Source organism: Haematobia irritans, chromosome 2, assembly GCF_050003625.1.
Source record: "Haematobia irritans isolate KBUSLIRL chromosome 2, ASM5000362v1, whole genome shotgun sequence".
NCBI classification, from domain to species: domain Eukaryota; kingdom Metazoa; phylum Arthropoda; class Insecta; order Diptera; family Muscidae; genus Haematobia; species Haematobia irritans.
The window spans coordinates 223,177,775-223,249,863 of NC_134398.1; the positions used below are offsets into that span (position 1 = coordinate 223,177,775).

Genomic DNA, 72,089 nt, shown 5'->3' on the forward strand with positions numbered 1-72,089 from the left:
TTAGATATTTAACACCAAAGAAGCCCCCTCCCTCCAAAAAAAAGGGAAGTGAGTCGAAGGAAGGCGAACGAATTTTTATCACAATCAAGAGGTAAAGCTGTTCCAAAAAAAAAAACCCCATATCCATCAGATATTGATTGTGATGAAAGTATAACGCGCGTGTTTGGCTTTATGTCGTTATTTCTTCCCAAAAAAAAAAAAAAAAAACTCACAAGAACATATCTCTCAAATAAATCCCTTTGGTGACGATGAATGTGAAGAGAAATCTTTGCTTAAAGCGTACTTGTCTTTTAACACTTTGGCCACGAAAATTGTTATGTTAAATACAAGCATATGTACATCTGGATCAAAAACTCTTGCTCTAAATAAAGACTGAATGAGGAAGAATATCCTCAAAATTTTTATTTTATTCGTATTTTTTGTTTTGCTTCGGGTGTTGATGGACACAGTTACGCGTTTAAATATCCAAAAAGAACTTTAAAAGATTTTCCATTGTTGTACCTTTTTTCCTTTTCCCCCGATATGTTGGCATAAAAGAGGTCAGCCTTCGTGGTTAACGCAACACTTATCTTCTTCATAATGAAGATCTTCATCGTTATTTTCAATTGAGAATGACGAGTCAGCAAGTCATTACGACAGTGGCTACCTTTCATAAGGCACAACAGCGCTGCCACAATGAATTTTTATTTTGGACCAACATCTTTCCAAAATTGGAACAAAATTCGCACCAGCGGACCATTTTTCCAAATAAAATTAACAAAATTTAAAAGTTAAAATATTACTTCGATAGCAAAATTTTATTTCTATTAAAATTTTTATTTCTATAGATAATTTTGTCAATTTTTTTTTTATGTAGAAAATTTTGTTAAAATTTTATTTCTATAGAAAATTTTATCAAAATTTTATTTCTATATAAAATTTTGTCGAAATTTTATTTCTTTAGAAAATTTTATCAAAATTTTATTTCTATAGAAAATTTTGTCGAAATTTTATTTCTATAGAATATTTTGTCAACATTTTATTTCTATAGAATATTTTATCCAAATTTTATTTCCCATTCTTTTTGTTTTGTTATTGTTGGTTTTGTTCTTTAAGCATTGTTGTTGTTTTTATTGCAGCTTAAAACCATACATTGAGTAAACTACAAGTGTAGCTTAACCAACAGAGGAATAGAATGTTTGTCAAATTTATTTGGGCAAAGCCCTATAGACTGCAAGATGGTTGGATGGACGCACGTTTCGGAATTACCACATTCCTCATCAGCATCCTCTACTTGCAGCAAAACTATCAACCAATTATCAGAATAAATTCAGGCAGTTCATTAAATCCAACAATGAACCACACTTGAACCTCCCGAAAAAAGGTTTTGTATGATAGCCGCCTTATGCCGAAATAAATTCACGCTCAAAAACAAACCGATCCAACTACATTCAAATCGATGATTTGAGTTTGGCAAAGGAAAAGATATGCCTGCAAATTTGTTTAGGCAGTAGCCTACTATTAAACCTTTTTTCGGAAGGTCCAAGTGTTGTTTACTTTGGGTTGAGTGAATTACCCGAATTTATTCTGATAATTGGTTTATAGTTTTGCTGCAAGTAGAGGATGCTGATGAGGAATGTGGTAATTCCGAAACAGCTGTACATCCAACCATCTTGCAGTCTATATGGCTTTGCCCAAATAAATTTGACAAGCATACTTTTCCTCTGTTGACTAAGCTACACTTGTAGTTTTGTCAATGCATGGTTTTAAGCTGAGATCAGACACAAAAATAACGATTGAAGAGAAACCAACAATAACAAACAAAACGAACGAAAATTTTATTTCTATAGAAAATTTTGTAAACATTTTTTTCTATAGAAAATTCTGTTAAAATTTTATTTCTATAGAAAATTTTGACAGAATTTTATTTCTATAGAAAATTTTGCCAAAATTTTATTTCTATAGAAAATTTTGTCCAAATTTTATTTCTATAGACGATTTTGTCAAAATTTTATTTCTATAGAAAATTTTGTCCAATTTGTTTTTAAATAGAAAATTTTATACAAATTTTGTTTCTATCGAAAATTTTGTTAAAATTTTATTTCTATAGAAAATTTTGTAAAATTTTGTTTTTCTATAGAAAATTTTGTTAAAATTTTATTTCTATAGGAAGTTTTATCCAAATTTTTTTTCTATAGACGATTTTGTCAAAATTTTATTTGTATAGAAAATTTTGTCAAAATTTCACTTCTTTAGGAAATTTTGTCAAAATTCCATTTCTAGTGAAAATTTGGCCAAAGTTTTATTTCTATAGAAAATTTTGTAAATTTTTTTTTTTTATAGAAAATTTTATCCAAATTTTGTTTGTATAGAAAATTTTGTTAAAATTTTATTCCTATAGCAAATTTTGTCAAAATGTTATTTCTATAGAAAATTTTTGTCTAAATTTTATTTCTATAGAAAATTTTGTTCAAATTTTATTTCTATAGAAAATTTTGTTCAAATTTTATTGCTATAGAAAATTTTGTCGAAATTTTATTTCTACAAAAAATGTTGTCCAATTTTTTTTTTTTCTATAGAAAATTTTGTATAAATTTTATTTTGTATGGAAAATTTTATCCAAATTTTGTTTCTATAGAAAATTTTGTCGAAACTTTATTTCTATAGAAAATTTTGTTGAAATTTTATTTCTATAGAAAATTTTGTCGAAATTTTATTTCTATAGAAAATTTTGTAAAACTTTTATTTCTATAGAACATTTTGCCAAAAATTTATTTCTATGGAAAATTTTGTCAAAATTTTATTTCTATAGAAAATGTTATCCAAATTTTATTTCTATAGAAAATTTTGCAAAAATTTTAAAAATTTTGTCAAAATTTTATTTCTATAGAACATTTTGTCGAAACTTTATTTCTATAGATAATTTTGTCAAAATTTTATTTCTATAGAACATTTGGTCAACATTTTATTTCTACAAACGATTTTGTCAAAATTTTACTTCCATAGAAAATTTTGTCCAAATTTTATTTCTATAGAAAATTTTGTAAAAATTTTATTTCTATAGAAAATTTTATCCAAATTTTATTTCTTTAGGAAGTTTTGTCCAAATTTTATTATTATAGAAAATTTTGTCCAAATTTTATTTCTATAGAAAATTTTGTAAAAATTTTTTTCTATAGAAAATTTTATCCAAATTTTATTTCTATAGAAAATTTTGTCAAAATTTTATTTCTATAGAAAATTTTATCCAAATGTTATTTCTATAGAACATTTTTTAAAAATTTTATTTCTATAGAAAATTTTGTAAAAATTTTATTTCTATAGAACATTTTGTCAAAATTTTATTTCTATAGAACATATTGTCAAAATTTTATTTCTATAAACGATTTTGTCAAAATTTTATTTCTATAAACGATTTTGTCAAAATTTTAATTCATAGAAAATTTTGTCCAAATTTTATTTCTATAGAAAATTTTGTAAATTTTTTTTCTATAGAAAATTTTATCCAAATTTTATTTCTATAGAAAATTTTGTCAAAATTTTATTTCTATAGAAAATTTTATCCAAATGTTATTTCTATAGAACAATTTTTAAAAATTTTATTTCTATAGAAAATGTTATCCAAATTTTATTTCTATAGAAAATTTTGTTGAAATTTTATTTCTATAGAAAATTTTGTCGAAATGTTATTTCTATAGAAAATTTTGTCAAAATTTTATTTCTATAGAAAATTTTGTCCAAATTTTATTTCTATAGAAAATTTTGTAAAAATTTTATTTCTATAGAAAATTTTATTTCTTTAGGAAGTTTTGTCCAAATTTTATTATTATAGAAAATTTTGTCCAAATTTTATTTCTATAGAAAATTTTGTAAAAATTTTTTTCTATAGAAAATTTTATCCAAATTTTATTTCTATAGAAAATTTTGTCAAAATTGTATTTCTATAGAAAATTTTATCCAAATGTTATTTCTATAGAACATTTTTTAAAAATTTTATTTCTATAGAAAATTTTGTAAAAATTTTATTTCTATAGAACATTTTGTCAAAATTTTATTTCTATAGAACATTTTGTCAAAATTTTATTTCTATAAACGATTTTGTCAAAATTTTATTTCTATAAACGATTTTGTCAAAATTTTAATTCATAGAAAATTTTGTCCAATATTTATTTCTATAGAAAATTTTGTAAATTTTTTTTTTCTATAGAAAATTTTATCCAAATTTTATTTCTATAGAAAATTTTGTCAAAATTTTATTTCTATAGAAAATTTTATCCAAATGTTATTTCTATAGAACATTTTTTAAAAATTTTATTTCTATAGAGAATGTTATCCAAATTTTATTTCAAAAGAAATTTTTGTAAAAATTTTATTTCTATAGACGATTTTGTCAAAATTTTAGTTCCATAGACAATTTTGTCCAAATTTTATTTCTATAGAAAATTTTGTAAAACTTTTATTTCTATAGAAAATTTTATCCAAATTTTACTTCTATAGAAAATTTTATCAAAACGTAATTTCTTTAGGAAATTTTGCCAAAATTCCATTTCTATAGAAAATTTTGGCACAATTTTATTTCTATAGAAAATTTTTTAAAAAATTTATTTCTATAGAAATTTTTGTCAATATTTTATTACTACATAAAATTTTGTCAAAATTTTAAATTTTATTTCTATAGAAAATTTTTTAAAAAATTTATTTCTATAGAAATTTTTGTCAATATTTTATTACTACATAAAATTTTGTCAAAATTTTAAACATTTTGAGATATTACCGATTTGACGAAAATGGATCAAAATCAACGAAATTCCAGTTAGTCCGACCATCGGACCAAATTTAAAATTTAATAATTTTTGGGAAAATTTTGGTCCGATCAGGTCAAAATGGCAATTCAGAGGCACACTGAAATAAGAAGAAAATCTATGCCTTTTATTCGTACTTCTACGAAAGTCCAATGATCCAATGATGTGTCTGAACCAATTTTCCAAACGTTCTGATAGAGGTATCTCCAAGGTATGCATTCTGAACGCCTCGCCAACATCTCATTTTATTTTTACACTGAAAACAAAACAGGCCCGGTAACTGATTTTTGACGATCTTCACAAAATTCGAATTCACCATACCATCAATTAATGCTGGTCCTTGACGGAGATTCATCGCCAAAAATTGTACTAAATTCATCGACGTACAGTGGTTTACAGTTTACAGTAATTTAATCCACGTCGAAATCGCATGAAAATGGTCACGATGTAATTCTATCTTTTGGGCGAGATTAACCTTTTAAGTTGCTGTAAAGAACAAAAATATGGCTCGTATGTCAAATCACTTTGAGTACGTATAACCTCCAAAATTTCAAGCTTTACGATAGAGCTGTCAGTTTGCGACACCAATCCCGACATTTTAATTAAAAGAAAGTTCAGTATCTTTGCTTTGCAAATTTTGTTCATTACATTTAGGGCACGAATTTTGGAATTTTTCCTCCCTCCGTTAAGCTTGAGTGTCTACGAAAAAAGTCAATTTTTCTTTAACATAAAGAAAAACATTTTTCAAAGGCTTCATTTGCAGTATGCAATGAAGCCTTTGAAAAATGTTCGGAACGGGTGACCCAATGAGGAAAAATTGGAAAAGTGAATTTTAACCAAATCTTGTGGCCCATTGGTTTTTCTTCGTCCACAGCTGTAACTTACCAATTTAAAAGCTAAGACAAAATCAGACTGCCGAGATTATTTTTGTGGAACAACTTCCATTTTTTTTTTTTTGCTGAGTAGTTATGTGCATTTTACTGTCCAATTTCATTCCAATTCAAAAGAATAACGACAACTATTTTCAGGCATTTGCTGAAAGTGTGAATCTCTGGATTTCTATTAGTTCACATAAACCACTTTGCAATGTAAAAATTCATTTCAAAAATTTGTTTTTCAAAATATATTTGAATATTCATTTGGCAGTTTTAAAGCATTATACATGGACAACACATAAATGTATAGCCTTCGATGGCAGCAGAATATGTGGGCCATCACTATCGCATATTCGAAATAAATAAAATTTTTCCCCTATGTTTCCCCAATTTCTTTTTGTGGATCACTTCTTTCTGCCATTCATGTGGCTCATTCGCGTACCTTCCTCTACCTACTGACATTCATCCGTCCATCGATCCATTCAGACACCCGGTTAACGTTCATTGATCGATCAGTTAGGCTTATTGATGTTTCTTTTTCCTCACTTCGATTGTGATCATAACCTAAGGATATGTGTTTTACGCCAAACCAATGAACCGAAAAGCCACCGCACCGTATCCATAACGCCTTCGTTATGCTGATATGTGGGTAATACATGGAAATTTGTGAATTATGATAATAAAAGTGTAAAAAATATTTACCATACATAAATATCCTGTGAGGATGGCGTTTAGTAATTTTTGATGGCATGATGTGCGAAGCGAGGCACAATGCCTCCTGATTGAGCTAAGCCATTAGGGGGAATATCGTAAATAACAGTTATTTTGAGGTAAATTTGAATATAGTCGTATATTTTACGCAAGACAACGACTACTGGTTATTGTCAATGAAGATAATTTAAATTTATTTATATTATTTATCCATTATCCATGGAAAATAAGAACATTTGGTCATCCGGCATATATACCGCATAAAAATAAATTTTATTCCTAATGATAATGGGTCGCAAGATTATAACGTGATTTTTGTTTAAAATCTCCCCTTTCCTCAAACAGTTTCAAATCAACGATAGGTAAATATTTAAGTTCTACACCACTTTGTCGGTATTATATTAAGGAGGTAACTTATCATTAAGCTAAAGTTCTTCAGCGATGGATTATCTATACGCAATAACAATAGTGACATTTCTGATTGTTTCACTGTACTAACCTAACCTTGGTTCAAAGAAATCATCTAAACATTATCCGAGGTATTGAATCTTTGGATTAAATTTGGAGGAAAAGTAACATATATTTTTATCACAATGGACTGAATAGTCTAAGTGAGCCTGAATCTTAATCGGGCTGCCACTTTAACATATATTTGTCAAATTTATTCGGGCAAAGCCCGTATGAGGTTTGGGTGGATGGCCCTTTCGGATCCAGCAGCAAAAGCGTCGCCAAAAAAGTAATGAAAATGTTCTTTTTGGATCCGGAAGTGGTGCAAAATTGACGCAGAAGCGATGATTTTAACATGGGCTTGTCATAGGACGGAAGTTCCCCATTTCAACAGCCGCTGCAATGCATTTGCATCACATCTTTAGTTGTGATCCGAATTCAATGTTTTGGATGTAAATTAAAAAATTCTGTGATATTTTGTCATTCACTCTTCAGTTGTCAAAATGTCATCCAAGCAAGAAGAGCAGCGTATCAAAATTTTGCCCGCGCATCGCGAAAATCCGAGCTACTCGCACGCAAAGCTGGAAAAATCGCTAAAGGTTGGCAAATCAACCGTTACTAATGTAATTAAAGTGTTTGGGGAACGTTTGTCGACAGCCAGGAAGTCTGGATCTGAGGGAAATCGAAAACCGGAAGCCGCTGAGACGACAAAGAGAGTTGTCGGTAGTTTCAAACGAAGCCCTAACCTCTCTCTCCGAGATGCCGCAAATAAGCTGGGTGTATCGTCTACAACCGTGCATCGAGCCAAAAAACGAGCCGGACTATCGACTTACAAGAAGGTAGTGACTCCAAATCGCGATGATAAACAAAATACGACGGCCAAAGCGCGATCCCGGAGGCTGTACACGACGATGCTGACGAAGTTTGACTGCGTGGTAATGGACGACGAAACCTACGTCAAAGCCGACTACAAGCAGCTTCCACGACAGGAGTTTTATACGGCAAAAGGAAGGGGAAAGGTAGCAGATATTTTCAAGGACATAAAACTGTCAAAGTTCGCAAAGAAATATCTGGTTTGGCAAGCCATCTGTACCTGTGGCTTGAAAAGCAGCATTTTCATAGCTTCCGGGACTCTCAACCAAGAAATTTACGTGGATGAGTGTTTTAATAAACTTCTGCTGCCTTTCCTGAAAAAACACGGTTGTTCCGTACTGTTTTGGCCGTATTTGGCATCTTGCCATTACGGTAAAAAGGCCATGGAGTGGTACGCCGCCAAACGTGCAGGTGGTTCCCAAGGACAAGAACCCTCCCAACACGCCAGAGCTCCGCCCAATTGAGAAATACTGGGCTATTGTCAAGCGGAACATAAAGAAGACCAAAAAAACTGCTAAGGACGAGCAGCAGTTCAAGGCAAACTGGCTTTCTGCGGCGAAGAAGGTGGACAAGGTGGCTGTACGAAATCTGATGGCAGGTGTCAAGCGTGAGGCCCGGCAATTCGGATTTGGAAAAGCGAAAGCCTAACTGAATATTTTTCCTGAATTTTATACTAATTGAACTTGAAAAAGAAATTTAATTTGATTTTTTAAATAAACGATTTCACCGATTTACACGCGTTTTCCCTTGACCAAATTTTGACCGTATCACCCTTTATTCTGGGTCATGGTGAAATTCCGAGTCGATCTGAGCATGTCTGTCCGTCCGTCCGTCTGTTGAAATCACGCTAACTTCCGAACGAAATAAGCTATCGGCTTGAAACTTGGCACAAGTAGTTGCTATTGATGTAGGTCGGATGGTATTGCAAATGGGCCATATCGGTCCACTTTTTCGTATAGCCCCCATATAAACGGACCCCCAAATTTGACTTGCAAGGCCTCTAAGAGAAGCAAATTTCATCCGATCCGGCTGAAATTTGGTACATCGTGTTAGTATATGGTCTCTAACAACCTTGCATCAATTGGTCCACATCGGTCCATAATTATATATAGCCCCCATATAAACCGATCACCAGATTTGACCTCCGGAGCCTCTTGGAAGACCAAAATTCATCTGATTCAGTTGAAATTTGGTACGTGGTGTTAATTATGGCCTCAAACTCCCTTGCAAAAATTGGCCGAAATCGGTCCATAATTATATATAGGCCCCATATAAACCGATCCCCAGATTTGGCCTCCAGAGCCCCTTGGAAGAGCAAAATTCTTCCCATTCGGTTGAAATTTGGTACGTGATGTTTGTATATGGTATCCAACAACCATGCAGGAATTGGTTCCTATCAGCCCATAATTATATATAGCTCCCATATAAACCGATCCCCAGATTTGACCTCCAGTGCCTTTTGGAGAAGCAAAATTCATCCGATCTGCTTGAAATTTGGTACGTGGTGACCGTATATGATATTTAACAACCATGCCAAAAGTGGTCCATATCAGTCCATAATCATATATAGCCCCATATAAACCCATCCCGAGATTTGGTTTTGGAGCCTCTTGGAGGAGCAAATTTCATCCGAGTGAGTTGAAATTTGATACATTGTGCTAGTAACAACCATGCCTAACTAGGTCCATATCGGTCTGTAGTTATATATAGCCTTCGGATAAATCGATTTCCAATCACATAAAAATTGGTCCATATCAAGTTCATAATTGTATATAACCCCCATATAAGCGACCCCCATATTTCAATTCTGGCTCTCTACGTACCGTGCAAAAAGTCAATATCGATTCGTAATTATTTGTAGACTTACCTAAACATAATTTTTTTTGTCTAATATATATCACGTATGGACTAACTCACAATTTAGAAAACGATGTTAACAAGTTTTAAGATACCACAACCCAAGTATTTCGATTGTGGATGACAGTCTTTCGTAGAAGTTTCTACGCAACACATGGTGGAGGGTACATAAGATTCGGCCTGGCCGAACTTACGGCCGTATATAATTGTTTTTTTTTTTTAATATACCCCGTATGGACTAACTTACAATTGAGAAGACGCCTTGCCATCGGCAAGTGTTACCGCAACCCAAGTAATTCGATTGTGGATGACAGTCTTTGGTAGAAGTTTGTACACAATCCATGGTGGAGGGTACATAAGATTCGGCCTGGCCGAACTTACGGCCGTATATACTTGTTACAGTTATATATTTCAAACAATTTATCATTGAATCATTAGTAATCATAAACACTTGCAAGTTTTCGCAAGAACTTCTTTCCATAACAGACTCATTCATACATACAAATTAATTAATTATTAAAATTTTTCAGAAGGATGATGATGATGATGTTGGTTGGATATCATTGACTAGCTGTAGCATTGCGGTCAATACATTTCAATGTCTCAAAATCGTAGCAAAAAGGAAACCAGTTAATCTGGAATATGTCACCAGACATTGCGACATCTCGTACAAAATGAAAAAGGTGTGAAAATAAAATTAACAAAAATCTCTTAAGAATTCTTGGTTATGCAAAACTATATACATACCGACAATGTTGTGCCTTAGATGCGAACAATCATTAATGAGAAGGTAGGTAGACTTGAGAGCAAGTGGCGCAATCAAAACTGGACTACCTGTGGCGATTGGAAAAGAAATATTCACAAAAACGTTGAGGACGACAAGGACAAAGACGACAGAGTATTGATAAGTGCACCAACTGAAACGATTGAGTTGCCGATAATTTTTTGACAATTATGACAACTTAAAGTTAATTAGTACCTTTGTGTTGACAACACCTAATCAAAGAAGGCGAGACCGAATATTTGCCACATCATTGGCAAGTAACAAACTCAATTGATTCGAAGAACCCAACCCAACAACACCCATTTCCCATTGGCAGACGTCATCACAATGATGGGCAACTATTTATTGTGTTGTTGTTGTTGTTTGCAATGACAAATTCTAAAAATAAATGGAATGATAATAAGCCTCAAGTTGACTCGAGTTAAATGTTCCTTCCATTACAGACGAAATGATGAATATTAAATTGTATTATTTTTAAACGAAGGAGTATACATCAGCACTTGGCATAATGGGCGCAGCTTTAGCTTTGGGAATTTCTAAAAAAAAGTAGCCAATAAATATAATAAAATAAATATTTTATAAAAATTAAATATGAATTAAATAAAGTTATATCTGTTTTTTCTATAAAATTGTAAAATTTTTGTTTTTCAAATTAGACCAAAATCCCTTTATTTTCGTTACATCGAATAGTACTCCTTGTTAGCTCAGGGGGAGTTCACTTATTATAGAAACTTTCCATTGCATACTTTTATGTGATTCCAATGAGATTTTCTATTGAGAATTACGATGTATTTCACATTTTGCGAACAATGTTAGCGTTGTGACATTTTGGGGGACAAATTTACCACTTTTTGAATCGACAAAAGAAAAATGCTATGATGAACTAAATGCCATAATCGAGGAAGTGGCTGAATATGGCAGCAGAAATAAGGGGAGATTGTTACAAAATCGGCTGCAGAATAACTTAAGGATAAGGATAGTGTGTAAATATAACCACGTTTTTGTTGAGTTATTTCGATATAAAAGAATGTCCAAGTGGATTAAAAAATTGATTTGAGCGATGTCAACTCCGTACCACAAACTCAATTAATTCGAAGAATATTTTCTCAAATTTTATTTCTATAGAAAATTTTGTCGAAATTTTATTTCTATATATTTTATCTCTATCGAAAAGTTGGTAAAAATTTTATTTTTATAAAAAATTTTATCAAAATTTTATTTTTATAAAAATTTTGTCTAAATTTTATTTTTATAAAAATTTTATTTTTATAGAAATTTTTTGAAAATTATATTTCTATATAAAATTTGGGAACATTTTATTACTAAAGAAAATTTTGTCAAAATTATATTTATATAGAAGATTTTGTCAAAATATTATGTCTATAAAAAATTTTTTTCAAAATTTGATGTCTATAAAAAATGTTGGCAAAATTTTATTTCTATAAAAATTGTGTACATAGTTGCCATCGGAATTAGAATAGATTTTATTTTTAGCGGAATGAAAATTGAAAATTTTGTCAAAATTTTAGAATTTTTTCTATAAAAAATTTTGTCAAAATTTTATTTCTATAAAAAAATTTGTACAGATTTGTCATCGGAATTAGAATAGATTTTATTTTTAGCGGAATGAAAATAGAAAATTTTGTCAAAATTTTAGAAAATTTTCTATAAAAAATTTTGTCAAAATTTTATTTCTATAAAAAATTTTGTACAGATTTGTCGTCGGAATTAGAATAGATGTTATTTTTAGCGGAATAAAAATAGAAAATTTTGCCAAAATTTTAGAAAAATTTGTCCCAATTTTATCCCTATCGAAAAGTTTGTCAAAGTTTTATTTTAAAAAACAAATTTTGTCAACATTGTATTTTTACAAAAATTTTTTTTGTTTAATTTAATTTTTTTTTTAATTTTGTCAAATTTTTATTTCTATAGAAAATTTCGTGAAAATTAAATTGATATAGAAAATTTTGTCAAAATTTTATGTCTATAAAAAATTTTGTCAAAATTTTATTTCTATAAAAAATTTTGTACAGAGCAGCCATCGGAATTAGAATAGATTTTATTTTTAGGTGTAATGAAAATAGAAAATTTTATCCAAATTTTATCTCTTTTGAAAAGTTTGTCCAAATTTTATTTTAACAAAAAACAAATTCGTAAAAAATTTTTTTCTATAGAAAATTTTGTCAAAATTTTATATCTATAAAAAATTTTGCCAAATTTTATGTCTATAAAAAATTTTGTCAAAATTTTATTTCTATAAAAATTGTTTTCAAAATTTTATTTCGTTTTTGCTTTTTATTGTTGGTTTGTTGGTTTGTTGTTTTGATCTCAGCTTTAAAACCATTGCGTTGACTAAGCTACAAGAGCAGCTTAACCAACAGAGGGATAGAATGTTTGTCAAATTTATTTTGGCAAAGCCCTATAGACTACAAGATGGTTGGATGGACACACGTTTCAGAATTACCACATTCCTCATCAGCGTCCCCTACTTGCAGCAAAACTATCAATCAATTGTCAGAATAAATTCGAGTAGTTCACTAAACCCAAAGTGAACCACACTCGAACCTTCCGAAAAAAGTTTTATGATAGTTGGCCTCTCCCTAAATAAATCTTAAGATGCTCCTGTAGATTAGTCAACGCAATGGTTGAAAGCTGAGATCAAAACAACAAATAAAATTTTATTTCTATAAAAAATTTTGTACAGAGTTGTCATCGGAATTAGAATAGATTTTATTTTTAGCGGAATGAAAAAAGAAAATTTTGTCAAAATTTTAGAAAATTTTTCTATACAAAAATTTTGTCAAAATTTTATTTCTATAAAAAATTTTGTACAGAGCTGCCGATTTTGAATAGATTTTATTTTTAGCGGAATGAAAATAAAAAATTTTGTCCAAATTCTATCTGAAACGAAAAGTTTGTCAAAATTTAGCGAAATGAAAAAAGAAAATTTTGTCAAAATTTTAGAAAATTTTTCTATAAAAAAATTTTGTCAAAATTTTATTTCTATAAAAAATTTTGTACAGAGTTGACATCGGATTTATAATAGATTTTATTTTAAGCGGAATGAAAATAGTTTTGTCCAAATTCTATCTGAAACGAAAAGTTTGTCAAAATTTTATTTTTATAAAAAAATTTTGTCAAAATTTTATTTCTACAGAAAATTTTTTCAAAATTTTATTTCTATAGAAAAGTTTGTCAAAATTGTATTTTTATAAAAAATTTTGTACAGAGTTGCCATCGGAATTAGAATAGAATTTATTTTTAGCGGAATGAAAAAGGAAAATTTTGTCAACATTTTAGAAAATTATTCAATAAAAAATTTATTTGGAGATAAAAGAATGTCCACGTGGCTTAAAAAATCGATTTTAGCGATGGCAACTCTGTACCACAAACTCAATTGATTCGAAGAAAGTGTTCTCAAAATTTTAATTCTATAGAAAATTTTGTTAAAATTATATTTCTAAAGAAGATTTTGTCAAAATTGTATGTATATACAAAATTTTGTCAAAATTTAATGTCCATAACAATGTTGTCAAAATTTTATTCCTATAAAAATTTTGTCAAAATTTTATTCCTATAAAAATTTTGTCAAAATTTTATTTCTATAAAAAAATTTTGTACAGAGTTTCCATCGAAATTAGAATAGATTTGTGAAAATAAATTGTGAAATCAAAATTTTGTCAAAATTTTATTTTTATAAAAAATTTGGTCAAAATTTTATTTCTATAGAATAGTTTATGAAAATTATATTTCTATAGAAAATTTTGTCAAAATTTTATTTCTATATATTTTATCTCTATCGAAATGTATGTTGTATGTCTATAAAAAATTTTGTTAACATTTTATTTCTATAAAAAATTTTGTCAAAATTTTATTTCTATAAAAAATTTTGTCAAAATTTTATTTCTATAAAAAATTTTGTCAAAATTTTATATCTATAAAAAATTTTGTCAAAATTTTATTTCTATATATTTTATCTCTATCGACAAGTTTGTCAAATTGTCAAAATTTTATTTCTATAAAGAATTTTGTCAACATTTTATTTTTATAACAAATTTTCTCAAAATTTTATTTCTATAGAAAATTTTGTGACAATTATATTTCAATAGAAAATTTTGTCATAACTTTATTTCTATAAAAAATTTTGTCAAAATTGTATTTCTCTGAAAAAAATTTGGTCAAAATTTTTATTTCTAAAGAAGATTTTCTCAAAATTTTATTTATGTAGAAAATTTTCTCAAATTTTTATTTCTATAGAAAATTTTCTCAAAATTTTATTTCTATAGAAAATTTTCCCAAATTTTTTTTTTCTATATATTTGATCTCTATCGAAAAGTTTGTCAAAATTTTATTTTTATATATAGATTTTATCAAAATTTTATTTAAAAAAAATTAATAAAAATTTTATTTCTATAGAAAATTTTGTGAAATTTATATTTCTATAGAAAATTTTGTCAAAATTTTATTTCTGTAAAAAAAAAAATGTCAAAATTTTATTTCTATAAAAAAAATTGTCGAAATTTTTATTTCTATAAATTTTTTTTTTCAAAATTTTTATGGAAAAGTTGGTCAAAACTTTATTTTTATAGAAAATCAGATCAAAACATTCTATATAAAATTTAAGTACCTCTTTGTTGGCGAAGTATATTATGCAAAATCTACCAAACAATCAACAATTCTACCAATTTACCAAACAGTAAATTTCTACCAACTGTAGCAAACGCGCTCAGGAGCCGGCCTTAGCATTATTGCCAAAGTGTTACAACCATATGCACTCACTTATAGTACCCTCTTCCACAGTATGGTATAATGAAATTCAACTAAAACCTTGTATTTTTAAAATTTGTTTATTTCACAATATTATAAAATGGATTCCATTTTGTGTGATACTTATCCTTTTACCTCTTAACTCCCTCAAAATAAAATCAATAATACGATAATTTTTGGTACTATAATCGAGTACATGGTAAGTGTTTTCTGTTTATAAGTAATTCACATGATATTTATTGTTATAATAATATATATATATGTGTATAGTATATGTTATAGTTAATAATATTTTTGGTTGTTGTTGTTGTTGTTTGCATACAAATATGTTTGGTTTAATTACTAATTTGCTATCAGTCTACTTTTAAAATGTGAATATAATTTTTTGTCAAGGGTTTTATATTTTTAGTTTTTCTCAAATAACACACACATACATATGCAGAAACTTGTGAAAAGTGAGATGGTGATATAAAATTCTTTTGCGTTATATATATTTTTTGCAATTGGAAAAATTTAGAAAAAAAATAAAAAAAATTTGAAAACAAAATAATCATACAACCAATTTTGTTATATTTTCTTTAAGATTTAAAAATGTCTTTCTTATAATATTTGTAGGTAATTTTATAAAAATCATAGACATTTATTTATGGATGAGTTTGTATGAAAAATAATTTAAAAAAAAAACTCTTATAAAATTAAAAAAACTAAGTAATTTTAATTTAAATGAAATGTGTGATTATTTACTTTCACTAAATACTTAATAACATCACAAATTCTGTTTGTAAAATATATTTCCTAATATTAAGCAAATTTAAAATTAGGATGGCGAAGGGTATATGGTTACAATTCTATGTTTTTATTGTGTCTTCAAGAAAGAAAAATGAGAGATAGAAGGCAGCCTGAAATTGTTGAGTTTCCTTAGAATATTTTTATGGGGAGAATTATAAAATTATTAAAATTCTTTTATTCGTTTTTTGTTTTTAATAAACAGGAGTCTTTTGGATATTTTTGTTAATTATTGAAATTTTCTGTAGGTGGGTTATAAGAATACAAATTGTTTTTTTTTCATATTTTTTAAGAGATTTTCCATGTTGGATATTTTGGGATTTTGAGTTCTGTGTTGTTGGCAAACAGTCTGATTAAGTTTCTTTATTTTTTTTTTTGTTACTGCATGGCTTGGTGTTGAATTAAAATCTATTGCTCAAATTTGAAATGTAGCCGCTATTGATTAGAAGAAAATCTGCGAATGACATACCAGGGAGTATCCCCTCAGATTGTGGTGGTACGAGGGCCTCCCTTTCAGTTATGATTATTATAAAGAAATTGACATCAACGATATTTTCAGGTTGGCTAAGGAGTTTACGTGTTTAACGAGACCTGGACAAATGCTGTTTGAGTTGCGATGAAAATTCTAAAGATTCTTATAATAGTGAATTTTACACGATTACATGTTGCACTGCTACTTTTGTTGTTGTTGTAGTTTTTAAGCTTATTACAATTTTGTATGATATTCCTTAAGGGGTTTATTTGTTTTTTGCGTTTTTTTTTAATTGTAATTATTGTTCTTCAGTTTTGTTATGCTTCCAATTTTTCTTGGTTCTTCATCTCTCTCTCATTGGGGCCCTTATATTTTATGATTGGCATGACCATTTTGATGATTTGAATGTTGTTGTTGTTGCTGTTGCTGCTGTTGGACTTTATTGATGACCGCATTCATGTCGACGATAACAGCATCCGGCATGGTACAGGTACTATCCAATTCCGTTTGACCCTCTAAACTGACATGACCATTTGGTGTACTGATGGGAATTTCCTGTGTTTTATCGTAAAATAATTAAAGTTTGATTCCATTAAGGAATCCAATACAAAAAAAGGGTGGTGTTAGTAAAAAATCAATATTACTGGAAAAAAAATTAATTTTAAATTATCTTCTGATGGTCTTCACTGGTTTGCTCTTTTGTAGGGCTAAACTCTAGTAAAAACAAATCTCTCACATTTTTTTTCATTTGCAGCCTATATATAGGTATCTGGAAGCGCATTATATAGTTTTTAGTGAGTTACAGAAATTCAAGAAAATTTCTGTTATATTTTTTTTTATTGTTGACATGATATACTTAACCTTTTTGTTGAGAGGAATAAGGTATATGGGGAACAATTTTTTGTATTCTAAGGATAGTTATGTATTACCTGATATAAGATAGCAGCATCTAGAGCCATTAATTCCTTACGGGATAATTCTTCAACAATGGCCGCAGTATAGCAATCTCCCAGCATATTGTTGGTTGTGCGAATGCGATCCCTATTAAAAGAATATAAAAATCAATATTGAAATTAGTTTTATAAACAAATTTTGAGAGGGTTAAAAAATAAGTTTTTTCCACTGTTTCTCTCTGACTTCAAATCATTCTAAATTTTAGCATACCGCCTTGCATACAAAGGGTGATAAGAAAGAAGATCACCACTTTGGTATCACCATGAACTGAATAGCCTAAGAGAGCCTGAAATATCGGGCGTCAACTATACCCAACCTAACTAACCCAAATTCTACACTCATAGAAAAAATCATGCACGGCGTGCTCATTTCAAAACGATTCGTTCATGAAAGTAAATCAACATACATGTGGTGCCAAACTGTGAACAGGCGGTGCCAATCTGACAACTATAAAATGACACCATGCGTTGTCAAAACAACAAGCAGTGTTCATGATCTGAAATCGTTATGGTTACGACTTTATAAACAAAACTTAAACCAGTATATACGGCCGTAAGTTCGGCCAGGCCGAAACTTATGTACCCTCATTATGTACGATGGGTTGCGTAGAAACTTCTTCTAAACACTGCCATCCACAATCGAATTACTTAAGTTGCGGTAACGCTTGCCGATGGCAAGGTATCTTCAAACCTCCTAACACCGTCTTCTAAATTGTATGTAAGTCCATACGTAGTATATATTAAATAAAAAAAGTTCGATTAAACTAAACGTATATTCAGTTCGACACAATTCTCTATAGAAATAAAATTTTGACAACAATTTCTATAGAAGTACAATTTTACAAAATTTTCTATAGAAATAAAATTTTCACAAAATTTTCTATAGAAGTAAAATTTTGACAAAATTTTCTATAGAAATAAGTTTTGACAAAATATTCTATTGAAATGAAATTTTAACAAAACTTTCTATAGAAATAAGTTTTGACAAAATATTCTATAGAAATGAAATTTTAAAAATAAAATTTTAACAAAATTTTCTATAGAAATAAAATTTTCTATAGAAATAAATTTTTGAAAAAATTTTCTATAGAAATGAAATTTGAACAAAATTTTCTATACTAATAAAATTTTGACAAAATTTTCTATACAAATATAATTTTAACAAAATTTTCTATAGATATAAAATTTTCACAAAATTTTCTATAGAAATAAAGTTTTGAAAACATTTTCTATAGAAATAAAATTTTTACAAAATTTTCTATAGAAATAAAATTTTGACCAAATTTTCTATAGAAATAAAGTTTTGACAAAATTTTCTGACAAAATGAAATTTTAAAAATTAAATTTTAACAAAATTTTCTATAGAAATAAAATTTTAACAAAATTTTCTATAGAAATAAAATTTTGACAAAATTTCCTATAGAAATAAAATTTTAACAAAATTTTCTATACAAATAAAATTTTGACAAAATTTTCTATACAAATAAAATTTTGACAAAATTTTCTATACAAATAAAATTTTTACAAAATTTTCTTTAGAAATAAAATTTTCACAAAATTTTCTATAGAAATAAAGTTTTGACCAAATTTTCTATAGAAATAAAGTTTTGACCAAATTTTCTATAGAAATGAAATTTTAAAAATTAAATTTTAAAAAAATTTTCTATAGAAATAAAATTTTAAAAAAATTTTCTATAGAAATAAAATTTTGACAAAATTTTCTATAAAAATAAAATTTTGACAAACTTTGCTATACAAATAAAATTTTCACAAAATTTTCTTTAGAAATAAAATTTTCACAAAATTTTCTATAGAAATAAAGTTTTGACCAAATTTTCTATAGAAATGAAATTTTAAAAATTAAATTTTAAAAACATTTTCTATACAAATAAAATTTTGACAAAATTTTCTATACAGATAAAATTTTAACAAAATTTTCTATAGAAATGAAATTTTAACAAAATTTTCTATAGAAATAAAATTTTAACAAAATTTTCTATAGAAATAAAATTTTAACAAAATTTTCTATAGAAATAAAATTTTGGTAGATTATTTTTTGCTCCAGTGGCAACCATGATTATGAACCGATATGGACCAATTTTTGTGTGATTGGAGATCGGCTATATATAACTATAGACCGATATGAACCAAGTTTGGTATGGTTGTTAACGGCCATATACTAACACCACGTTCCAAATTTGACCCGGATCGGATGAATTTTGCTCCTTCAAGAGGCTTCGAGTAGCCACCAGATTGTATGTAAGTCCATACGTAGTATATATTAAAAAAAAAAGTTCGATTAAAATAAACGTATAGTCAGTTTGACACAATTTTCTATAGAAATAACATTTTGACAAACATTTGTATAGAAGTAAAATTTTACAAAATTTTCTATAGAAATAACATTTTCACAAAATTTTCTATAGAAATAAAATTTTCACAAAATTTTCTATAGAAATAAAATTTTGACAAAGTAAAGTTTTGACAAAATTTTCTATAGCAATGAAATTTTAAAAATAAAATTTTAACAAAATTTTCTATACAAATAAAATTTTGACAAAATTTTCTATACAAATAAAATTTTAACAAAATTTTCTATAGCAATAAAATTTTCACAAAATTTTCTATAGAAATAAAATTTTCACAAAATTTTCTATAGAAATAAAGTTTTGAAAAAATTTTCTATAGAAATAAAATTTTAACAAAATTTTCTATAGCAATAAAATTTTCACAAAATTTTCTATAGAAATAAAATTTTAATAAAATTTTCTATAGAAATAAAATTTTGGTAGATTATTTTTTGCTCCAGTGGCAACCATGATTATGAACCGATATGGACCAATTTTTGTGTGATTGGAGATCGGCTATATATAACTATAGACCGATATGGACCAATTTTGGTATGGTTGTTAGCGGCCATATTCTAACATGATGAATTTTGCTCCTTCAAGAGGCTTCGAGTAGCCACCAGATTGTATGTAAGTCCATACGTAGTATATATTAAATAAAAAAGTTCGATTAAATTAAACATATAGTCAGTTTGACACAATTTTCTATAGAAATAAAATTTTAACAAACATTTGTATAGAAGTAAAATTTTACAAAATTTTCTATAGAAATAAAATTTTCACAAAATTTTCTATAGAAATGAAATTTTAAAAATAAAATTTTAACAAAATTTTCTATACAAATAAAATTTTGACAAAATTTTCTATACAAATAAAACTTTGACAAAATTTTCTATACAAATAAAATTTTAACAAAATTTTCTATAGCAATAAAATTTTCACAAAATTTTCTATAGAAATAAAATTTTGAAAAAAATTTCTATAGAAATGAAATTTTAACAAAATTTTCTATAGAAATAAAGTTTTGAAAAAATTTTCTATAGAAATAAAGTTTTGAAAAAATTTTCTATAATTATGGATCGATGTGGACCAATTTTTGCATGGTTGTTAAAGATCATGTGCTGACACCATGTACCAAATTTCAGCCGGACCGGATGAAATTTGCTTCTCTTAGAGGCTCCACAAGCCAAATCGGGGGATCGGTTTATATGGGGGCTATATATAATTATTGACCGATGTAGACCAATTTTTGCATAGTTGTTAGAGACCATATACTAACACCATGTACTAAATTTCAGCAGGATCGGATGAAATTTGCCTCTCGTAGAGGCTCCGCAAACCAAATCGGGGGATCGGTTTATATGGGCGCTATATATAATTATGGACCGATGTGGAACAATTTTTGCATGGTTGTTAGAGACCATATACTAACACCTTGTACCAAATTTCAGCCGGATCGGATCAAATTTGCTTCTCTTACAGCAATCGCAAGCCAAATTTGGGGGTCCGTTTATATGGGGGCTATACGTAAAAGTGGACCGATATGGCCCATTTGCAATACCATACGACCTACATCAATAACAACTACTTGTGCCAAGTTTCAAGTCGATAGCTTGTTTCGTTCGGAAGTTAGCGTGATTTCAACAGACGGACGGACGGACATGCTCAGATCGACTCAGAATTTCACCACGACCCAGAATATATATACTTTATGGGGTCTTAGAGCAATATTTCGATGTGTTATAAACGGAATGACAAAGTTAATATACCCCCATCCTATGGTGGAGGGTATAAAAATATTATTTTCTGTGTATAGGGGCTATATCAAAACAGGGACCGATTTATTCTAAATTTTGCATATCTTTTTACGGAATTAAAATACCAATATATTTTCAATTTCAAGCAAAATTTAACAAAATTATGTTAGCTCAAGAAATCAAATAAGGAGATGGATTTATAAAAAGGATATTACAAAACATGGACCCATATAGCCATTGGTGTAGGTAGGGGGTGTTAAGCCACCCACAGAAAAATTTTAGCCCCAGAGAAATTTCCTAGCTCCACCAATGCATATATACCTGCCTGCAAAGAAAATACGAATTCGTGCTAAATGACTTCATTATTGGAGACTGTACCGTGATTACAACCGGCAGACAGACGGACATCATTATATAGTCGGAAATGAATATTTCCAAGTGTTACAAATGGAATGGTATAAAAATATTGCCCTTTACTTTGTTGCATTACATATCAGCCACCCTTTGTATTGTATGTATGTATGCATGTATGTACACGCAAAGAAAAAAACGTTTGGAAAACGTGTACCGAAAACGTTTTTCTTTTGTTAGAGTTTTTTGAATTGCTTCGAAAAATATACTCTTTTTTCACCAAAAAAATTCGTTTGTTACAAAATTTTTATTTTTTCAGTAAAAAAAGTTATTTTTGAACCAACAACACAGTCCATTTCGTTTATATCAAACACTGTTCTTTTCTGACTTTAGGTCTTTAATAAGACACATTTTACAGTTCATAGTAAAAATTTAATATAATAGAATGTAATGTTGAAAATTTTTTCGGAATCTTCCGATCATATCTGGAATATATATAAAAAAAAAACTTTGGTCGAAGCAGGGATCGAACCCACGACCCTTGGCATACAAGTTAGACGTAGCAACCACTGCTCCACGGTGCCCAACTAAATGTATTAAACTTTGTTTAATCGGCTCGTGGGCGCCGCAATCTATGCTATATAAATATAACTTAGTTATATGGGTAATTGTCTATTGATGACAATAACGGCTACATGGCTCAGTGGATAGTGTGTTGGCTTACAAATTGCATGGTCCGCGGTTCGATTCTCCGTCCAGGCGAAAGGTAAAAAAAAAATTAAAAATTTATAAAATCGTATAATTTCTTCTACATTGTTTGTGTTACAGAAAAAGGTGCTAAGAACTAAAAAACTTCGTGGAAGTGGGAAAGATGTGAGGGAAAATGCAATTAGCCAGAAAAAATTTTTTTTGAGTTAGTTTTTATGAAATTGTTTTTACATCCTGGAAAAGAATAAACGTTTATCACAAAAAAATATACTTTTCTTCCAAATACACTTCCTTTCAACGAAAAGCAAATGAGAAACGAACTTTGTCTAAAATTTCGTTTGGGAGGAAAGAATTATTTTTTTGCGTGTATGTAAACAGTTATAGAGGGTCAATTTAATCAACAATATGTAGATTGGAAATCGTTCGATTTTATTTTATAACAAAATACGAAAAATACTTACACAAACCAATCGACAGCAAATAGCAATGTGACATCCTGAACGGGAGCATCGATAGCCGTCAAAACAACCAATAAAAGGACCAAAGCAGCACTCGGAACACTTGCAGAACTCATCGAAGCAGCAGTTGAAGTCAAAAGTACTGTGACAATTTCACCAAAACCCAAAGTCATGCCACTCATCTGGGCAATGAAGATGGATGCAATGGAAATGAAAAGGGCCGTTCCATCCATGTTAACGTTACAGCCAATGGGAAGGACGAAACGAGTAATACGCTGATCCACACGTAACTTTTCGTTCATACAGCGGAATGTCACAGGAAGTGCAGCAGCACTGTTGTTGGAGGTGGGGTGAGGCAGTAGATATTAGGATGTACAGAAATTATCACAGGCGAAGATTTAAGTATCACATTTAGGTTTTTTTTTATCACAGTTACAATTTTAATTTTTTAATACAATTTATTTTAATATTTTATATGATTTTTTGTTTAATTTTACGTTGGGAAAATTTTTTAATAATTTTCGCATAATTTTGATGGTATTTGAATTTTTAGTAGATTTTTTTTTGTATTAGGTTTTGATTGTTGAACAAAAATCAAAATGTTGCATAAAAGTACGTACAAAAACCAAAAAAGGAAAGAAATATTTGTAGCAAATGAACAAAGTTTTTTGTTATACAAGAAAAAATATTAATACATTATTATTATTATTTTTTAATTTTCTTATAAAAATCTTTGGAATATAATCTCTTTAAGAGATCTATTTTGGCACAATTACGAAAAAATGTTATGATAATTTATATGTCAGAGTTTTAAGATATCATCGAGGATATCCAAAGCCTCCCACTCCATATATGGACTGTATAAAGAGTGAGACCAATACCAATTTTGTTTCCCACATTTGCCCCTTCTGTCAAGGGGGTGAATGGGCGAAACAAATATTTTTTTCGGGAGGCCGATTTATCATTTTCGTAATATTTTCAATATTTTCATTTTTTTGCTTTTTGTAAATTTCATATAAAAATGTTTTTAGGTATGGCTTACGTTGATGCTGTCGCAAATGCGGTAAGCATGGCTTGTATTAATCCTGCATAGAATTTGAATGGATTACGACGCACCACTATATAATAGATGGCTTGCATGATCACAAACTGATATAGGACCACACCAATGGTGACCGTCAGTATGAACCACATCAGCTGGGCCATTACCAGATGGAGATCGTTGACACTTAGAATTTTGCCCGCTATCACTGAACTGATGCCGACCGGTGTTAGCCACATCACACAGGTGACCATCTTCATGACAACCTCGAATATGGCCGAAAAGAAATCCACCACAACTTGGCCCTTCTCACCGATCGTACCGAGGAATGTGCCAAAAACTAAACAGAAGAATACAATGCCCAGGGTATTGGTGCCGCTACGATATTGAATGACACGAATTAGTACAGGTTCTATATCTTGACGTTGGGCCTCTATGGCGGGATCTTCATCTACTATACTGGTCTCATTGACGGTTTCATTGAATGTTGCCGTTATTGAGGGTTTAGGCAGATAAACAGTGTGCGCTTGTTGAAATGTGGCTTGGAATAAATTATCTGGGAAGACGTTTCTGAAATTGACGAAAACAATAAATAAATATGGAATTAATTTAATTCTAATTTATACTAATTTAGTTAAAATTTACAAATTGGTGGTATTCTCTCCGGTTAAGTACCTTTCGATACAACCTAAAAGGTTGCTATGAAGTGAACTATTGTGGTGCGAGGTATTTCTACTTTGTTTCTTTTTTTATTGTAAAGTTTTTATACCCGCAACCATAGATTGGTTTGAGTGAGTTTCGGTGAGGTATAACCGGTGTCTGTAGTGGGTGCGCTTTAGTCTTGTGTCGTTCCGGAACGAACTAGTTCCAATGAACGGTTCACTAAAAGGAACGATTGTCACTTGTTCCATCTCTTTCATCCTCATCGTTCCTTTTGTCATTTAGTTTTATGTTCAACTTACGCTCCATAGTTCCGCGGATCGCAATTTGATTTTTTGACTTTTGTTTGAGCTATATGACAATTTATTCATTTTGGCGCGTATGTATATTAAATCATTGATTAGTATGCTGCTATTCAAAAGAATAGTACCATTTCAGGCTGTTCACAATACACAAAAAAATCTTAATTTCTTGCAATGACTTTAGTTACTTCTTTAAATTTTCCATTCATTATTTTTTCTTCCTATGTTTCAAAAAACTATTTTGAGTAATTTTACTCAATTTTTAATATTTTTGTGTATCTTTCATTTGACCACGAATTTCGTTGCACAAAGTAAATAATGTCATCTCTGTCTTTAGTAGATGACAGTGATGACAAATATAAAAAGCTGGAACGAAAAGGAACGATAGAACGATTTGAAGGAACTAGTTCCTTTGTACAAAAGGAACGACGAGTACGAATCACTATGGTGAACGATTTTGCCCAAGACTAGTGCGCTTCCAAGGAATGGATGTACAGGCCTAGCTTTCATATTACAACGTTCCGTGCAGTATAGACGGGGACTGCCGAGATAGAGATATACAAAGTGTATATACCGCCGGTTAGTGGCTGTTATGTGAGCATATCCAATTGGTGCTAGGAGACTTTAATTCCCACAATGAACTTTCGCATTCTCTTGTATGTCATGATCAGAGTGTCATGCTTTGGAAGAGCAGATAGATGACTCGACATTTTGCACGGTGAACGAAGAGACCCCCACGAGAATTATGGGTGATTGTAGAATTTCGACAGATATATTTGTAGAGTGATCCTGGCAAACCTTCATTTCACTGCGATCAGGCCACCTTCCCATAATTCTCTACATTGACCGTTCCTGCGATTGCATAACCTCTGTTCGCCGAACGTGTGTCAACCAAATGGGACACTTTCAGAGAATGCACAGATTGCCGCTTCAGTGAGCTACCGTACCCTTCCATGTTCATGTTGCTCAGAGGAAGTTCCGCAGCATCATCAACGCGGCGGCCGCTCGCTTCATACCCGCTGGCCGAATTGCCCAGGCGAGGCCCAACTTCTCAGCAGAAGCTTCTCAGCCATGCTAACTCTGATGATCCTAGAATCAGCGAACGGAATCTATAGTGCTCCCGCGCAGCCAGTATCTCCCATACTAGCCACCCACGTCACTATTAGTAATATAGCCGACGATCAATGCGGAACACCTGGTTAGAGCACCTGAAGCAATGTAACCTCGGCAAAGGAACAGGTAAGTTGTGGTCACGAGAGATGATGAGAACTAAAGGGTGATACGGTCAAAATTTGGTCAAGGGAAAACGTGTATAAATCGGTGAATCGTTTATTTAATCGTTTATTTAAAAAAAATCAAATTAAATTTCTTTTTCAAGTTCAATTAGTATAAAATTCAGTTAGGCTTTCGCTTTTCCAAATCCGAATTGCCGGGCCTCACGCTTGACACCTGCCATCAGATTTTGTACAGCCACCTTGTCCACCTTCTTGCTCTTCCTTCAAAATGAGGGGTGTTCAGATTTTTTAAATGCAAAATTGAAAGAAATACGTCAAATTTTGACCGTATCACCCTTTAAGTCACCTTTGGCGGCGTGGTGGTGACTAATCTGAAGAGATGTTGTAGATTTTTCAATCGACATTTTGTCGAGCATCCCGAGAATGATAAAGCGAAAAGGAGATATGCCACAATTTACCACATCCTAAGACGCCAATGCCACAACAGCGCTAAACCATCCACAGCACTGGACCACGATGGAATTTCTATGCTAACGCCGAATACTGGAAGAAGAGTACCTGACCAGACTCCCCAATTTTTCCTTCGCATCAGCTAATGCTGAAACATCTGGGAATACTGGGAGGGGAGTACCTCACCAGACTCCCCGATTTGTCCTTGGGATCACTCATTATACCAAATGTGTGATAAATAGGTAAGGTGAATCCACTACTGAAGCCAGGCAAATACTCGAGTAAAGGTGAAGTACAGACGAATTTCCCTTCTCTAGCCACTAGCCAAGACACTTCAAACACTATTATAGAATTTTCTACGTGCCAACAATAAAAATGCCATTACATGCCATTTCTACATACATTAATAGCGGACTCAATTAGCCTAGGCCGAGTCATAGGACGGTTCTCGTAGCACTACACTTATTGAAGGCAATTTCTACGGCTAACCCTGCCAGACTCTTCGTGGACAACGAAAACAGGAACCGAGAGTTGGGTTCTGAATTATCTGTGCGGTCGTTAATCGTAGATGGAATACAGAAATAACAAGTATATACGGCCGTAAGTTCGGCCAGGCCGAATCTTATACACCCTCCACCATGGATTGCGTAGAAACTTCTACTAAAGACTGTCATCCACAATCGAATTACTTGGGTTGCGGCAACACTTGCCGATGGCAAGGTATCTTAAAAAATCCTTAACACCGTCTTCTAAATTGTAAGTTAGTCCATACGGGGGATATATTAAACAAAAAAAGGACGATTAAAGACGTATATAATTCAGTTCGAAAAAGTTTTCTATAGAAATAAAATGTTTACATAATTTTCTATAAAAATAAAATTTTGATAAAATTTTCTATAGAAATAAAATTTTGATAAAATTTTCTATAGAAATAAAATTTTGACAAAATTTTCTATAGAAATAAAATTTTGACAAAATTTTCTACAGAAATAAATTTTTGACAAAACTTTCTATAGAAATAAAATTTTGGTAGATTATTTTTGGCGGTATGGACCAATTTTTGTGTGATTGGCCATTGGCTATATATAACTATAGACCGATATGGACCAATTTTTGCATGGCTGTTAGCGGCTATATACTAGCGAAATGTACCAAATTTCAACCGAATCGGATGAATTTTGCTCCTCCAAGAGGTTACGGAGGTAAAATCTGGGGATCGATTTATATGGGGGCTATAAATAATTATGGACCGATATGGACCAATTTTTGCATGGTTGTTAGATACCATATACTAACACCACGTACCAAATTTGAACCGGATCGGATTAAAGTTGCTCTTCCAAAAGGCTCCGGAGTTCAAATCTGGGGATCGGTTTATATGGGGGCTATATATAATTATGGACCGATATGGACCAATTTTTGCATGGTTGTTATAGACCATATACTAACACCACATACCGAATTTCAACCCGATCAGATGAATTTTGCTCCTCCAAGAGGCTCCGGAGGTCAAATCTGGGAATCGGTTTACATGGGGGCTATATATATTTATGGACCGATTTGGACCAATTTTTGCTTAGTTGTTATAGACCATATACTAACACCACATACCAAATTTCAAGCGCATCGGATGAATTTTGCTCCTCCAAGAGGCTCTGCAAGCCAAATCTGGGGGTCGGTTTATATGGGGGCTATACGTAAAAGTGGTCCGATATGGCCCATTTGCAATACCATCCGACATACATCAATAACAACTTTTTATGCCAAGTTTCAAGTCGATTGCTTGTTTCGTTCGGAAGTTAGCGTGATTTCAACAGACGGACGGACATGCTCAAATCCACTCAGAATTTCACCACGACCCAGAATATATATACTTTATGGGGTCTTAGAGCAATATTTGGATGTGTTACAAACGGAATTACAAAGTTAATATAACCCCATCCTAAGGTGGAGGGTATAAAAAGTCTAGGCCCCGTTGAGTTAAAAATGTACTTCCCTATGGTGGGTTGATATCGCCAGCACCGTTCAAACTCTACATATCTTCTATTCCGCTTCTTCCTGACGGCATCGAGATCGTGTCATATGCGCACGATTGTACAATCATGGCTTCCGCGCCCATTATTGGTAAGACATGCGTCCATAGCACTGAAGGAAAGATGCCGCATTCGGCAGGTCCAACTAAGACCAGAATAGTGGATCCGCCTCAATTCCTACTTATCAGTGATTGATAGCAGCAAAACTGATTGTGTCCGATCTGTAAACAAGGGCTTGTCACCTTTTCGCTTGCCCAGCTAAACGTGCCCGACTCACCCCCAGATAGCACTGGACAAATCCCTTCATTGTTGCAGTTTCTTCGGTTTTCGTTTGCAAGCCGATCACGACACGACCTCATTTAAAAATGATCGTATTGCAGATTTCTATCGGTTTGATTCAAAGTCCATTTACTTTTATAAATTACTATGCCACCCTGTTGTGTTGTAATAAAATAGATAAAACTACAACCAATATGTTAACTGGGTGCCTGCAAAGTTTTAAAAATTTTCGTGTCGCCCAGTTTTATGATTATATTTAGCTGATTTTATAACCATATATAATAACAGGGCGTTACTAGTCGTGATATAACAGTGTGTAATAATGACCAGCAAATTATGTGGCGACGTTACACAACCACATATTAATGCCGTAAGCTATATTACATTATAGCAAACTGCAATAATAACGTGTAATAACGAACTGTAATAATTACGGGTATTAACGACGAACGCTTTAATTTTTCAGCATTGTCATAACCAAATTTGATTCGATTAAAATTCTAATTGTATTAATTTACGTTGGTGATTGATAATAGAATTTCCGTGATTGAAGCTATTTCAATTAAAAATTAATTACTATCTAAAAAAAAAAACTACTCACCTTCCCAAATCCAATAAACTATCCAATAGATTCACAGCCCTCTTATCAGTGGAACGATCTGTACTATTATGTAAATCCGGGTCACCGGGATGTATTAACAACACCAAAGCAATACCCAAAGCTGCATTCATCAATGACGTTGAGGCAAAATACACTAAAGTCCTTAGGGCAATTTTACCATTCATGCGTGCATTTAAACTTGCCGATCCAGCAATGAGACTTGATATGACCAATGGCAAAATCATCAGTTTCAGGACACGCATAAACAATTCACCCGGATATGATATCAGCATTATAGAGTCCTCATGTAATTCCAATGGACGGAGAGAGAAACCTGCAAAAGGAAATTAAAAAAAAAAACAACAATTACCCAATTAGTGTCATATGTGTTCCAACAGAGAATTGAGGATATTAAAAAGGATACGGCTTTGAAAACCATAAACGGAAAATCATAAATATAAAATTTCTTATTACCTACAATGGTCATTTGATACAGAATAAGTTTGAGATATAAAACTCATTTTCTTGAAATAGAGATTTTTTCAGCATTTTTCTTCGTGTGTTATCAGAGTCCTCTAAAACCGCTAACTTAAATTTCCAAATTAGGACTCGACTACAAGTATAAATTATACTTTGTTTCATGTAAAAAATGTTTTCCTTAAACGCTTTATTGCTTTGTAATTAAGATGCACCAATTTTGCACCTCTTCCGGAGCCAAAAAGAAAATGTTCACTACTTGTTTGGCGGCAGTTGTTTGCTGGGTAATTGCTTTCTTTTATCCAGAATGACATTTTTTTATTCAAACCTCATTTTGAGCATAGTGTTCAGAATCTCTGAGCCTTTCAGTCCTTTCCCTGATGTGCTGTTTTCAATTACGACTTTCATAAATTTCAATTTAAAGATACGAGTCTTCTACAACGACTACAAAACATTTGTTTTCCTTACATTTTCCCCTCACAAAATAAGTCGTCTGTTTCATGTGTATATCCAGCTAAATGAAATCCCTCGCTCTATAGATTATGCCACCATTATTGTATTAGATACGAACAATTGTGGTTCGTCCTCTTAACATTTCATGTTGTCTATTTTTAGCTGACCTATTTTAGGACTCTTGTCTGTTTTGTTGCCTTTTTTTCTTCTTCTTCGCCATCATGGGGGCTGCGTTTGACAAGAACCCACCAACACCATAGCCTTGATGGGAATATTCTCAACGTGACACCACATGTTAATGTTTACCATGAACTTGAACTTATAGCCTGGTAAGCTACTTTCCCACTCCCAAGAGCTTTGAAGTATGTATTCAAGGATTATTATTGTGGCGGAGAGCAACAGTTGGATGTCATTAAAAAACAAATCTGCTGTCGGATACCCATGGTGCTTTGTAGAGAAGTATTTTCATAGCTACAAAAACTTTTGCGACATTGCAAATAGGAAATTGTTGACAATTTTTATTTATAAGAGTAGCCAATGGTTAATAAAAACAAGTATATACAGCAGTAAGTTCGGCCGGGCCGAATCTTAATTACCCACCACCATGAACCAAATATTAGGGTTTCCTTTGACTTGAGGACACTTCCCGATAAATCCAGAATCTGATATAGTCCTATGAGGACTATATCAGATTCTGGATTTATAAGAACCATTTTTGTTTAAGTTTTAGAGGAATCATTAACATCTCTTGTAAGTGTACAAGAAAATTATAAAATAACGTCTTGATTTGAAATCTTAAATCTGTAGATTTTCAACCGAGAAGTAAAATCTGGAAATTTTACATTGAGTTTCAAGCAATTTTCATGAGCAGTGCGCCTTCTATACCCTCAAGAAGTGAAGTCGGTCTATATAAAGGCATTTCCAAAAGGACCGTAAAAAACATAATCCGATACACGTATTTGTGAGCCTAAAATACCAGAATATTTACAATTTCAGCCAAATCGGAGAAAAACTACGGTTTCTAGAAACCCCAGGAGTTTAATCGGAAGATCGTTCTTATGGGGGCTATACTAAAATATGGAACGATATTCACCGTTTTCGGCACACCTCTTTATGGCCCGAAAATACCTCTAGATTTCCAATTTCAGGCAAATTGGATAAAAACTCCGGATTCTAGAAGCCTAAGAAGTAAAATCGTGATATCGGTCTATATGGGGGCTATATCAAAGCATGGACCGATACTCACCAATTGTGGCAAACCTCTTTATGGTCCTAATATACCTATAAATTTCCAATTTCAGGCAAATTGTATATAAACTACGGATTCTATAAACCCAAGATGTAAAATCGGGGGATCGGTCTATATAGGGGCTATACCAAAACATGGAACGATACGGACCATTTTCGGCACACCTTTTGATGGTCCTCAAGTACCTCTAGATTTTCAATTTCAGGCAAATTGGATAAAAACTACGGTTTCTATAAGCCCAAGACTCCAAATCGGGAGGTCGGTTTATATGGGGACCATACGAAAACATGGACCGATGCTCACCATTTTTGGCATACCTCTTTACGGTTCTAAAGTTCCTCTCGATATCAAATTTCAGATAAATTGGATAAAAACTGCGGTTTCTATAAGCCCAAGAAGTAAAATCGGGAGATCGGTCTATATGGGGGCTATACCAAAATATGGACCGATACTCACAATTTTTGAAAATTCAAGTAAATTGGATAAAAACTACGATTTCTATAAGCCCAAGACCCCAAATCGGGAGGTCGGTTTATATGGGGACTATATGAAAACCTGGACCGATATAGCCCATCTTCGAACTTGACCTGCCTGCAGACAAGAGACGAGTTTGTGCAAAATTTCAGCACGATTGCTTCATTATTGAAGACTGTAGCGTGATTACAACAGACAGACAGACGGACATCGTTATATCGTCTTAGAATTTCTCCCTGATCAAGAATATATATACTTTATATAGTCTGAAATCGATATTTCGATGTGTTACAAACGGAATGACAAACTTATTATACCCCCGTCACCATTCTATGGTGGTGGGTATAAAAAACAAAACAAAATAGACAATAAACATATTTCTTCACCGGTCGAAGAAACAATGGTCAAATAGTAAGGGAAATTTTGGAGCGGCGGTATGTAAAAGGTGGTTGGAATATAAACGATAAATTTTAAAAAAGTCCTCAAGACAAAATATTGAAACCCCAAAGGCAGTGAAGTGATGCACTTGAAATTACCAATGGAGGATTTGGTTATAAGAACTGATCGAACCTAGACAATCATCCTTTGTCAAAATGACGACGCTAAATTTTATTTTCTATCCAAACTATATTTTGGTCGATTGGGAAATGACAAATTTAAGTTATTCTAATTCAAAGATTCATAAAATCTTAAAATCTTAAAATAAGTAGTTGTTATTGATGTAGGTCGGATGGTATTGCAAATGGGCCATATAGGTCCCCTTTTATGTATAGTCCCCACACAGAAAAAAATATCACCAAAATATTTCCAATTAAAAAGTTAATTGAAGTTGAAAATTTTTTCAATTAATAAATTAATTGATACAATTAACTTTTTAATCATGATAGAAACATTAAGTTAATTAAGTCAATGATTGAAAATTTTAAAATTTGTAATTAAAAAATTAATTGATACAATTAACTTTTTAATCTAATTCGGAAGACTAATTAAAAATGTATTTCAAACAATCATTTGTTAATCCAAATAAAAACCCTAAGCCAATTCAGAAAGTAATTAAAAATAGTTACCTTTTTTAATTAATAAATTAATTGAGTTTTGCAATCAACATCAATTAAATTTTTAATTGAATCAATTAAAAAATTAATTGAAATTTGCTGAAAAAATCAATTAATTTTTTAATCAAGATTTTTTTCTATGCCCAATTAAAACTGTGATTGATACTATCATTTTCGTGATTGAAGACATTTCAATTAAAAAATTAATTGGATCAATTAATTTGGTGATTGAATCAGAAAAAAAATTTTTTGTGTGCATATAAAGGGGACCCTCAGATTTGGCTTGTGGAGCCTCTAACAGAAGCATATTTCATGCGATCTGGCTGAAATTTGGTACATGGTGTTGGTATATGGTCTCTAACAACCATGCAAAAATTGATTCACATCGGTCCATAATTATATATAGCCCCCATATAAACCGATCCCCAGATTTGGCTTGCGGATCCTCTAACATAAGCATATTTCATCCGATCCGGCTGAAATTTGGTACATGGTCTCTAACAACCATACAAAAATTGGTTCACATCGGTTCATAATTATATATAGCCCCCATATAAACCGATCCGTAGATTTGGCTTGCGAAGCCTCAAAGAGAACCAAATTTCATCCGATCTTGCTGAAATTTGGTACATGGTGTTGGTATATGGTCTCTAACAACCATGCAAAAATTGGTTCACATCGGTCCATAATTATATATAGCCCCCATATAAACCGATCCCCAGATTTGGCTTGCAGAGCCTCAAAGAGAAGCAAATTTCATCCGATCCGGCTGAAATTTGCTACATGGTGTTGGTATATCATCTCTAACAACCATGCAAAAATTGGTTCACATCGGTCCATAATTATATATAGCCCCCATATAAACCGATCCCCAGATTTGGATTGCGGATCCTCTAACAGAAGCATATTTCATCCGATCCGGCTGAAATTTGGTACATGGTCTCTAACAACCATACAAAAATTGGTTCACATCGGCTCATAATTATATATAGCCCCCATATAAACCGATCCGTAGATTTGGCTTGCGAAATCCCCAAAGAGAACCAAATTTCATCCGATCTTGCTGAAATTTGGTACATGATGTTGGTATATGGTCTCTAACAACCATGCAAAAATTGGTCCACATCGTTCCACAACTGTATATAGCCCCCATATAAACCGATCCTCAGATTTGGCTTGCGGAGCCTCAAAGAGAAGCAAATTTCATCCGATCCGGCTGAAATTTGGTACATGGTGTTGGTATATCATCTCTAACAACCATGCAAAAATTGGTTCACATCGGTCCATAATTATATATAGCTCCATATAAACCGATCCCCAGATTTGACTTGCAGATCCTCTAACAGAAGCATATTTCATCCGATCCGGCTGAAATTTGTTACATGGTGTTGGTATATGGTCTCTAACAACTATGCAAAATTGGTCCACATCGGACCATAATTATATATAGCCCCCATATAAACCGATCCTCAGATTTGGCTTGCGGAGCCTCAAAGAGAAGCAAATTTCATCCGATCCGGCTGAAATTTGGTACATGGTGCTGGTATATGGTCTCTAACAACCATGCAAAAATTGGTCCACATCGGTCCATAATTATATATAGCCCCCTTATAAAGCGTGCTCCAGATTTGACCTCCGGAGCGTCTTGGAAGAGCAAAATTCATCCGATCAGATTCAAATTTGGAACGTCGTGTTAGTATATGGCCGCTAACAACCATACCAAAATTGGTCCTTATCGGTCTATAGTTATATATAGCCGATCTCCAATCACACAAAAATTGGTCCATATCGGTTCATAATCATGGTTGCCACTCGAGTCAAAACTAATCTACCAAAATTTTATTTCTATAGAAAATTTTGTTAAAATTTTATTTCTATAGAAAATTTTGTTAAAATTTTATAGAATATAGAATATAGAAAATTTTTGTTAAAATTTTATTTCTATAGAAAATTTTGTCAAAATTTGATGTCTATAGAAAATTTTGTCAAACTGAATTATATACGTATTTGATCGATCTTTTTTGATTTAATATATACCACGTATGGACTTACATACAATTTAGAAGACGGTGTTAGGAGGTTTTAAGATACCTTGCCATCGCCAAGTGGATGGCAGTGTTTAGAAGAAGTTTCTACGCAATCCATGGTGAGGGTACATAAGCTTCGGCCAGGCCGAACTTACGGCCGTATATACTTCTTTTTTTTAATTCTAATTTCTAATAATCCTGTGTTCCATCCTATCATTATAGTGATTGATGCAACTTTAATGATAAATTAAGGTCCTTTAAAAATGTGTTAAGCACAATTTCCAAATTTACACCCGACTTCAAGAATATTTTGTTTGACTAAGGTACGCAAAAGTCAAATTTAAAAGAGAATCCTCCGCTTCTTTGGCTCGGAATCTGTACCAAAATCATTAGTGTAAGTATACAATCTTTGCAACTGGGCATGCTTTTGTTTCAGTGTATACTAAACAAAAGATGATTTCATATTTTAAGGACATGAAATCTTTAAACTCTTTACGACCACTCTCTTACATTAAATTGACAAATAAAAAAATATGTTTCACTTACCCATAATTACACCCAGCATAACTCCAGAGAGTGTAACAAGTAACATGAGATTATCACTCAACCATTTGCGGAATCCTTTCAGCTCACGGGGAGCTTCACAGCGTTCGGTTGTCTTCGGTGGTAATTCCGAACCATTGACGGTGGTAGAATTTGGTGGACCCATTTTGGCAAAAAGATAATCTGAAAAATGTCCAGATTTTTCCATTTCACTTGAACTTAAAGATCAGGTGCAAATCGAATCAAACGAACGAACGAACGTAACCAAAGAACGTAACGAACGTAAGCCCAAAAAGGTGAAATGTGATGAAAATTTGACCACTACTGTTTTATTCTTTTGTTTTTATCCGTGGTAATTGTTTGCTAGGTAGCAGTGATTATATTTTCGAGAGACGATGAAATGAGATGGTGTTTTTGTTTTTCCTTTACAAGTGGGTGGTGGGAATGGTGGGTTTCCACCCTCCTAAAAATTTCGTGGGACCAACACTTACAGGTGCACGTGAACTAAGAGATGAATAAAAGCAGAGAGTGAGATGTTGGCATTATTGGTGCTACTATTGGGGATGCAAATGTTGTTGTTGTTGTTATTGATAGAAACCTGGTTGAATTAGTTTATTTGGTTTGCTGATACTGGAGATTTTATGTTTGTGGCTTTGGATTTCTTTTATGAATTTTAGGATTGATTATTTTTCTTTTTTTTATAGAATCCAATTCATTTTAATTTTATTCAAAGTATTTATTGAGAATTCTGTTTATTTTATTGATTTCACTCTCTGGTATATTTCTCGCTTGCTCTCTCTCTTTCTATCTCTCTCTGTGTAGTTAGTCTCTTTAGAGATTTCAGCTTCAGTTATGGGGCTCCACAAAAGGATTCTTTGTTCCAATAGACAATTTTGCTTGATGGCTTCTTTCTTTAGTTTTGCTTATTTTTTTGTTTGTGACTTTTTTATTATTGATTTTTTAAATATTTTATATTAAATTTAAGTATGTTAATTAAGTACTCCATTGATATTGGTTTATAGAACATTTATGTGCCTAGAAATTATTTGCAGCAGTCCAGAAGAGTTTTAGTGTTGTTGTCGCCGGTTTGGTTGATGGTTGTTAGACTGGTCCACCTTCGTCTGCTACCGATGGGGAGTGGTCTTATGTTTATTTTCCAAATATTTGAGTGAAAAACATGGATTATTCTTATCCTTGTGATTAAGAAATTTATTTAAAGGCTCCGTTGTTGGGGTGATGAAAGAGACTTGGTTAATGAATTGAATTTTGTTGTAGCTTAAAAAAAGCCTACTAGATTTTTCTTTGGATTATTCACAAAAAGAAGTTTATCAGTGTTTATTTTTCGGTTAAGTTTAAAGTATTGTCGGTTTAGTGGTTGGTTATTTTCTCCAACAAATGCTTCACGATATTGTTTGTTTTTTGTTTTTAATATTTCACAATATTAGATTTAAATTCGTATATTCAGTCTTTGTTTTATGATTTCCTAAAATTTTCTATTTGAAATTCTATTGTATGGTCTGACCGAAAACCTTCTTTTTTGTCTATGACTGCACTTTGAATTGAATCTGTGTCAAGTCCTTGTACTCGTATGCCTGCACCACAATCAAATGAATACTTCAAATGCTCTTCTATATATACATATAGTTTTTTCTTCAACCGATATATAAATTTTATTCAAAGGGGAAAAAACTGGGCGTTGTTAACCCTAAAATATTGAACACTTCTATTTGTTTTTAAGGACTTTTTCCTATTTTCACTTCATTAAACTCCGTTTCAAATTTCACTTTGGAGGAAATTTTTATTTCCTTTAATGAATATTTATGCTTTACTAAATTTTCTTTTATATATGTAGATTTTTCTTCCGGTTTCGGTTTCCGTTTTCCACTTTACGATGTTCGCTTGGCAAATGCTCAATAATATCTGTCTCCATTTAGTCTCTTGTATTTGTAATTTATATGGTTTCCTTGTTATTACCATTGGTATTTGTTTGTTATACTCCCTCTCTCGCTCTTTTCATTAGTTCAGTAATTTACTCTGCATAGTAATTTGTGTTTTGTGTGAAACATAGTATGAGTTGGAATACTCTTATTATTCATGACGTTTATAGCAGATACCATAACCAACATTTTTTTATATTTATAGCTATTGCTGTAGGTAGTATAGCAATTAGTTAAGTTAAAGAAATTGTTGCATGAAAAAAATTAATAATATTGGTTGATACCATAAGCAATACGTAAATAAAGGCCGAAGTTCGACAGAGTAGAATGTGTGTTACTCTAAACTAAATCTACCCTACAATGTGACTGATATGTATTGCCACCCACTTAAGTTTGCTATCATTTCGAAACAGCTCGTCTGACAGCTGACAGAATTATTCCACTTACTAATCATTTTATTGTTTAAAAACATACAAAAGCTTCTCGATCTATTGCATTCAAAATAAAATTTTTCGTTATCGTACTTAAGCGTGATTGTGTGGTTGCTTTATAATAAGGTAGATAGCCACAAATGGATATTGTTAGAGCCAACATTTGAATGTAAATTAATCTTTGTGCCATTCACTGGTAGTCTTGCATCGCGTCCAAAATGTGGACGAAAAAGATCAGTAACCACACCAGACACGATTCGAAAAGTGAAGGTGATCGAAATCCACACCGCAGTGGAGGAAAACTTGCTCGTGAAATATGAGCTTGAAGTAAATCGATTGAAGTACCAAAAGTGCAAGAACTAACCGATGCTCAAATAAAAGTTAGATTGGGAAAAGCCAAAGAGTTTCTTCGCTTGCACTTTCCCTGTTGGAAAATGGCGTGAGTTTCGTGAATGTGTCGTGAGTCATGTGAGTCTATAAAAGTAGTTCGTGCGTGAGTACTGGCTTCCATATCGTGAATGTGCGTGAGTGTGAGTAGCTACAACACATATCGTGCGTGAGCGTGCGTGAATAAACATTTTGCTCACGCGCACACCTCTAGTTCGTGTGCCCATTGGCAGTTTTATTTGTTAGTAGAGAGACTGAAGGGCTGCCTTTTCTTCTTCATATGCACATAGCACAGAGATTGTTTTGCTCCCCAACAGGAAGTCGATGTAGATCTGATCTTATCAATCCCAGGTAATGGTGACCATCTTCCACACGCAAATAAGGAATATGATCACCTTCTAAAGCAAAATTTCAGTTTTGGACGGAGAACATGCACTGAAACAAAAACATGCCGGTTCCAAAATTTTGCCTTTACTCTAATGATTTTGGTATTGATTCCGAGTCAAAGATGCCGACAATTAAAGTAAGTATACTTTTAGGACACAATTCTCTTTTAAAGTTAAGTTTTGCGTACTTGATTTTAGGAAACGAATTTAGATGTATTCTTTTTAGCTTTTCTCCATCTGCTTTCTTTTTAGCTTTTCTTAATCTGCTATCAAAACCCTTTAAAAACGTATTAACTACAACTTAATTTTTTTAAATTCAAACTCGAAATTATGATATGTTTAAAGTAAAAAATGGCTTTAAAATATAGTTTTTAAAAACATTTTGAACGAATTTTTGCGTTGTAGTCAAGATGCAAAAAGTCAACAATTTCACTAATTTTGAAGAATTTTTCTGAATTATTAATGTCAAGTTGACCTTAGTCAAACCAAATTTTCTTTCATGTAAAGTTATCCATTTTGAAGTCGAATCACCTAAGTATGAGGACAAATCGACCACATCGAAAAAATCATCGACTTCTTGATAAGGAAAAAAACTTTACATTAAGGATATGCGTCTTTTAAGCTAAGCAAAATTCGCATTCGTATTTGAAGGTCATGAAATCTTTGGCCTCACGACAATACTTTTTTCAGTGTGGAATATTTTTGACACAAAAATATTGTTTTCTCGTCAAACATATTATAGTTATCGAAATCAGATACATAATGTTCGAGAAAATAACATGTTACATGTTCACCGTTCAAAAATTACATTTTGCTCTACACGGACGAAAAGACTGTTTTTCATATGTTTGGGTGTAAAAATTATATGTTTGGAACTCAAATTTTTTAACACAATATTTTTAAGTGCAAGCATATAATATTCATAAACTAGCATAACATGTTTGGGACATATATGATAATATGTTAGAACATATTATGTTTGGGACATAAAATGTTTGTAAATCTAATATGCTTAGATGCATACATATATTAATTTAGAAATAGCCTATGAACATATATTGGTATATGTGTTTAGAAAGAGAGAGGTTGTAGGATCTCCTATTATAAGTTCTGGAAAATGCTACAGATAATCTGCAAAATGTTAATCATATGCCAAGTATCAAGCACTCACAAAAAGCATGCCACGCTCCAAAGATTTTGTCTTTACTTTAAAAATTTTGGTATTGATTCCGAGCCAAAGAAGCGGAGAATACAAGTAAGGATACTTTTAAGACACAATTCCCTTTTAAATTTGGGTTTTGTGTAATTGCTTCTAGGAAGCAAATTTTAATTTTCCGCTTTTTCAGCTTTTTTTCTTCATATGCTATCAAAGCCCTTTAAAAACGAGTAAACGACAACTTTATTTTCCAAATTAAGACTCGTCTTCCAGTAGAAATTATGCTATGTTTCGAGTAAAAAACGCCTTTAAAATAAATTGTTGGAAAACATGTCCTATATTTGAACGATTTTTTGCTTTGTAGTCAAGATGCAAAAAGACAACAAATTTAAAGATTTTTTTCTGAATTATCAAAGTCAAGTTGACCTTAGCCCAAAATTTTTTTCTTTCATGTTATGATACCCATATTTAAGTGAAATCACTTAATTATAAGGACAATACACCTTCATTGAAAAGTTTATCGGCTTTTGGACAAGGACAAAAACTTTATATTAGTGAAATGCGTCTTCTATGCTAAGCAAAATTTGCATTCGTATTTTAAAGACATAAAATCTTTGACCTCGCGACAATATATTTTTCAGTGAACTTTACTTCCGATTTCTATGTAGCTCAAAAGGTCATCTTCATATTTACATCATATCTTCTTTACTACCTCTTCTATTTCTTACTTGCTTGATTTAAATATGGAAATCGAGTAGATTTTCAAATTAAATATAAGTGCGTCATTTGAAATAATTTGTGATAGATCGTGTAATTGCTGTCCTTCCTACAATTTCAATAGCTTATTACAATTTTAATGAGCTATACTCCGTATGTTCGATAGACAATAAGGACTACTACTAATGATTGACATTTGGCTAATGACATAGACTTTTTGAATACTCGCTGAAGTTATACTCGCTCGGTCTAAGGATAGACACATTAAAATACTGTTCATAGTTATTTTTTATGGGCCCTATGACAACTATTACTTGTTTTGAAAAAAAAAAATACGATAAAGCAGTAAATCGAACTAGGCCATTAGCTGTTAGGATATTAAGCGAACACTTGAGACAATAATGTAATTTGGTGTCTTTCCATTCCATTGAGAAATGGATGGAAAAATATTTGTATACTAAAAAACAGGCACGTGTTAAACGATAAACACCATTGAAATTCATTATCTCCTAAGCCCTACGATATTCCCTTCTAAGGCAGAAATAATAATACAAGTCATTTTCATTATTTTGATACTAGAGTATGCCTTTCTAGGGAGTTGCATGTGTCCTTTTATAGGCAGGAAATACTATCATTTGTTTTTTTTTTTTTTGTTTATCATTATTCAAAATGACCTATGGAAAAAGAAACAAGTATATAAAGCAGTAAATTCGGCCGGGCCGAATTTTAAATACCCACCACCATGAATCAAGTATAATAGTTTACTATGAAAACTCTTCGTTGTAGTGGGTTACTTGATAATATATAGAATTGTAGGGGGTTTGATGACAAATATTCTCCCAAACGAGCCAGCTCCCGAAGACAAACTTTAAAGATTCTACCTATGAAGGCCAGATAAGATTCTGGATTTATGAGAACCAATTTTGTTTGAGTTTTAGAGAAAATATAAACAAATCGTGTATATTTTGAAATTACGCCTTGACTTAAAATCTTAAATCTGTAGATTTTTCCGCATTTATTTAAGTACGATGAGTAAAATCTGGAACTTTTACTTTCAGTTTGAAGCAATTTTCATGATCAGTGCGATTGCTATACCCTGAAAGAGGTGTTTTCTTTTTTGAGAAAGCAAAGATTTCTTTTGACACAAATTTTAGAGACAATCGTTGAATAAACGAAAACACTTTATAAGAAAAAGACATTTCGTTTGTCTAAAATTTTATTATAAATTACTAATTTCCAGCAAATCGGATAAAAACTAAGGATTCTAGAAGCCCAAGAAATAAAGCCGGGAGATCGGTGTATATGGGGGCTATACCAAAACATGGACCGATAGGCACCATTTGCTACTCACATATTTGTGATCTTAAAATACCTCCAGATTTTCAATTTCAAATAAATCGGCCAGAAAATATAGTCTCTAGACGCCCAAGAAGTAAAAATCGAGAGATCAGTCTATATAGGGGTTATACCAAAAAATGGACCGATATACCTCAATTTCGGCACTCTTATTTGTGGTCTAAAAATCCCTCTAGATTTCGAATTTCAGGCAAATCATGTAATAAATACAGTTTATTGTAGCTCAAGAATTTCAGGCAAAGCGGATGTTAAATATAGTTTCTAGAAGCTCAAGAAGCAAAATGGGAGATCGGTCTATATGGGGGCTATACCAAAAAATGGACCGATGGGCACCATTTTCGGCACACCTTTTTATGGTCCCAAAAGAACTCTACATTTTCAATTTCAGAAAAATCGGATAGAAAATATAGTTTCTAGAATCCCAAGATCAGTCTCTATGGGAGCTATATCAAAATATGGACCGATGAGCACCATTTTCGGCATACCTTTTTATGGTCATCAAATACCTCTAGATTTCCAATTTCAGGCTAATCGGATGGTAAATATAGTTTCTAGAAACCCTAAAAGCAAAATCGGGATATCGGTCTATATGGGGGCTATACAAAAACATGGACCGATGAGAACCATTTTCGGCACACCTTTTTATGGTCCTCAAATACCTCTATATTTTCAATTTCAGGCAATTTGGATAAAAACTACGGGTTTTGTAGGCCCAAGACTCCAAATCGGGAGGTTGGTTTATATGGGGGCTATATCAAAACATGGACCTATGCGGACCATTTTCGACACACCTCTTTATGGTCCCAAAATACCTCTAGATTTTCAATTTCATACAAATCGGATAGAAAATACTGTTTCTAGACGCGTAAGAAGAAAAATCGGGAGATCGGTCTATATGGGGGCTATACCAAAACATGGACCGATATGGACCATTTTCGACACACCTCTTTATAGTCCCACAATACCTCTAGATTTCCAATTTCAGGCAAATCGGATGGTAAATATAGTTTCTAGACGCCCAAGAAGCAAAATCGGGAGATCGGTCTATATGGGGGCTATATCAAAACATGGACCTATGCGGACCATTTTCGACACACCTCTTTATGGTCCTAAAATACCTCTAGATTTTCAATTTCAGACAAATCGGATAGAAAATACTGTTTCTAGACGCCTAAGAAGTAAAATCGGGAGATCGGTCTATATGGGGGCTATACTAAAACATGGACCGATACGGACCATTTTCGACACACCTCTTTATGGTCCCAAAATACCTCTAGATTTCCAATTTGAGGCAAATCTGGTAAAAACTACGGTTTTTATAGGCCCCAGACCCCAAATCGGGAGGTCGGTTTATATGGGGACTATATCAAAACTTGGACCGATATAGCCCATCTTCGAACTTGACCTGCCTGCAAACAAAAAACTAATCTGTGCCAAATTTCGGGACGATAGCGCCATTATTGAAGGCTGTAGAGTGATTACAACAGACAGACAGACAGACAGACGGACAGACGGACATGCTTATATCGTCTTAGAATTTCTCCCTGATCAAGAATATATATACTTTATATAGTCGGAAATCGATATTTCGATGTGTTACAAACGGAATGACAAACTTATTATACCCCCGTCACCATTTTATGGTGGTGGGTATAAAAATAAATCAATAATAACTTGTAACCAACTAAAAAGCCAATGACCATGAAAGGTTGAAATATTAATGGCTACATTAATAAGTCATTAGGCATTCGATTTTAGTATATATCGCACTTATACGAGTACTCTTTTACTCCCTTTGATCATCTTCATAACCACACCGCGAATGGTATGATATTTACGCTCTATATTAGATGACTTTATGGATCATTTTATTAAATTGTACATAATTATATGTAACTATAATAAATTGTTGATATCTACCATGAATGCAAATAGTCGATGTTCGACAACTATTTCGATTCAAATAAAAAAAATATATATTTACGTTATATTAAAGATTCTCAACTTACATTTTTAAAAAATATTAAGGATAAATTTCTTTAATATAATAAAATTGTAATTCACATAAAGTTAATAATCGTTGCTTCAAATATATTTTTTTAATTTTGGACACAAATTTTGAAAATGCATGCATCCGTTAAAGTCGTATGTCTTTGAATTAAGGCACATTTTCCTTAAGTAAGTAAGGAATCAAATTTTTGATTTAAAGAAATCGACCTTAAATTAACTGAAAATTTGAATTTTTAGATTTAAGATAAAAACACTCCAAAAATATAGGGTAAGACTTATTTTGAGAATTTGGCAACTTTGTCCAGCAAAAAAAGAGCTTCCAAAAACGTAGTTTGAAAGGAGTGCAAATTTGGATTATCTCCAATGAATTTTACATGGGCTTGTCATAGGATAGAAGTACTCCATTTTTGGATCTTTGGCATTGCTTTAGAAATTGTGCCTTGGAAGTTCATTTGGATGAGGAACGGCATGGCACTGCCGTTCCTCATCCACCACTGTGGTGCAGGGTATAATATAGTCGGCCCCGCCCGACTTTAGACTTTCCTTATTTGTTTATTAAATATTTTTCTAAGAAATCATTTTTTGTATGTTATACATCGTTTTTTATTTTTTTTCGTAAAAAAAGTCAAACGGCACAGGTTCAAATTCCAGCGGAAATGTATTTTTTATTAATTTTTTATTTTTTATTGATTTTTTTTTTTTAATTTTCTTGTCACTTAGACTATTCAGTCCATTGTGATACCACAGTGGTGAACTTCTCTCTTATCACTGAGTGCTGCCCGATTCTATGTTAAGCTCAATAACAAGGGACCTCCTTTTTATAGCCTAGTCCGAACGGCGTTCCATATTGCCGTGGAACCACTTAGAGAAGCTTTGAAATACTCTCAGAAATATCACCAGCATTACTGTGGTAGGATAATCCACCGCTGAAAAACTTTTTGGGTGTTTGGTCGAAACTGGATTCGAACCCACGACCCCGTGTATGCAAGGCGGGCATGCTCACCATTGCACCACGATGGCTCCCCGCACTTTAAAGAAGTGTTTGTGGAACAACTTATATTTTATTGCTGGGTGGTTTAAAGTTGTTTTTGGAATTAAGGAAAAAATTTTTTTACTTTAAAGTATCTCAATTTTTAACTGGTATTTGTTTGTACTTGTGTACCTTTATTAATATATCGCGAAAGAAAGAATAAAAACTCGATAAATGAGATCTGTATACTAATTTTAATTTTTATATATTTAAAACCAGATATGTCGTTAAAAATGTCTTTATTTTAAAGAAGCCGCTCGGAAACAATACCAAAATCCTTAAAAAAACTTAGAATCTTAGTAAACATTTTTTGAGTGTAGGCTCTATAATTATTATTGACAAATTAAAATTAGGACAATAATTTCGATATATTATCAATGCTATTCACATACAAATAAATGGAAGTTTAAAAACTAAAATTACATCAATGTAATTAATTTAAAAAATAATAATAATAAAATAAACTAAAGACAAAAATCCTCAAAATAAGTGCCTATATTTGAAGATCTTTTTTTTAATCCAAAAATTCAGTTGTTATTGATATAAGAGCAAATTTCATACGAATCGGTAAAAATTTGGTACTTGACATAAGTACACACAAAAAATATATTTTTGTTATACAATCACCAAATTAATTGATCCATTTAATTTTTTATTGAAATGTCTTCCATCACAGAAATTATAATAAAAATCATAAAAATAAAATAATAAAAAAAAAATTAATTGAATGTTTTTTTAAAACTCATTTAATGCCGTAACTGTAACTCTTGAATCACAAAAATAATATTATCAATCACAGAAATAATTAAACTTTTAAAGTATACTTGATTAAAAATTCAATTAATTTTCTTCGACACTGGAAAAAATTTTTGGAAGCGGACATGCTTTATTTTTTCATTGTGAGTAGGGTATCAGCCCTCATTTGTGTATGTGTGTGTGATGCATTTAATTAGAATTCATTGTATCCCATTATCTACGTCTTCCCACACATTTCATGTTAAACTATTTCGAAATAGTTTTATTACAAAATACTATTTTAGAATTTTGAATCATTACAATATTCCCTTTAAATGCATTCATATGTCTGTCATTCGTGTTATTTATAACAAGCATCATCTCAATATTCAAAAATGTTTCCTATCACATGAGAAATAGGAAGGAAATATTTATGTGCAATTTTTATTTCATTGACACGTGCATCGCAAACAAATCAGTCATATGTTCGAATTTCACCCGTAGAATCATCATAGGCAAATTATGAAAAATTTTCAAAAATTTTCCGATATGCCTACTTAGCCAGTAGACACCTTATGAACCCGTATAGGCAATAGTATAGCAATAAAGTAAAATGTCAATTGACTTAAGAATATTTTTCGTTAAAGAGGAATATTGTAATGAACACAATAAGAAAATAAAGAATATGACTATGAATAAACAAAAATAAAAAAATAAAAATAAAATAAAATAAAATACTACCAAAACTCGCAAAATTTTGAATGGACCTTTTTTTTTTGGCCATAGGTTAACAATAATTTTTTTCCCAAAAAAAAAAAAACTTTAAATTTTCCTTTCTTATATCTTTTAGCATTTCCCTCAACTTGAAATATGTCTGCAAATATTTCATCGTATGATTAAATTATCATTTAGTATTTCTTGGCATTTATTCACAAATTTGCATGCAATCATTTTCGATTTTCTTGAGACGATAATAAAGTCTATCTACCCAATTCTTTTTTTCACATAGTTTTACGTATGTGTCTAGTTTGGTTCTTGACATTCGTGTTCTAATATAATTGCCAAAAATATTTAGCGTAACGTAATGAAATTGGTTTTGTTTTTTGTACTTTACTCAAATTGATTTATTTGTTTTGTTATTCTTTAATGAATAGAAAAAGATTCCGGTATGATGATATGCGGTTATGAATTCGCAATTTCGAGGCGGTTTTGTCAAAGATGTATATTCATAAAAAAAATTATAAGAGAAATTTGTTGAATACATTTGATTACCATCAAAAATGTAAATAAAAAATTATTGAATTAATTATAACAAAATAAACAATTTTTTATTAAACAAAACAAAAAAAAAATAAATGTTTTGCAATCACGCGAAACTAATTTATCAAATTATATTTATAGAAGGAAAACCAATACTAATGCACCGTTTAACTATGTATTAAGTATTGGATGGAAATAATTGATATTTTATGAAATAGATAACAAAGTATATAGTAGCTGGGTGACGACTATTAAAAACCATAGACCTTAAATATTATTGATCTAGTAAAGCAGAGATGTAAAATTTAAAATCAATTAATGGTATTTTTATGAAATATAATGGAGTGTCATTTTGATTCTGAATCTTATTAAAATCCCCAAAATTTTAGGTAGATGTCTCATCTAATCAATTTATTTTTTATTAAACACTACAATGATATTATTATACTTATATCGCAAATTGCCTAGAATAAACCATAATTTAATCTGCTTCACAATGTATCTACCACAAATATTGCTTCAAGCCATTGGCGTCCGTCTGTCTTTCTATCCATCCATCTATCCATATATTTTTGTTCTCAATATAGAACTGGCAAATTTCATTTGTTATGATATCTGATATAGAATTTAATCCACCATTTTCAAGATTACTAAATTCAAGCTCGAGCTCGAAAAAACATGAATTTATTATTCTAACAAAAAGTTCGACCAAAAATCAAGTAAAAACTACTAGTTTCTAGATTACATTAAATCTGATATAATTTCCCTGGCTGTAGATGACCGCTGATCCTCTTTGGTGTTATCGTCCGTTTTTTTGCCAAATGAGTGGCCTAAATCACGTTTGACACTCTTACCAACTATATTCTACCGTTCCCACCAGTTTAAAAAAAAACAAGTAAGGAAAGTCTAAAGTCGATCGGGGCCGACTATATTATACCCTGCACCACTTTGTAGATCTAAATTTTCGATACCATATCATATCCGTCGAATGTGTTGGAGGCTATATATAAAGGTTTGTCCCAGATACATACATTTCAATATCACTCGATCTGGACAGAATTTCATAGACTTCTACAAAATCTATAGACTCAAAATTTAAGTCGGCTAATGTACTAGGGTGGAACACAATGTTAGTAAAAAAATATGGGAAACATTTAAATCTGAAGCAATTTTAAGGAAATTTCGCAAAAGTTTATTTATGATTTATCGCTCGATATATATGTATTAGAAGTTTAGGAAAATTAGAGTCATTTTTACAACTTTTCGACTAAGCAGTGGCGATTTACAAGGAAAATGTTGGTATTTTGACCATTTTTGTCGAAATCAGAAAAACATATATAAGGGAGCTATATCTAAATCTGAACCGATTTCAACCAAATTCGGCACGCATAGCAACAATGCTAATTCTACTCCCTGTGCAAGATTTCAACTAAATCGGAGTTAAAAATTGGCCTCTGTGGTCATATGAGTGTAAATCGGGCGAAAGCTATATATGGGAGATATATCTAAATCTGAACCGATTTCAACCAAATTTGGCACGTATAGCTATAATGCTAATTCTACTCCCTGTGCAAAATTTCAACTAAATCAGAGTTAAAAATTGGCCTCTGTGGTCATATGAGTGTAAATCGGGCGAAAGCTATATATGGGAGATATATCTAAATCTGAACCGATTTCAACCAAATTTGGCACGCATAGCTACAATGCTAATTCTACTCCCTGTGCAAAATTTCAACCAAATTGGGGTAAAACTCTGGCTTCTGGGACCGTATTAGTCCATATCGGGCGAAAGATATATATGGGAGCTATATCTAAATCTGAACCGATTTCAATAAAATTTGGCATACTTGACTATAGTGCTAATTGTTCTTCTTGTGCAAAATTTTAGGCAAATTAGGGTAAAACTCTGGCTTCTGGGGCGATATAAGTCCATATCGGGCGAAATATATATATGGGAGCTATATCTAAATCTGAACCGATTTCTTCCAAAATCAATAGGGATCTATTCTGAGCCAAAACACATACTTGTGCCAAATTTGAAGTCGATTGGACTAAAACTGCGACCTAGACTTTGATTACAAAATGTGTTCACGGACAGACGGACAGACGGACATCGCTATATTGACTCAGGAGCCCACCCTGAGCATTTTTGGCAAAGACACCATGTGTCTATCTCGTCTCCTTCTGGGTGTTGCAAACATATGCACTAACTTATAATACCCTGTTCCACAGTGTGGAGCAGGGTATAAAAATATTATGAAATTTTTGATCAAAATTTTGCGGTTTGTGCAAATTTTTTTAGGTGTATTGTATTGAATTTGTAGAAAATTTGGTCAATATTTTAATTCTATAGAAGACTTGGTCTACATTTTATTCTTAAAATTTTATTTCTATAAAAAATTTTCCCAAAAATTATTTCTACAGAAAAAATTTTAAAAAATTTATTTGTATAGAAAATATGATCCAAATTTTATTTACTTGGAGAGCAATGTCTTGCAATCGATCAAACAGTAAATAAATCTACCAATATTTTTTTTTTTTTTAGAATTCACACAAAGAAAATTTTATGAAAATTGATCCAACGAAAATTTTTAATTGATATAACGAAACATTTTCATTAATACCATAAATATATTCGATAATAGTATGAAACGTTACGCTGATTAAAGGAAAATTCGTTATAATAACGAAAGTTTTCGTCGTATTGACGAATTTGTTTCATTGGCTCACTTCGACTATTCAGTTTATTGTGACATTCTATAACCTCAAGAAGATTAGGATTTAATATCTATGCTGCTATTTTTATTACATTTAGATATGATGACTATTTAACTTTGCAATTTTGAAGAATAAACAGTTAAATTTGCAGTTTTACTATGACTTTCTAGTTTATTTTTTAAAAAAAATCTTTATTATAATTAAAACACTCGCACCTTAAGCTGTTGGCTCAAGGCATTCTAGTTGTAGCCATAGTTTGAGAGGCTGCTGTTTGGTTGGCTTTTGTTTAAGTGGTGTAGAGGAAATAGTTTGAGAGCGATTGGCAGAGCACTGATATGAAGAGAGTGTCTTTAGCATTTGGAATGCCTATTGTGTAAAGTACTAGCAGCTAAGGCTATTGACTCAAGGCAACATCAATCACAGTTTGAGTGGTTGTAGTTGGGCTTTTGTTTTTACTTTAGTGCTGTAGAGCAAATACTCTGAGAGCGATTGGGAGAAGAGAGTGAGTAAAAGCAATATTAATAATAGGAATTCCTTATAAATAACTTTGATTTTAGCTCATATATTTATTATGCTATCGAAGGTGTTATTAAAAATTAAGACAGCTTTATTTTTTACTGATTTTTTTTTTTTTTAAGAAAATTAAACTCAACAAACATCGAGGGAAATTTTATTTTCATTTCTGCAGTCTTTGGTTACATTCGTAAATTCAATGTTAATTTATTTATTTTCTTTTTTTTCGAAAACTTCAACTTACCTTTTATAATGAACCACAGCTTACCCAGATTTACAAAATTGTGTATATAATTTAAAACTTAACAAACTTTTTTTTTCAGGTACTTGATTAATTATTTTGTAATGTTAGTTAAACTTTTATGTTTTTATTTTAATTTTTTAATATTCTTGTTATTATCATTAAATGAGGTATTTAGTTAGATTTGTAACACCGTGTATAATATATTCTTTTTAAATTAGTACAATACTGTTCATTTTTTTGTAATTTAAATTCACTTAAACTATTTTAGTTCTTTTGTTATTTAACACTAAAGAGGAGCGTTTTATACGAGGTTGCTTGGTTGACTGATTGATCTCCAGGATCTTTTGATTTGCTTACAGCCGTTGTTTGTTGCGAGACAGCTCTTCAATCTCAAACTTCGATATAAATGCTAATGCAATTCAGTTGACTACGCAGCAATTTATGCTGCAGTTGCATTAACAGCTTTAATATTCTTTGCACTGCTGTAGCCGTTGTAGTAAATTTAACTGGAATATATTTTTTATTAAATAATAAACAAATTAAGTTACAATTATTTTGTGTGAATTGCTTGAACGCTCAGTGTTTTTTTTTTTGTTTGGAAAATTTTTGAACCGACCGATTCAATATTGTTAGCCATTATGAGTGGTTATATTGAATTTATTTTAGCTATTGGTGATATTTCTTAGAGACAAGCCTCTTAATTTAATATAGCATTATTCTGTGGTTTGTTTTGAACCTATGGTTAGATAATTTTCTGAGCCTTTATTTTTAGAATTTTGTTTTGTAACATTTGCTGGTGGCAATTATAATCGCCCAAGTTATTGGTCTAGTATGTACTCTATTTCCTATAAAACTTATATGGCCAACAATCAGGGCATTGTTTATTACATTGTCATATTACATCAAGAATATGTGATTTGTTTTATTATTCTATTTTTGACCAGAGAATATATAATAATTTAGTTATTGCCTTTATAACGAACACTCGTAAGCCATTGATGGCTAAGGTAAATGTGGTAAATACCAAGGCCTTACATTCAGAAAAACCAACATTCTGAACTAGCATAACATTCTACAATTAATATCAAACATAACATTCTACAATTAATACTAAACTTTCATATTTGCCGTGCCGAAACAGATGTCGAATTTCGGACAGCATATATCAATGGAGAATTATGTGTATATACTGTAAAATCTACTGTCTTGAGCGCAAAGATGTCATGGCTTTAGAAATACGATGCATGTTTTGCTGAGAAAGGAAGACACATTTATCCGATACAAAGTTGTTTGTTTGTCCAAAATTCGATAAAATTTTTAATAAAATTTTTTTCACCTTAGAGCTACACTAAAAAAAACATCAATCTACCAGGAAAGAAAATGTAAGTTAATAGTTGTGTTCCTTTACTTTACCCGTAGTAAAAAGTAGTAAATGAGAAAAATATTGAAAATCTTCAAAATTTGTTAAATGTACAGGAACGAAAATACAGTGAACAAGTGTATACAGCCTTAAGTTCAGCCGGGCCGAATCTTAAATACCCACCACCATGAATCAAATATCATAGTTTCCTTTGAAAATTTCAGGGAGGTTTGATGACAGATATTCTTCCAAGCAGAGCAGTTAAACCAGTATACTTCCCGAATATAAATTTAAAGATTTCACCTATGAAGACTATATCAGATTCTGGATTTATAAGGACCATTTTGGTTTGAGTTTTAGAGGAATCAATAACATCTCTCGTAAGTGTGCAAGAAAATGATGAAATAACGCCTTGATTTGAAATCTAAAATCTGTAGATTTGCATCCCCTTAATTTGAATGCCCAGCAAAAAAAATTGGAAGTTGTTCCACAAACATTTCTTTTAAAGCCCATCCCAGAATCCCCCATCGAGTTTTTTCAACTTCCGATGCAGTCCTTTTGGACAAGTGCACAAACATTTCTTCTAAAGCGCATTTTGGGATTCCTCTATGATTTTTTTCTACTTCCGATGCAGTCCTTGTGGACATGTATTAGAAACAACGCCATCAGAATATTTTAAGTGCAAATTTTGGACAGTTAAATTTTACACAAAAATAGAAAACTAATAAAAAAATAAAACAAGTAAGGAAAGTCTAAAGTCGGGCGGGGCCGACTATATTATACCCTGCACCACTTTGTAGATCTAAATTTTCGATACCATATCACATCTGTCAAATGTGTTGGGGGCTATGTATAAAGGTTTGTCCCAAATACATACATTTAAATATCACTCGATGTGGACAGAATTTGATAGACTTTTACAAAATCTATAGACTCAAAATTTAAGTTGGCTAATGCACTAGGGTGGAATACAATTTTAGTAAAAAATATGGGAAACATTTAAATCTGAAGCAATTTTAAGGAAACTTCGTAAAAGTTTATTTATGATTTATCGCTCGATATATATGTATAAGAAGTTTAGGAAAATTAGAGTCATTTTTACAACTTTTCGACTAAGCAGTGGCGATTTAACAAGGAAAATGTTGGTATTTTGACCATTTTGGTCGAAATCAGAAAAACATATATATGGGAGCTATATCTAAATCTGAACCGATTTCAATCAAATTTGGCACACATGACTATATTACTAATTGTACTCCTAGTGCAAAATTTCAACCAAATTGGGCCAAAACTCTGGCTTCTGGAGCCATATAAGTCCATATCGGGCGAAAGATATATATGGGGCCTATATCTAAATCTGAACCGATTTCAATCAAATTTAGCACACATGACTATACCACCAATTGTACTCCTTGTGCAAAATTTCAAGCTAATCGGGATAAAATTCTGGCTTCTGGGTCCATATAAGTGCATATCGGGCGAAAGATATATATGGGACCTATATCTAAATCTGAATCGATTTCAACCAAATTTGGCACGCATAGCTACAATGCTAAATCTACTCCCTGTGTAAAATTTCAACCAAATTGGGCCAAAACTTTGGCTTGTAGGACCATATTAGTCCATATCGGGCGAAAGATATATATGGGAGCTGTATCTAAATCTGAACCGATTTAAATCAAATTTTGCACACTTAACTATACTACTAATTGTACTCCTAGTGCAAAATTTCAACCAAATTCCGCCAAAAATCTGGCTTCTGGGGCCATATAAGTTTGCATCGGGCGAAAGATATATATGGGAGCTATAACTAAATCTGAATCGATTTCTTCCAAAATCAATAGGGTTCTATTCTGACCCAAATCAGGAACATGTGCCAAATTTGAAGGCGATTGGGCTTAAATTGCGACCTAGACTTTGATCACAAAACTGTGTTCACAGACAGACGGACGGACAGACGGACATGGTTATATCGACTCAGGGACCCACCCTGAGCATTATTGCCAAAGACACCATGTGTCTATCTCGTCTCCTTCTGGGTGTTACAAACATATGCACTAACTTATAATACCCTGTTCCACAGTGTGGCGCAGGGTATAAAATATTTGAAAATTAAAAAAAGTGTCAAAAAATAATACTAAAAAAATTAAATTTCATCCCCGCTGGGATTTAAACCTGTGCCGTTTGACTTTTTCGCTTCCATGGAAGTTCTTTTGAGAAGGTTTTGTAAATTACGAGAATTTTTAATTTTTTTGTTGATTTGTAATGGAAAAAATATATTTATACGAAAATATATGCCGAAAATAAAAAATAAAAACGATGCATAACATAAAAATAATTTAAAAAAAAAATATTTGATAAAAAATTGTCGCTGGTGAGATTCATTGGAGATGATCCAAGTTTGCACTACTTTCGGATCTCAGATTGGGGATCCAAACTAGTTTTTTGGAAGCTCTTTTTTTGCTGGGTGACAAGTAAAATCTGGAAATTTTACATTCAGTTTCAAGCACTTTTCATGATCAGTGCGCCTTCTATACCCTCAAGAAGTGAAATCGGTCTATATAGAGGCCTTACCATATGGAGCGATTAAAACTAAATATTTACAATTTCAGGCAAATCGAATAAAAAGTACGGTTTCTAGAAACCCAATGAGTTAAATCGGGAGATCGGTTTTATGGTGGATATACTAAAACATGAACCGATACTCACGGTTTTCGGCATACCTCTTAATGGTATATATACTTATAGATTTCAAATTTCAGTCAAATTGGATAAAAACTAAGGTTTCTAGAATCCCAAACAATAAAATCATTTCTTTCACACCTATTTATAGTTCTAAAAAACCTCCAGATTTCAAATCTCGTACGAATTGTATAAAAACCGTAGCCTATAATCCCAAGAAATAGAATCGTTAGATTGGTCTATATGGGGAATATACCAAAACTTGGACCACTACATTTTCGTCATTTTCGGCACACGTTTTTGGGGTCCTAAAATACCTCAAGATTTCCAATTTCAGGCAAATTGCATAAAAACTACGGATTCTATAAGCCCAAGAAGTAAAATCAGGAGATCAGTCTATATGGGGGATATACAAAAACATGGACTGATACTCACCATTTTTGACAAACCTCTTTATGGTTCTAAAATACCTCTAGATTCCCAATTTCAGGCTAATTGGATAAAACCTACTGATTCTAGAAGCCCAAGAAGTAAAATTGGGAGATCGGTCTATATGGGGGTTATACCAAAACATGGACCGATACTCACCATTTTTGGCACACCTCTTTATGGTCCTAAAATACCTCTAGATTTCCAATTTCAGCTAAATTAGATAAAAATTTACGGTTTCTATAAGACCAAGAAATAAAATTGGAAGATCGGTCTATATGGGGGCTATACCAAAACATGGACCGATACTCACCATTTTTGACACACCGCTTCATGGTCCTAAAATACCTCTAGATTTCAAATTTTAGGCAAATTCGATAAAAAAAACTACGGTTTCTATAAAACCAAGAAGTAAAATAGGGAGATCGGTCTATATGGGGGCTATACCAAAACATGGACCTATACTCACCATTTTTGACACACCTCTTTATGGTCCTAAAATACCTCAAGATTTCCAATTTCAGGCTAATTGGATAAAACCTATAAGCCCAAGAAGTAAAATCAGGAGATCGGGGCTATACCAAACCATGGACCGATATTCACCGTTTTTGGCACACCTCTTTACGGTCATAAAAAACTTCTAGATTTCCAATTTCAGGCTAATTGGATAAAATCTACTGATTATAGAAACCCAAGAAGTAGGTTAGGTTAGGTGGCAGCCCGATGTATCAGGCTCACTTAGACTATTCAGTTCATTGTGATACCACATTGGTGAACTTCTCTCTTATCGCTGAGTGCTGCCTGATTCCATGTTAAGCTCAATGACAAGGGACCTCCTTTTTATAGCCGAGTCCGAACGGCGTTCCACATTGAAGTGAAACCACTTAGAGAAGCTTTGAAACCCTCAGAAATGTCACCAGCATTACTGAGCAAGAATTAAATTCTGCAGATCGGTCTATATGGGGCCTATACCAAAACATCAACCGATAGTCACCATCGCCCTTTTATGGTGCTAAAATACCTCTAGATTTTCATTTTCAGGCGAATTGGGTAGAAACTACAGTTTTTATAAGCTCAAGACCCAAATCGAAGGGTCGGTTTTTATTGGGACTATATCAAAACCTGAACCGATATAGCCCATCTTCGAACTTGACTTGCCTGCAAACAAAAGACGAGTTTGTGAAAAATTTCAGCACGATTGCTTCATTATTGAAGACTGTAGTGTGATTACAACAAACAGACAGACGTACATAGCTATATCGTCTTAGAATTTCTCCCTGATCAAAAATATATATACTTTATATAGTCGGACGTCGATATTTCGATGTGTTACAAACGGAATGACAAACTTATTATACCCCCGACACCATTCGAAAAATATTCTTGACGTATAAATCCAGTTTCCACCTCGGTGGATACGTACACAACAAAACTATCGTACACTGAAAAAAAAATCAAAGGAAATTTCATTAAAAGTCAGCCAACGAAAAATTTTCATTGATATAACGAAACATTTTCATTAATACAATGAAAATATTCGTTAATAGTATAAAACGTTACGTTGATTGAAAGAAAATTCGTTCTAATAACGAAAAATTTCGTTGTATTAACGAATTTGTTTCATTGGCTGACTTTTAACGACACATTTCGTTAATATAACGAAACTTTTTCTATTAGTGCATGGCCCAAAGATCTTGTCTTTAAACTGATGATTTTGATATTGATTCTGAGCCGAAGAACCGGAGAGTTGATGTTAGGATATAATTTTATTTTATAAGGAGATAATTCTCTTTTAAATTTAAGTTTTGCGTACTTGATTGCAGGAAACAAATTTCAAGTCATAACTAATGAATTAAAATGTTTCACATGTTTTTCTTCATGTGCTATCAAAGTCCTTTAAAACCATGTCAACGAAAACTTCCAAATTCCGACTCGACTCCAAATAAAAACGTCTTTAAAATAAAGGATCTCTCCTATTTTTAAACGTTGTTTTGCCCTGTAGACAAAATACAAACAGGTAACAAAATTAAGGACGTTTTATTTAATTTTGAAGAATTTTTCAGAATTTTTAATATCAAGTTGTCCTTAGTCATCACTTATCAATAAGGACAAAGCGACTTCTTTAAAACGTTTATTGACTTTTGGACAAAGAAAAACGCTTTGTACCAGAGAAATACGTTTTCTATGCTAAGCAAAATTTCTATACGTATTTTCAGGACATGAAATCTTTGAGAATTTATAAAACCACTGTTAATACTAATAATCACTTTTCATTTAATAAATTTTTATATTTTTTGCCATGTTATTGAGGCTTATAAATTTGTCTATATTTTATTTTCTTCTATTTGGCATTTCGTAACACTGTGCCTTCAAGGTGGCAAATTTTTATCACCTTTCAAATATTTACAAGAAAAATATTGACAAGTTTGGCTATAATTGAAAAATTAATTTTATTTGTGAAATATTTTCCGTATCTTTTCACACTTCCGTATTCACTTTTTTCCGAACACTCGTATGCACTTCACATGTCTTCAGAACGCGACAAAAGACTAACGCGTTGCAATTGCAAAAGAGAACTAAAAATATTCTGATTTCTTTTTTTTTTTTGTCAAATACAAATTATTCAAAAAATTGCATAAATCTCCGTAGATTGTCCCTGCTTAGCAGGGTGGCTGGCAAAACGTTTGACTGACTGGGTGGCTGTTGTTGGCTGATGAAAACCACAAATTCACACGGCAATGCCAATTGGATAGAAAAGTCACTGTGTAATAATCACGGTGATCATGCGCCAAATGCGATAAATTTCAATTTGAAGCTGCCCTTAATCGTGTTGCGAAGCAGAATGAGAGGCAGGGGAGTAGATAATAAATTGTTCTTTAATGTTATGTTACTATACGAAAATCTCAGACACACAAGCACGCACATTTATATATATACGGCAAGAGAGAGAGAGAGCAAGAGAGAGAGAGTGATTAGATAGATACAATTACTTTTGTAGTGAGACTTCTAACGTCGTTGCGAATGAGTAAAAGTTTAATTTGAAAATGAGAACTAAATTGAATTAGACCCAGCATTTTATTGTAATAAACGCTTTTGCGAAACTAAACTAAAACTAAAAACTGTCTAAAGAAATTAAGGGGAAACATGAAGAAAAGAAAAATACGAATTTGCCCACACACACACACACATAAGTACAAGAGACAATGCTAGCCCTGCAAGCATTTTGGTGTTTGTTTTATAGTTTTTCGCAAAAATGTCACTATCACGGATCGCCAGAAAGTTTTCTGTTAGTAATATCTCAACCAAAACAACAGTAAAAACAACTATCCGTCTCGAAACAAATTCGATTCTAATAGGGATCAAAAATCTAAGTATAAACTCCTTACATCGACATAGCTAATTTTTCAATAACGCCTCTCTGGGAGGACATGTGTGTAAAAGCCACTATCATCCAACAAGCGTGGGTAGCACAGAAGGGGAGCCTTTGACTTGAAAACGAAAGGTTCCGAGTTAAACGCTCGGTGCGGCCGATCATCACACAGTGTGGCGCAGGGTATAAAAAATTTGGCACGTGTTCCTTTTTTGGGTCAGAATAGAACCCTATTGATTTTGGAAGAAATCGCTTCAGATTTAGATATAGCTTCCGTATATATCTTTCGCCCGATATGGACTTATATGGCCCCAGAAGCCAGAGTTTTGGCCCAATTTGGTTGAAATTTTGCACCAGCAGTACAATTCGTAGTATAGTCATGTGTGCCAAATTTGATTGAATTCGGTTCAGATTTGGATATAGCTCCCATATATATCTTTCGCCCTATATGGACTAATATGTTCCTAGAAGCCAGAGTTTTGGCCCAATTTTGTTGAAATTTTGCACTAGGAGCACAATTAGTAGTGTAGTTTATTGTACTCAATTTGATTGAAATCGGTTCAGATTTAGATATAGCTCCCATATATATCTTTCGCCCGTTATGGACTAATATGGTCCTAGAAGCCAGAGTTTTGGCCCACTTTTGTTGAAATTTTGCACTAGGAGTACAATTAGCAGTATAGTCAAGTGTGACAAATTTGATTGAAATCGGTTCAGTTTAGATATAGCTCCCATATATAGCTTTCGCCCGATTTACACTCATGAGACCACAGAGGCCAATTTTTTACTCCGATTTAGTTGTTTCACCCTAGTGCATTAGCCGACTTAAATTTTGAGTCTATAGAATTTGTAAAAGTCTATCAAATTCTATCCAGATCGATAGATATTAAAATGTATGTATTTGCGACAAACCTTTTACATATAGCACCCAACACAACTGACGGATGCGGTATGGTATCGAAAATTTAGATCTACAAAGTGGTGCAGGGCAAGGCCGTAGCCAGGATTTTAATTCGGGGGGGGTTCAACTTAAAAAAAAAAAATATTCATATAATCTCATGTATAGAAAATTTTATTTATGCATAGGTATGTATACAATATTTTTATAATATTAAATTGAGCCGACGGGCTTTTTGGGCAGCAAATAAATCAATGACTTCTTCAGTCGGCACATTTATTCGGCGATGAACCGACATTAATGCCAATCCATTGAGTATACTCTCGCTAGTCGAATTTCTAAGATACGTCGTTAATCTCATCATTGTTGAAAATGAACGTTCGGATGAGCACGTAGTAACTGCAGGGATGGAAAATGCAGTACTATAGTACTTTTTTCAATACTTTTTCAACCCGGTCAGTACCGTAGATTTAGAAAAAATAAAAAATAAGATTTAAATTAATATTGAATCTTTGGATTAAGAAAAGTTGACTTGGATATGAAGATGGATATTCCTTCAATGATTTTGTTTTTGATTCCGAGCCAAAGATAAGGCTTCTTTAAAATAAGGCATGTTTTTACGGAGCTAAACTGAAAAATATATGTACGTGATATTAAAGACCTCGCAACCTAAATTTTAAAATATTAACGAAATTTCCACAATATTAAGGACTAATTTCTTTAATGTAATGAAATTTTAATTAAAATAAAGTTTACTATCATGACTTTAACAAAAAGTGTTATATGTAGGACACAAATTTTGGAAATTTGAGCCAAGGCAAAACTTCCTTAAAGTAAAGAAAAACATTTTTGATTTAAAGTAATCGTCCTTATCTTTTGAATCTTTGGTTGAAAGTTTTTTTTTTTCCTTTAATTAAAATCATATTTTTTTACTTCGAAGTATCCGGTATAATTTTTATTATTAAATTGGCATCTGTTTGTACATGTATACCTCGAAGAGAATGAAAATTTGATAAATAAAATATTTATCCTAATTTTAATGTTATTGATCGTAGATTTAAAGCCAGATAGGTCACTAAAAATGTCTTTATTTTAAAGAAGCAGCATCTATGGCGCGGAATCAATAACAAAATCCTTAGGGGAAGTTCAAAATCTTTGGATCCAAATAAATTTTTTTAGTGTATCTAGCTTAAGATCTAGGCCATAGGCGTAGGAACGACAGTGGGGTGGGGACTTAGACCCCGCAGAAAAATTTTAGACCCCCACCCCCCAGAATTTGAAAACCTATTTACGAGTTTCCACTGTGGTGCAAAATCTGCGAAGAAGCGTTGAATTTAACGACGAACAAGTAATGAAAAGATTTAACTTTTTTTCGTATTTTATCAAATGATATCCGATCCAAAAGCTAAAATTTCAATGCTTAGTGGGATTTAGTACCTTTTGTGTAGACATTTTTGAATGATTTAGTACCTCTTGTGTAGACATTTTTGAGTCGATATCAGATTAATGGTACAATAGCTTTGACAAAATATTTTAATATTTTGAGAAAGTCTTTATCAACCTTATTTGCTAATAGTCTTTTACAAATATGGCAAAACAGATATGTTCTGTGGGAAGAAAATCTTGATTTTGTAAAAGACATAGTCAATAACAGGATTTTATTGAACTTCAAGAATGTTTTAGTCGAAAAAAGAATGCGATTCAATATTATCGATTTTTATTTCTATATAGAATTTTTGCAAAATTTTATTTTTATAGAAAATTTTGTCAAAATTTTATTTCAAGTGAAAATTTTGTAAAAATGTTATTTCTATAGGAAATTTTTGAAAAATTTTATTTCTATTAAAAAAATTTTGCAACATTTTTTTTGCAAAATTTTGTTTCTATAGAAAATTTTTGCAAAATTTTATTTATATAGAAAATTTTGTAAAAATTTTATTTTCTTTAAAATTTAGTTTCTTGACAATAATCTTCCAGTGAAATTTTTGTTGATATTTAGTAAAAAGTACCTTTCCGCCCAAAAAAATACCTTTATTGTACTTTCTTAAAAATTGTATTTTCCATCCCTGAGTAACTGGCAAAGTGACCAAAATTTTTAAAAGAATATGCACGTTTGGAAATATCACTTTATTGCACTCTCCAGGTGCTTCCATCGCTGAATTAGGCAGGTTCTTTTCGCAGGTTTTACGCCATTTCATTTACACATGTGTGTTTGGCTGTTTCGTTGTTGTTGCTATGGCCAAACAAAGCGAGTCATGTTCACAAAAAGAACCACAAACACACATAAAAAGCAGAAAGACATTTTCCAAAAATGAAATTTGTGGTGCGAGAACAAAAACAATTTTTTTTACCGTCGTTTGACGGGCTTTTCAACTAGTATTCTATTATTTGTGCAAGTTTTATAGGTAAGCGTTTTTCAAAATAAAACCTCCAGCTTTTCTTCAACAATTCGATACGATTTTTCTATGCAGCTAAAAATATATATTTATTTATATAAAAATATTCATTCATTTCGGGGGGGGTTTGATCCCCCTCATCCCCCCCCCTGAATACGGCCTTGGTGCAGGGTATAATATAGTCGGCCCCGCCCGACTTTAGACTTTCCTTACATGTTATTATTATTATTTTTTTTTTAATAGCTACCGTTTTTATACCCTAAACCACGTAGTGGTCAGGGTATAATAAGTTTGATCGGCCAAAAAATGTGCCTACCAGAAATATTGATTTTAGACCCCATAAAATATATACCGATTGACTCAGAATCACCTCCTGAGTCGATCTAGCGCTTGGTGTCCGTCCGTCCGTCTGTCCATGTATTTGTTGTTCACAGGATTCCGGTCGCAATTATTAACCGATTTGGATGAAATTTGGTACAGGGTGTTTTTTGGGCACAAGGACGAACGCTATTGAATTTGGAAGAAATCGGATCAAATTTAGATATAGCTCCCATATATATGTAACGCCCGATTTCGACAAATGGAGTCACGTTGCGCTTTTTTACAAACCGATCGTCATCAAATTTTGCACATTGTAAGCTTTTTCATCACCCTTTAAGTCTGCAAAATTTCATCGAAATCGGTTCAGATTTAGATATAGCTCCCATATATATGTATCGCCCGATTTTCCCAAATTTGGCCATAAAAACCTTATTTATTAAGCGATATTACTCAAACTTGGCTTACTCTAATCTTTTATGGTACTGACAATATGTGCCAAAAATAATCGAAATCGGTTTAGATTTAGCTATAGCTCCCATATATATATACCGCCCGATTTTTCTAAATTTGGCCATAAAACCCTTATTTATCAACCGATCTTACCCAAATTTGGCTAAATGTAGTCTTCTATAGCACTAACTATATGTGCAAAATATTATGCAAATTGGTTCAGATTTAGATATAGCTCCCATATATATGTATAGCCCGATTTTCCCAAATTTGGCCATAGAACCCTTATTTATTAACCGATCTTACTAAAATGTGGCTAGATCCAATCCTCTATAGTACTAACTATATTTGCAAAATTTCATCGAAATCGGTTCAGATGTAGATATAGCTCCCATATATGTATCACCCGATTTTGAAAAATTTGCCCCTAATAACTTTATGTTTGACCATACAGGCCTCATTTCTTAACTGATCTTACTCAAATCTTGCACAAGGTAACCTTTTGTGGTATTAATCAAACCCGCAAAAATATTATGCAAATTGGTTAAGATTTAGATATAGCTTCCATATATATGCATCGATCCATTTTCCCAAATTTGGCCATAGTACTCTTATATATTAACCAATGTTACTCAAATTTCAAATTTTGATGTACTAGCCGATCGTACTAATACGTACTTGTAGCTCTTACATAAGAATATTGCTCGATTTTTACAAATTTGTATTTATTACCCACACTAATTTAACGATTTTCTCTATTTTAATAATGGGTTCAATATTAGTGGCATACTAACTCCGTAAGTGCAATATCAACACAGCCAGTGTTGCTAGAAGTAGGTGAAATTCCCTATATGTAGGGTTTTTCTAATATTTAGCGTCTTGCCACAATGTAGGGCCACAATGTAGGACATTTTCACTCAACACAATTTGTAATAATTTTTACATTTTGGTGGCTCTAGAGGAGGAAATTAGAAGCCGGCAAGGCTTGATCTTTAACAATGTGTGGTAAACTTTATTCCACCCAGCAAAAACTGGGTAAACACTAGTGATTCTTTCAGTAATACCGGTAATCAAAAAGTTACTACTTGCAGTATTACCTGGGATTTAAAAATAATAACTTACCTGCGTAGGCAAAAAGTGATTCTTTCTATTAATACCGGTAATCAAAATCATATCTTGAGGTCCGGGTTCGGCTCTACAGTGGGCACCGTTAATAGTAGCGAAAAGTAATACCAAATTACATTTCAGAAAAAAATTGCCAATAAAATATACCTTTTTTTCTAAAGTTGTATTGTACATAATTTATATTACAAAATAACATCATTGAATAGATCCATGTCGTGGAGCGTGGTATAGTGTGTTAGATAACAAAACAATAGGGGTGAGTTCGCACTTTTTGGGTATCTTTATGGTAGAGATATTATTTTTGGAGAGCTGGTATGCTTGCGAAGAAGTACTTATTTTTCGACTGCTGGTATGCTTGCACGGAAGTACTTTCCTCCAATGCCATGCCCGTGTAAAAGTATTACTACTGATATATGTACGAGGAAGTTGTTACCAATTTGGCGCAGGCATACTTGTACTCATACCCGGTAATAGGAGTTTTTGCTGGGCAGTAGAGAATTTTGTCAAAATTGTATTTCTATAGAAATTTTTTTCAAAATATTATTTCTATAAAAATTTTCTCAAAATTTTATTTCTGTGGAATTTTTTCTCAAGATTTTATTTCTATAGAAAAATTTCTCACAAAAATTTGTTTATAGAAACTTTTTCCAAAATTTTATTTTTATAGAGATTTAACAAAAAAGATTACTAATTTGGGTAGAATTCTACCAACTGTGGCAAGCGTGGTGGTAATACAAATTTATATTCTAAGTTATATACGTTGCATATTCATGTTTTAAGATAATAAAGTTCTTAGAACCATTTTTGTTTTGTAAATTTTTTAAATTTAACGAAAAATATAGTAGGGAAAATTGTTTGGGAATGTATGGGAAAGTAGGGAACTTTTTTTGTCCTTGTAGGGTAAACCGAACATTTACCGTGGCAACATTGACTATGAGCTATAGTCAGATTGACACAAAGCGCCCATAGACATGTACCCCTTAATTTTCTTAAATATGCAACTGCGGTTTATCTCCCAGACCTATATGTTACCCCACAAATGCTTATGAATTCTGTAATGGTGGTTTAGGGTATGACATAGTCGGCCCCGCCCGACTTTCTACTTTACTCACTTGTTTATTACATCTTTTAGTCACTAGTTCGATTCCCTGAGGACACTATCGCATAGTGGGATATTTGTTCCCGAAAGGGGACACTAATTCGATAAGAATATGATATCGCCTATGAAAGTCTTATCTTCCATGCCAAAACTACTTCGATACACTTTCAATAGCAAATGTTTGCAGGGTATATCCATGTACTCAACAAAACATGCTACGTATCAAGATCTTAGAAAACGAAAACAGAAACAGAAAAAAGGTGCATGTAATTAGCGTTTGTATCTTTGTGCTCGCACCACCACCGTTGGTCACTAATGTCTTGTAGTTGTCTTTTGTTTCATCGCGTCCCCAGGTTCTTGTTAAGAATTTACTAAATATGCCAAAAAAGGGGTTATCGATAGGGGTTTTAATTCGAAATTTGCAAGTGACAAATTGTTCAGCTAAGTTTCTTGTCTTTAAACATTTCATCGAAAGTAGGGAAAGGGGACTCTCCTCTCCCGTCGTAATGAGACAAATTCTCATTTGATGAATCATTGGTATATTAGGATACCCAACTATTCGATATGGCATATTTATAAGGGGATGATAACAATGGGAAACGTTTTAGTAAAAAATTATGTGAAAATTTATTTATTGCTAAATTAAGGCAACATTTATTCACAAATGATTTATAACACTTTAATAAATTTATATTTCCCAAAACAAAAAAAAAAATTGTTCAAAATTTCTTAAAATTTGTAAATATTACCACAAATGCGCTCATTTTGCTTCATTATGTCGCTAAAGAGATTTTAACTTTAACAAGCGAGAAAAAAAATAAGAGGAAATTTCCCAAATGTTTTCTCCATAAGGAGTTAGCATAAAGGGCCCAAAATTGAGTTATCTCTCCCAGCCAGATCTATACTAAAGGCTGTGGAAAGGTTCATTCGCCCGAACCGAAACATGTACAGTCCAGGCGTGTATAGATTGGTATCTGGCGTTTTCTTTTCAATGGCTCTATTAACCATGTTCCTTAATCTATATCTGTCCATAAAGCTCGAAAAATAATTGGATAATTAGATATAATGCATTTGGACATCAATTGCCTGTTTCGGTATCAGGCTAACATGTAATATAATATTTTTGTCATTATTTTTGTACCCTCCACCATATGGTGGTGGTATATTAACTTTGTCATTCCGTTTATAACACATCGAAATATTTCTATAAGACCCCATAAAGTATATATTCTGGGCCGTGGTGAAATTCTGTGTCGATCTAAGCATGTCCGTCCGTCTGTTGAAATCACGCTAACTTCCGAACGAAACAAGCTATCGACTTGAAACTTTGCACAAGTAGTTGTTATGGATGGTATTGCAAATGGGCCATATCGGACCACTTTTATGTAAAGCCCCCATAAAAACCGACGCTCAGATTTGGCTTGCGGAGCCTCTTGGAGGAGCAAAATTCATCCGATCCGGCTGAAATTTTGTACATGGTGTTAGTATATGGTCTCTAATAACCATGCAAAAATTGGTGCACATCGGCCCATAATTATATATAGCCCCCATATAAACCGATCCCCAGATTTGGCTTGCAGAGCCTCTAAGAGAAGAAAATTTCATCCGATCCGGCTGAAATTTTGTACATGGTGTTAATATATAGTCTCTAACAACCATGCAAAAATTGGTCCACATCGGTCCACAATTATATATAGCCCCCATATAAACCGATCCCCAGATTTGGCTTGCGGAGCCTCTAAGAGAATCAAATTTCATCCGATCCGGCTGAAATTTGATACGTGGTGTTAGTATATAGTCTCTAACATCCATGCGAAAATTTGTTCACATCGGTTCATAATTATATATAGGCCGCATATAAACCGATCCCGAGATTTGACCTGCGGAGCCTCTTGGAGGAGCAAAATTCATCCGATCCAGTTGAAATTTGTTACATGGTGTTAGTATATGGTCTCTAATAACTATGCAGAAATTGGTCCACATCGATCCATAATTATATATAGCCCCCATATAAACCAATTCCCAGATTTGGCTTGTGGAGCCTCGTGGAAGAGCAAAATTCATCCGATCCAGTTGAAATTTGTTACATGGTGTTAGTATATGGTCTCTAAAAACTATGCAGAAATTGGTCCACATCGATCCATAATTATATATAGCCCCCATATAAACCGCTTCCCAGATTTGGCTTGCGGAGCCTCTAAGAGAAGCAAATTTCATCCGATTCGGTTTAAATTTGGTACTTGGTGTTACATGGTATCTAACAACTATGCAAAAATTGGTGCATATCGGTCCATAATTATATATAGCCCCCATATAAACCGTTCCCCCGATTTTATCTCCGCAGCCTCTTGGAGAAGCAAAATTCATCCGATCCGGTTGAGATTTGCAACGTGGTGTTAGTATATGGCCGCTAATAACCATGCCAAAATTGGTCCGTATAGGTCTATAGTTATATATAGCCGGTTCCCAATCACACAAATATTGGTCCATATCGGTTCATAATCATGGTTGCCACTCGAGCCAAAAATAATATACCATAATTTTATTTCTATAGAAAATGTTGTCAAAATTTTATTACTATAGAAAATTTTGTCAAAATTTTAATTCTATTGAAAATTTTGTCAAAATTTTATTTCTATAGAAAATTTTGTCAAAATATTATTTCTATAGAAAATGTTGTCAAAATTTTATTTTGTCAAATTTTTATTACTATAGAAACTTTAATCAAAATTTTATTTCTATAGACAATTTTGTCAAACTTACAAACTCGTAATTATATACGTATTTAATCGGCCTTTTTATACCCTGCGCCACACTGTGGAACAGGGTATTATAAGTTAGAGCATATGTTTGTAACACCCAGAAGGAGACAAGATAGACACATGGTGTCTTTGGCAATAATGCTCAGGGTGGGTCCCTGAGTCGATATAACCATGTCCGTCTGTCCGTCCGTCCGTCCGTCCGTCCGTCTGTCTATGAACACATTTTTGTGATCAAAGTCTAGGTCGCAAATCTAAGTCCAATCGCCTTCAAATTTGGCACATGTTCCTAATTTGGATCAGAATAGAACCCTATTGATTTTGGAAGAAATCGGTTCAGATTTAGATATAGCTCCCATGTATATCTTTCGCCCGATATGCACTAATATGGACCCAGCAGCCAGAGTTTTATACCGATTTGCTTGAAATTTTGTAAAAATATAACACTTAGTCGCATAATCAAGTGTGCAAAAATTGATTGAAATCGGTTCAGATTTAGATATAGCTCCCATATATATCTTTCGCCCGATATGGACTTAAATGGCCCCAGAAGCCAGATTTTTGGCCGAATTTGGTTGAAATTTTGCACTAGGAATACAATTAGTAGTATAGTCAAGTGCGCAAAATTTGATTGAAATCGGTTCAGATTTAGATATAGCTCCCATATATCTTTCGCCCGATGTGGACTAATATGGTCCTAAAAGCCAAAGTTTTGGCCCAATTTCGTTGAAATTTTGCACAGGAAGTAGATTTAGCATTGTAGCTATGCGTGCCAAATTTGGTTGAAATCGATTCAGATTTAGATATAGCTCCCATACATATCTTTCGCCCGATATGGACTTAAATGGCCCCAGAAGCCAGATTTTTGGCCGAATTTGGTTGAAATTTTGCACTAGGAGTACAATTAGTAGTGCAGTTACGTGCGCAAAATTTGATTGAAATCGGTTCAGATTTAGATATAGCTTCCATATATATCTTTCGCCCGATATGGACTAATATGGTTCTAATAGCCAGAGTTTTGGCCCAATTTGTTTGAAATTTTGCACAGGGAGTAGAATTAGCATTGTAGCTATCCGTGCCAAATTTGGTTGAAATCGGTTCAGATTTAGATATAGCTCCCATATATATGTGTTTCTGATTTCGACAAAAATGGTCAAAATACCAACATTTTCCTTGTAAAATCGCCACTGCTGAGTCGAAAAGTTGTAAAAATGACTGTAATTTCCCTAAACTTCTAAGACATATATATCGAGCGATAAATCATAAATAAACTTTCGCGAAGTTTCCTTAAAATTGCTTCAGATTTAAATGTTTCCCATATTTTTTACTAACATTGTGTTCCACCCTAGTTCATTAGCCGACTTAAATTTTGAGTCTATAGATTTTGTAGAAGTCTATCAAATTCTGTCCAGATCGAGTGATATTTAAATGTATGTATTTGGGACAAACCTTTATATATAGCCCCCAACACATTTGACGGATGTGATATGTTATCGAAAATTTAGGTCTACAAAGTGGTGCAGGGTATTATATAGTCGGCCCCGCCCTACTTTAGACTTTCCTTACTTGTTTAGTTTAATATATATCACATATGGATTATCTTGCAATTTAGAAGACGGTGTTAGGATGCTTTAAGATATCTTGCCATCGGCAAATGATATCGAAACCCAAGTAATTCGATTGTGGGTGACAGTCTTCAGTAGAAGTTTTAAGCTTCGGCCTGGCCGAACTTACGGCCGTATATACTTGTTTTACTTTAATTATTTTTTTTTATTTTGCGAGATGTAGATATTTTGTAAAGGGTAGTTAAAAATCTTAAATTGTCAGTGAATTTTCATGGAAATTTCAAAACATCAAATACAATTTAGTTGGATTTTCATATGATGTAGTTCATTTTTCCCATAAAGTAGTTCACTTGTTTTGTGTAGCCTGATCCAGCTAGGCAAACGTGATCTTAAGGACCTGAAATAGTTTTGCTTGCGACCAAACTGTTTTCAAAGTAATGGTATTATTTACATATAAATCAAACTTGAACCACATCTTCCCTTCATGGTAGAGTTTTCTTCATTTGTAGAGGCATCGAATCAAATGTCAATGCCTTTTCTATAACCCTTTGGTATTGAAAAACGTACAATACCCTTTAATTTAACATTGTACAGGAGCTGCTGATGTTGGGTTCTATTCTGTGCCTCAGAAGAGCAATAATCAATAATGAAATGTGGACAAGAAAAACACTTGGGTGATTGTGGCACAATACATATATCTTCGTTGGTTTTCTTATTTGTGTGTTTTTTTTTCTTCCCTTTTTTTGGTGAACAAGAAGCTTTAAAATTGCGCATAAGAATTCAAAACAAAACGGAAACCACGTATAACCAAAATAAAACAACAATAATAACAACAACCACATATTTGTAAAATATATTTTCACTACAACTCAAGGGGAAAAACAACAATGGGGAATTTATAAGCCTCATTATGGCATATTCTAATTTACATTTCCATCACTAATTTCACTAGATAGATAGGCCCTAAAACTGTGTATTCTAGATTTTTTTGTGGTATACTAGCTACTACATTAGTGGTGGTAATACCCAGAAAATGTGAAACAAATGGGAAAAACTATTGCTCACTTCCCTATTGCAATGGAAAATTTTCTGTTTTGATGAGTGATGGATATTCATTATAAGTCATCATATAAGGATAGAAAAAAACACTAAACGTGTACCCAAATTAAGTTAAATAAAACATAAATTATTAGATTCAAGATTATGAAAAAGGAGAGTGAATAAATGAATACAAAAAAGTAAAAGTTTTTATTTTATTTTTCAAAACCAATGTTGGAAATGCGAGTACATTTTGTAATTAGTTCATATTTGTTCGAATCCGGTACCTTTGACACCAATTAAGGTAACAAAGTCATCTAAAGCTGAACGAAAGGCTTCTGCGGTATTTTGACCCATTTCCGGCCAAAATTCGCTTTGAGATGATCGACACTTTGGTATTTTTTAGTGCATATTGAACTCTCCCAACTGATTGACATGCGGATATTTTGGTGGCCGTTATGCGGAGCCGTTTTAAGTTGGTGCTTGCAAATTAAAATATTTTAGAAAAAAGCTTGTCAACATTTTATTTCAATCGAAAAGTTTATCAAATTTTTGTTTCTATCAAAAATTTTGTCAAAATTTTATTTCTATAGAAAATTTTGTCAAAATTTTATTCTATAAAAAATTTGTAACAGTTTACATTTTATGAACAATTTTGTAAACATTTTATGTCCACAGAAAATTTTGTCAAAATTTTATTTCTACAGAAAATTTTGTCAAAATTTTATTTTTATTGTTGTTTTTGATCTCAGCTTAAAACCATGCATTGACTTTACTACAAGTGTAGCTAAACCAACAGAGGAAAATTATGCTTGTCAAATTTATTTATTTTTTTTTTTTTATTTCTACAGAAAATTTTGTCAAAATTTATTTCTACAGAAAATTTTGTCAAAATTTTATTTCTACAAAAATTTTGTCAAAATTTTATTTCTACAAAAAATTTTGTCAGAATTTATTTCTACAGAAAATTTTTTCAAAATTTATTTCTACAGAATATTTTGTCAAAATTTATTTCTACAGAAAATTTTGTCAAATTTTTATTTCTGCAGAAAATTTTACAAAATTTTATTTATAAAGAATATTTTGTCAAAATTTCCTTTCTATTGATTTGTTTTCAAAATTTCATTTCTATTGAATTTATTTTTTCAAAATTTCATCTCTATTGAAGTTTTTCAAAATTTTATTTATTTTTAAATTATTTTTTTTATTCGTTTTGTTTTGTTATTGTTGCTTTTTTTCTTTAATTATTGTTGTTGTTTTCGATTTCAGTTTAAAACCCTGCATTGACTAAACTACAAGTGTAGCTTAACCAACAGAGGAAAAGAATGTTTGTCAAATTTATTTGGGCAAAGCCCGGAATTACCACATTCCTCATCAGCATCCTTTACTTGCAGCATAAATTCAGGCCGTTCACTAAACCCAAAAGTGAACGACACTTGAACCTTCCTAAAAAAGGTTTTACATGATAGCCGGCTTATGCCGAAATAAATTCGTACAAACTTACCTATTTTCCTTTGCCACCAAATCATCTATTTTCCATGCCAAATCATCGATTTGAGTGCAGTTGGCTGGAAAAAATTTTGTCGAAATTTATTTCCATAGAAAATTTTTTCATAATTTTATCCCTATCGAAAATTTTGTCAAAATTTAATCTTATTTCTATAGAAAATTTTGTCACAGTTTTCTTTCAATGGAAAATTTGTCGTAATTTTACTTCTATTGAAAATTTTGTCAAAATTTTATTCCTGTAGAAAATTTGTCAATATTTTATTCTATAAAAATGTTGCCAAAATTTTATTCTATAAAAATTTAGTCAAAATTTTATTCTATAAAAATTTTGCTAATTTTTTTTTTTCTAGAGTGAAAATTTTATTTATAAAGACAATTTTATCAAAATTCCATTTCTATT

General features: G+C 32.0%; 1 protein-coding gene across 4 annotated transcripts; it reads right to left on the reverse strand.

Moving 5' to 3' along the window:
* Positions 1 to 16,213: 16,213 nt before the first annotated feature.
* On the reverse strand, positions 16,214 to 57,843 carry Eaat2 (Excitatory amino acid transporter 2). Of its 4 annotated transcripts, XM_075297548.1 has the most exons (8): positions 57,552 to 57,843; positions 50,689 to 51,194; positions 35,812 to 35,991; positions 29,531 to 29,864; positions 23,971 to 24,540; positions 22,932 to 23,261; positions 17,283 to 17,394; positions 16,214 to 16,908 (listed from the first exon to the last, which is right to left on the reverse strand). In XM_075297548.1, the coding sequence occupies exons 3-8, from the start codon at positions 35,972 to 35,974 to the stop codon at positions 16,720 to 16,722; spliced, it is 1,698 nt and encodes a 565-aa protein (XP_075153663.1). In that variant the 5' UTR covers positions 35,975 to 35,991; positions 50,689 to 51,194; positions 57,552 to 57,843; the 3' UTR covers positions 16,214 to 16,719. The 4 variants fall into 4 exon arrangements, with proteins under 4 accessions (XP_075153663.1, XP_075153664.1, XP_075153665.1 ...); XM_075297549.1 differs by lacking the exon at positions 57,552 to 57,843 and having other exon boundaries at positions 50,689 to 51,326; XM_075297550.1 differs by lacking the exons at positions 50,689 to 51,194; positions 57,552 to 57,843 and adding an exon at positions 36,407 to 37,716.
* Between the last annotated feature and the right edge of the window lie 14,246 nt (positions 57,844 to 72,089).

Coding starts and splice junctions, on each gene's coding strand:
- Eaat2 (XM_075297547.1), bottom strand. CDS start 36,016: ATGGAAAAATCTGGACATTTTTCAGATTATCTTTTTGCCAAAATGGGT. Junction 24,541..29,530: donor AGTTTATTGGATTTGGGAAG/GTGAGTAGTTTT, acceptor CGTCAATTTCAG/AAACGTCTTCCCAGATAATT. Junction 16,909..17,282: donor ATGCTGCTATCTTATATCAG/GTAATACATAAC, acceptor GATAAAACACAG/GAAATTCCCATCAGTACACC.